At 38.5% G+C, this 65739-nt stretch overlaps 1 protein-coding gene across 1 annotated transcript; it reads right to left on the reverse strand.

Moving 5' to 3' along the window:
* Positions 1-29682: 29682 nt before the first annotated feature.
* LOC139712974 (BTB/POZ domain-containing protein 8-like) lies at positions 29683-51365 on the reverse strand. The gene is made up of 8 exons (XM_071624754.1): positions 51319-51365; positions 50101-50192; positions 48019-48121; positions 40658-40849; positions 38889-39026; positions 33279-33408; positions 31560-31624; positions 29683-30371 (listed from the first exon to the last, which is right to left on the reverse strand). Exons 2-8 carry the CDS (start codon positions 50172-50174, stop codon positions 30153-30155), a joined length of 921 nt encoding a protein of 306 aa, XP_071480855.1. The 5' UTR covers positions 50175-50192; positions 51319-51365; the 3' UTR covers positions 29683-30152.
* Between the last annotated feature and the right edge of the window lie 14374 nt (positions 51366-65739).

Below are 65739 nucleotides of genomic sequence, written 5' to 3' on the forward strand. Positions count from 1 at the left end.
GCCACTTCTACTGATATACATGTAGTGAGTGTACAAAATGATACCAATAACTTGGAATGTTAATGTTTGCAAACCATTCCCCTGTCAGCTACATTTTGTTTGTTGATTGCAGTTGGCCTAAATACTTTCTGTCATGGACGCTTATGAATCACACATGACAATGGGCACAGTGTTAATGCCAATAAGTTGGGCCATTCTCCCTGTGTCCTCCATCACACATCAAAAGCTATTTGCATTACATGTACCTGTATGTAGTCTATGAACATTGCTTTGATGCTAGAATGCACTGATTTTTAATGAATACCCTGGATGGCTCCTTGTCAATAAAGGATACAGGTCCATGGATGACAGTTTGCAAGCATAATAAGAAAAAACAACAACAATAAACATACACACAGAACACATCCATCATTCAGATCAAATATTTTCCAGTAAGAAGTATCAAAATTATGACATTGTATGGCACAGTGGTGTTACATAAGGTAAAGAACCTGGAAAATTTTACACTGTAAGACATTTGTTTCATCTTCATCCATAAAATATGCAAGAAAATCCATGAAATAAACACTCTTTTTGTTATACATTTCCAAGCAGTGATCTGCAAAGGAGAGACATGTACAGAGCAATTTTCTTTAATACACAAAACTTACAATATCATTTTGTGATAAAACCTAAAATACAACTGTACTGCAGACAGAGACTGAGCTCATGCATTGTTGTACGACAATGCCTATGCACATTGTAGTAGTAATCTGCAGCAAATCACGGAAAATCTTCACCCTTTTTATTTGTAAACAGCATATAGCATCAGTATGATGTACCTTTGACCCCCATGACCAATACAGTCCCAAGAAAATCACTGACAGGCAGTACATGCATATGTGGCAATTAGTTTCATGAAGATTCCTTGAGCCATTACAAAGATATGAAGAAACAAATGAAATTTTAGCATTTTCACTTGACTTTTGACCCCATGGCCAAAAAATTTTCATAGAGAATCTTTATTGGGTAATACAATGTAAATGTATACACTACGTAAAAAAAAAAATAAATAACTTCAGGCATTGCATAGACATGGGGGAAATAGTGAAACTTTTGAGCATTTGACCTTGACCACATGGACCCAAAAGTTGATATGTATAACTTTGTCCACTCATACATACACATGCTAAATTTCATTAGGATACCTCAAATGAATTTTAAGTTATGCTGTCCACAAAATGCATAATGGACAGACGGACAGACTGTCAACTGAAAGATATCATGCCTCTGGCGACACTTCACGGCAGAGGCATAAAAAATTACCAAAAGTATTACTAGTATTGTTTTTGTAGTCACAGTATGGTAAACAAACAAACAAACACAAAGGTCATGGCAAAGAGTGAACATAGCTCTGGCTATGATTCATCCTCTAGAAATACACTGTAGATTGCTAGAACATAGCAGAGTATGACAGCACATCTATTAATCCTTGAATAAGGAAGAACCAAAGTGGGGATGTCAAAATTCATTGCTTTGACATAATTCAATTTTAATTTTTGACCAAATGTTTATAATAGGTTGAGGCCATTGGATTAATTGTGTATCGGATTGATATTCGGGAGGACTTGATGTCGGGCATGAGTTTTTCTGAGACGGGCTATTATTATAACATATGATTATGAAGTATAGTTGAGATGTGTGTAGGGTTTGCATTTAGTTGAGTTTATTGCTCTATGTGATGGGAGTGTTCTGCCGTCGGGTGGGCTCTGGTTTGAGGCTTGGAAAGGGCTCTTCTTTTGTCCATCTAGTCTGAATACATTTTGTTATTTTGAGTTATGTGAGGGAAACCAGTGTCTTTCAAGACTTATTGGGACAGATTGTCGTCACTTGCAATCACTTCTTCATTTGTAATTTATTCGGCTAAGGAAGAATTAAAATGGGAAAGTCAAAATTCATTGCTTTGACATAATTTAATTTTAATCCGTGGCCCTATGTTTAGGTTGAGGCCACTGGATTAATTGTGTATCGGATTGATATTCGGGAGGGTTTGTTGTCGGGCATGAGCTTTTTTGAGACGGGTTATCATTATAACATATTTTTTAATATATATGAATATAAATTAAAGGTTTATAATAATGGGGCGTCCCCATCCGGGCCTGGGCTTTTCCAGGGTTTTTTCGGTTCCCCGGGGCGGAGTCGTCTCATGTGATATTAATAATTTATGTAATTTATTGTTATTGTTATGTTAATGGGGCGTGGAATGAATGACCGTGTCTCATTGTGAATAATTTACGTATGCGGAATCGCCCCACTCTATTATATTGGACTCACTGGAATACAAAATAATGCAAATGTTTGTTAAAATTCAATAGGTATGTTAAATGCCGTCAAGAGAAAAGTGTATCATGTATGTTCTACACTTGTCCTAGTTTTTTTTCTTCTTCTCCTTCGTCTTCTTCTTCTTCATGCTATTTTACTTTTCTCCTTTTTCTTTCTTAGTCTCCATTTTCTCTACTCCTAATCTTTCTGGTCTCATTTCTTATCCTTTTGCCTGCTTATACAATATTTTTCACACTTTGAATATGTGTAGGATTCTGTCTAAGTTATGTGTATTTATGTTCGTAAATCTTCTGTAACATTGTGTGATATTTATGTATATGCCCTGCTTATTCTGTTTATCAAGTTATGTCCTGGGCTTTTATGTTTTGTATTTATGTATTCCTTTGTTCGATTTGTATATCAATAAAGTGATGAAATATATATTTATTTCTGACAGGCATAGATAGCACACAGAGAAACTGTAAGCAGCTGTCTAACAATTAATGCTCACTGTCACCAGAGAGGATTACTATCATTCTTGCAAGAAGGTAATCTGGTGCAGGTCTGGTGTACACAAAGTGCTGTAAATTCAAATGAGCCTGCAAACAAAGTCCCATGTTTTTCATAAAACCATGAATGCTACATGCAAAGTAGAATCAAGGAGGTTTAAGAGATGGAGTTCCAACTGGCTGTAATTATTCAAACAGTTGTCACTTTTCTATTGATGTACAAAAGAATTCCACAGGTGCATCTGTGCCTTTGGTGACGGGGTTTGATGCCGCCGTCTTGCTGAGCAATCTGAAGATTCATTTTGAACGTTAACTTAATGTTGGTTATATTTTGCTTGTTTATCTATCAAATGAAACGAAATCTCACTTAATGATAAAGCTCATTAAACAAAGGTCAATCCCTTCAAGAAATATGTGCAAAAGTGTAAATCAGAGCTGTATCATGTGAAAGTGTTTAAAACTGTACCCTCCTGGAAAGCCGGTTTTATCACTTTTCCACTTAATTCCTCCAAATAAAACTGATATGGAATAATCTTCGAGTATAATTCTATATTAATAGATATATCAGATTTGTGGCCGGGCACGGCCAGTTGGGTAATTTTCATTTTCATTTCATCATTTTTTGCGCAATTTCTATTCGCGCATCCCCGTGTCTTTACCATTATATACCACCTATCTTTTATAAGTAGGGATGGCGAAAAGTAATTACCATCACAAAGACATATTTTCGTTACAAAGTGGCTGATGATTATGCAATGAGAAATGAGTCAATCGTCTTCCTATCTGCGCGGCAGATCCAATTTGCCACATGCTTCAAATACTTTCGAGTGGCGGCATCGAACGTGACTTCAAAGGAAATATGACAGTTGTGACTCCATTCTCTTGAACCTCCTTGGTAGAATATTATCATCTAGTACATGTATTTAGAAACAACAATTCAACACCATCTTTATACACAGTAGCCATGTTCAGACGTATTTCTTGTCGGAGTAAAATCTTATGGCGTAGCAATTAGAATTCAAATTTATGCTTGTCTTACCGTGACCCTGTGTCCACACGAAGGTCATGGAAAGAAACTCCGATCAATTTACCACGGACTTTGTGGGGATCACCGTGGAGGGTCGGCGTAACTTCCGGAAGTGGTAGCGCCGTGCACGTCGACCATACCATTGTTTTTTTTACCAGTGGCATTTATCTTCTCCCTTCTTGTTGATGAGAATTTCTGAGCGCTAACTTCTAGAGCTCTGTCGTGATCGACTAGGTTTGAATTGTACTGCACGCGCATGCATACTCACATTTAACTCCGGAAGTTTTACCGAGGTCGAATAAGGTTTGTAAGGTCATAGATACTCCGATCTATTTGTCCACACGGGCAATTTACTCCGACCGGCTAGTCGTGGCAGCGAGATACTCCTGGAAAAACTCAGGAGAATCTTGGTCGGAGGAAGAGGTCGTGGTAACTTCCCCCGACCAGAGGAAGTTACCACGACCTTGTTCAGACGGGCACTACTCCGACCTTTCCTCCGACCCTTCCTCCGACCCTTCCTCCGAAGTTACTCCGACCAAAACTGCCTCTGTCTGAATGCAACTAGTGACATTTATACACATAGACTTTATAATTTATGAATTACAGTAGGCAATATCAAGCAAGCATCAGGTTGACAATGTGTTTTGAAATATCTCAAACCTGTATGTGTTAACAGCAAACATTCATTCCATGTCTCTAGAAATGTGGCAGCTTAATTGTTCATGTCTCATTACCTGCATACCTACGACTGTATTGCCCATGTATCCCTTGGGACAGCTGGTACTCCATACACATGAACACAAAGAAATTTGTCAAGAAGCATTCCATAACCTCCTTAGACATACATTTTGTGCCCACATTCCCATAGGCTACACTTTAATACAGTGTACACTTTAATAAGGGATCTTCAAACACAATGGAGTTTAAGGACATGACTGTGGTGATATTTGTAATTTTTAATTAATTTTGGTTAAAAAAATACATTATTTGCACATCTTACATACAGCTGATAAAAACACCTCATTTGTGATACTGGCTATTGTGTACAAGGTTTACAAAACTTGCAAGTGTGGGTAATTGTACCAAATGAGATATATTTTTGATTTATCACCAAATTTAATAGATGCACTGAGTCTGTTTATTAACACATTCTTCTTTTGTGATACTACATGTATGTGTTAGTATAGGTTTGATTTATGTTTCTCATTGTCTATAAATGAGGCTAATTTTTGTGGAACAGATGGCAGAATTTGTTCCACTATTTGGAAATTATTTTCCCAAACTCTTCAAAAATGACAGGATAGTGTTTTGGTTTGGAGTATGGCACAGTGGTATCGATCAGTGGCCTGAATTTGGCCCTCTGAATGACTCAGTGAAGTCTAGTCCTTGTGACATTACATTTTGTGGTCTGGTTGGCAGATTGGTGGAAACTTGTGTATGTATCATTCGTAGATCAGATTTGTTCCTCTATTTTTAGGAAAAGTAGAAGACTCATATGGAAGAGTAACACATAAGAAAGTCTTCCAGAGAGCAACATCCCACTGAAAAGATGGCCGCTTCACAGGGTGAGCAAAATTCTTCAAGAATTATGGTGCTCTCGAGACAGTTGTCAAAGAAACAAGGGGGGGGGGGTGGGTTATAAAAACAGAAATGGAATCTGAGTTGATTAAGCAACATATTGGGCTGTATGCGTAATTAGAGGCAATTGTTTGCGAGCAAAAGCTTTAGCTAGTGAGCTCAAGCAATTGTTTGCTGCCTGCAAGCAATTGCTTAATAGAGACTAAGCATTTGCTTAACCCGTTGAGGACGGTTTGATTTTGCTACAACACGCATTTCCCATAGACACTTGCCCGAGTATACTCGGGACTCGTCCTCAACGGGTTTAAGACATATGCATAAAACAGACCTTTTGCTTGTTCTTGCTAGCAATTGTTTACATTTTCCCAAGCCCTGTAAAACGAGCTTGAGCTTTTGCTTTACTAGGATGCTCGCTTTTAAGTATCATGTTCATATTTGTAAAAGAAAGGCCAAAGTTGTGAAAGAGTGGTATAAATCGACAAGAAATTTCTCATGAGATGTATCAGAAACTTCTTCATTGAAACATGGGGAATGTCCAGTGGTTAGCGCAAAAATGTGATGAGAAACCGGCAGGATGTATGGCATCTGTTGAGAGAACAGAGACCCCTCTGCAAATTTGACCTGGCAGATCCAGGCAACTGAGCATCAGTCAGGGAAGTGATGGGAATCAGCCAGTGTGTGTGTGTGCACGCATGTGTGCATTTTTGAGTGTCATTTTCTCTGCTATAACAGGAAATGTCTCCAAACACACATGCCCTTTCAAATGTTCTTGTATTTGCACAGGTGTGACCTTCCTTTAGTTAAAAACGCAAGCAATTGCTTGAGCAGGACAGGTAAAAGATTTAAAGGGGAAATCCAGTCCAAATATAAGTTAGTCTGATGAGAAAGAATAAAATAGTATGAGTTCAAAGGTACAAATTGATCAAAATCCGATAAAAAAATAAGGAAGTTATGAGGTTTTGAAATTTCCCTATTTTTTTTTTTTTTTTTTTTTTTGGGGGGGGGGGGGAAACCGTTCTTGAATGGTCAATATGAATATGCAAATGGCAAAGTGAGCATGTCATTCCCTCACAACTTACTAATACATACTTTGTATATAGAATTTTGAAATCACCTGCTTTTTCATTCAAACACAATTATGCCCGAGGTTCAAATTCTCATATATCCAACTGATATTCTGAAGTTATTCAAACAGGAATAACACCATGTTTCAAACTTCAATGACAGAAACATTGAATTTTCCTCATTATTTTGGTACATGATCAATGCAAAATTGTGGGGGTATGACATGGTTAGCTCACTCATTTGCATATTTGTACATTTAAGAACTGTTTTTGGAGAAATCATCAAAACCTAAAAATTTCATAACTTCCTTTTTTTACATCCAATTTCAGTCAAACTTTTACCTATGAACTCGTAATTTATTTATTTTTTTTAATCAGACTAACTTATATTTGGACTGGATTTCCCCTTTAAGTACTCATAATGAGAAAAATAGCATAATATTCATAAATAAGGTGAATTATACATTTCTGGAAAAATTAGGTCTCTAGGAATATGAATAATTAAGTTTCAGAAGGTGAAAATGTCTCTAGAGATGGAGAGATGGTGTTTTTGAGACCCTTTTCTGACCATCAGAACCCAATTTGACAGCGAAATTTTGGGGACTGAAATTATGACATCAGACAAGGAACGAATCAGCCCTGCGCTGATGCACTGTTGCTACACAGCACCGTGGTTCAAAGCGTGAATTCTGCATGATCCGTAGACACATTTCAGCTAGGTATATCTTTCTAAAAAAAGGAGGTACATGAACTTTGTCACATATAATTTTTGTAGATTTATACTAATTGAATATACTTTGCTTAAAACTAAAAAGAACTAACTGTTATTAGATTGATCTAGAACATCTAGTCTAAGTGCTAGTTCTAACGTTAGGTTTCAATAGCATGTAACTAAGATACTGGTCTATACACAGCCCAGTTGATGTATCATTGTGTCTGGTCAGGCTCAGTAACATGAAACGTTTGGCCTATCGCGAAGTCTAATTCCCTTGAAATTTTGCACATCCATCTTCATCTGTAGACCTCTAGATCTTTAGATAGAGCTAGCGCTAGAGATCTAGACTAACATTATTCCTACTCCTGTGAGTAGAGCTTCCCATTAATCGTCTCCTCAAACTTTCATTCTGAGAGTATATCACCTGATATTGTAAACAAGGAAAAGTAGAAATCACGCGGTGCGTAATATATGTCCCCGCCGGAAGTAGCATTTAGTAGCAAAATGTACAATATAGGTAAAAAGATCAAGGTCAAAGGTCAAAGAAGTCAAAGGTCAAAATTCTATGTAGAAGATTTGAAGCCCTCACCTAGTGCCATTACATAAAGCAAACGGAATCGAAATCGGGTTAGAAATAGCGAAGGAGTAGCATTTGGTAGCAAAATGTACAATACAGGTCAAAAATCAAGGTCAACGGTCAAAGAAGTCAAAGGTCAAAATTCTGTGTAGAAGTTTTGAAGGCCTCACCTAGTGCCATCACTTAAAGCAAATGGAATTGAAATTGGGTTACAAATGGCGAAGGAGTAGCATTTTGTAGCAAAATGTACAATATAGGTCAAAAATCAAGGTCAAAGGTCAAAGAAGTCAAAGGTCAAAATTCTGTGTAGAAGTTTTGAAGCCCTCACCTAGTGTCATCACATAAAGCAAACGGAATCAAAATCGGGGTAGAAATGGCGAAGGAGTAGCATTTTGTAGGCAATGTGCAATATAGGTCAAAAATCAAGGTCAAAGGTCAAAGAAGTCAAAGGTCAAAATTCTGTGTAGAAGTTTTGAAGCCCTCACCTAGTGCCATCATATAAAGCAAACGGAATCAAAATCGGGTTAGAAATGGCGAAGGAGTAGCATTTTGAAGCAAAATGTACAATATAGGTCAAAGGTCAAGGTCAAAGGTCACAACTGAAATTCTGTATAGAAGTTTCAAAGCTCCCATGTAGTGCTATCATATAAAGCAAACAGAATCAAAATCGGGTTAGAAATGGCGAAGGAGTAGCATTTTGAACATTTTGATCACACACGGACGCACGGACAGACGGACACACGGACACACGGACACACACACGTACGGAGCCCGTTTCATAGTCCCCTGCTCGAACTCGTTCGGTGGGGACAAAAATGATTATCCTTGTTGAGACATGTTCTCGATAAAGCAACTACAGAAAAACTGGTTCATGCGTTTATTTTTAGTCATTTGGATAATAATAATGGTTTGCTCATTGGAGTTCCAGACTCTCACCTGAAAGGACTCCAACGGATACAAAATTCAGCCGCAAGGCTTGTGACACGCAAAAGGAAATTTGATCATATAACTCCCATTCTTCGTAGTCTTCATTGGTTGCCCATAAGAGCTCGTATCAGGTTTAAGATTTTGACCTTTGTATTCAAATGTTTTCATGGAAATGCCCCTGCATATCTCAGTGAACTCATCAAGCCATATCATCCTGGTCGTAATCTGCGCTCAAAATCAAAAAAAATCTCCTCTCTGAAATAAGTGTCAAATCTATTAAAGACATATGGTGATAGGTCTTTGGGAAAAATGGCACCCTCATTATGGAATAATCTCCCTCTCAGTGTTAGATGCATTACAGATTTTGATAAATTCAAATCTGTGTTAAAAACTCACCTTTTTGATTATTGTTGATTACACGTTTGAATAGAGAAATATGTGACAGATTTTGTTTCATTAATTTTGTACACACATAGAGACTATCTTATGGTATTATGCGTTTCTAAGAACTGACTATTATTACTATTATTATTCCCCAATGTCAGATGTGATGAGATTTGAAGCACTAGTCAATGATTTATACCAGATTTGGCTTCTGGTTCTGGATACCCTGTCCTTTCAGTGGCAACCCCCTGGAATTTGTTGCATTCATACAAAGTTTGAAGACCTTGGTAAGGGAAAGAATTTCACCAGCAGAAGAGCTTTACTATATTGGGCAGTATGTGACAGGAGCAGTAAGGGATGCCATTGCAGGATTCTTCTATGGAGACACTAAATCAGCTTGAAGGTGTATAAAAAACCTTATGAGGAAGGTACATTATATGGACATCCATTCAGTGTTCAACAAGCCTTCAGAAAGCTTGACAACTGGCAAAATATTGGTGTCTGGGATAATTCTGCACTGCAGAAGTTCGCTGACAATCTGAAGAGTTACAGTGATGCCATGCCATATGCCCATGGGCTACAAGTCTTGAATGATTGCAACGAAAGCCAATAGTTGATCACAAAATTGCCCGAGTGGTTAGTGACTCGGTGGAATTGAGAGGTCACTGAGGATCTCTAAAAGGGATGATATCATCCTTTTAAAAATTCATAGACTTTGTGGGTAAAAAAGTAGGGATTGTAAATAACTTCATCTCCTTTTTTTGTAGCATTGAGATCTCGGGAAGCCCTAGGATCTGTAGATTCAGGCACTAAGGTCCAAGGTAATGCCCCAAAGAACAAGGCAAGTGCCATAATGTGTCTCGCTAATTCGCGTACAAGAAATTGTATGCGAATGGGATATAACAGATAAAAAAAAAGAGATATAACGGATAAAAGGGTAAAAATTTATGGCAAAAAAGAAACGTGCCATAAAAACTTAACATTGGGCCCTTAAAGTTCGTTGACCCCTGCCTGTGACCTTTAACCTTGTGGTGACCATCCACTCCCCAAGGGACATCTACCATCCAAGTTTAGTCACAAATGGAGTTATGGATCAAAAGTTATGACCTATGATAGAAACGCGCCATAAAAACTTAACATTGGGCTCTAAAAGTTCGTTGACCCCTGCTTGTGACCTTTGACCTTGTGGTGATCATCCACTCCCCAAGGGCCATCTACCATCCAAACTACGGACCTATGGATCAAAAGTTATGACCCATAATAGAAACGCGCCATAAAAACTTAACATTGGGCTCTAAAAGTTTGTTGACCCATGCTTGTGACCTTTGACCTTGTGGTGACCATCCACTCCCCAAGGGACATCTACCATCCAAGTTTAGTCACAAATGGAGTTATGGATCAAAAGTTATGACCTGTAATAGAAACGCGCCATAAAAACTTAACATTGGGCTCTACAAGTTCGTTGACCCCTGCTTGTGACCTTTGACCTTGTGGTGATCATCCACTCCCCAAGGAACACAAATGAAGTTATGGATCAAAAGTTATGACCCATAAATAGAAATGCGCCATAAAAACTTAACATTGGGCTCTACAAGTTCGTTGACCCCTGCTTGTGACCTTTGACCTTGTGGTGATCATCCACTCCCCAAGGAACACAAATGAAGTTATGGATCAAAAGTTATGACCCATAAATAGAAATGCGCCATAAAAACTTAACATTGGGCTCTAAAAGTTCGTTGACCCATGCTTGTGACCTTTGACCTTGTGGTGACCATCCACTCCCAAGGGGCATCTACCATCCAAGTTTAAACACAAACGGACCTATGGATCAAAAGTTATGACCCATAAATAGAAACGCGCCATAAAAATTTAACATTAGGCTCTAAAAGTTCGTTGACCCCTGCTTGTGACCTTTGACCTTGTGGTGATCATCCACTCCCCAAGGGACACAAATGAAGTTATGGATCAAAAGTTATGACCCATAAATAGAAATGCACCATAAAAACATAACATTGGGCTCTAAAAGTTCATTGACCCCTGCTTGTGACCTTTGACCTTGTGGTGATCATCCACTCCCCAAGGGACACAAATGAAGTTATGGATCAAAAGTTATGACCCATAAATAGAAATGCACCATAAAAACATAACATTGGGCTCTAAAAGTTCGTTGACCCCTGCTTGTGACCTTTGACCTTGTGGTGATCATCCACTCCCCAAGGGACACAAATGGAGTTATGGATCAAAAGTTATGACCCATAATAGAAACGCGCCATAAAAACTTAACATTGGGCCCTAAAGTTCATTGACCCCTGCCTGTGAGCTTTGACCTTGAGGTGACCTTCGTAGATGGTAAAATGTGAAACTTTGTATGACCCCTCTTCCCTCGAAGTTTGATTGCATTTGAAGCCCACAGTAAAGAGTTATTGAAGTTTTTGTAGCGTTACGGACAGACAACGGACGGACGGACGCCGCAGGCGATCCCTTAGTCTCCCCTCACCTCCGCTGGGCTCGACAAAAAGGGCTCTTCCCTGAATACCAACAATTAAGTCCCTAAAGAACACAAAAGCAGTGAATGATAACACAAACGAGCCCAAGTCACTACACAGGAGATGTCAAGCTTTAAGCCAGAGGATGTTCTCAAGGTACTATAAGCAAACTTTGCCGAGATGCATCACTGTAATGAGGTCTACTCACAGAAGACATACAGGCCGTCCTCAAGCATCTGGAGATCAACATATTATATTAGTGTGAGGATGGTCACTTTCAAATGCCGCTTCTCTTTAAGAGTTGACCAGTGTTGTCCAACAATAGACAGCTTGCAAACATTCGATACTAGCATCTTCAGATGGAGATAGAAAGATGGAGAGAGACAGGAAGTACAAGGAACATCTGGCCTCTATGACAGATTTCATTGACATGAGCTTCGCAGAATAAGGCACCTCTTGGGTCCACAAACTACATTCCAAATCATGGTGTGTATCACAAGAAGACGCAGAACTCAGAAATAGTCTGTGATCGTTTGGCCAGATTTGGAGGCATGTGCTCGAACGATCACTTGCTGATGGCCCAGCTGGTGAAGGAAGCCAGAGAACTCTGTTGGAAGGGTGGTCTCTGCCTGCACTAGATCACCTCAAATGACAAATCAGTAGTGGAGTGTCCCAGAGACAGAGCGTGCCATTGAGGTGGTCACCATAATAGGTTAGAACTAACAGTCCTTGTGGCAGGAAAGGTCAGCTCTATGCTGAGAGATAAGCATAGTACCAGCATGCAGGGGAATTCTACTGGACAGATTCTAAAGCAGAACTGTGCTACATTCACAAAGAAGCGTGAAAGTTCCATTCATTTGTGGCTAACAGCCTAGCAAATCAGAGGGGGGACATGTCAACATCAGTGGCATTATGTTCCCACAGATAAGAACCAGTGCAAGGAATCAGTGCAGATCAGCGATGGGACACTTGGTGGTTCGAAGGGCCAACTTTCCTCTGGGAGAAGGACATAAGAACTGACAAGGAAATTCTAGACACGAGTGTCAGAGATGCCGAAGTCAAAGCAATAATTGTACCTTGCAAGTGACACAAAACCTGACATGGCAAATCTGCTAGGACATCTAGCAATGATTTTCAACTGGTTCATGATGGTCAAGTTGCTATCTCAGTTGAGGACAGTGGCAAAGAGCTCCAAACATGGGTCAGTTGTGCAAGAGAGGAAAGATGCAGAACTGTTCATCTTGCCGCTAGTCCAAATGGAGGCTTTCCGTGAGGAACTCCAGTCCCATGGCAAAACTGTGAGGAGCACAAGCAGGATATCCCGATCCATACATCAATGAGGATGCTACAAGCAGGGGTACACTTAGCAAGCTCTCCAATGGCATATCACATCCAGTCATTCTGCCAAAACAGAGTTTGATCACCGAAGCCATTGTTCATCACTTCCACCACAAGGTTCACCATCAACGTAGAGGTGTAACCCAGAATGAGCTACAGATAGACCAGCAGATACAAATGTATTGGATATAGTAAAGGGATCTTGAAGCTTGGTGAAGCCAAGGAACTCTGTGACGTGCAGAAAACTTTATGACATGAGGAAGAAAAGAAGATGGAAGACTTGCCTGAAGATTGCATAGAACCATCTCCCTCGTTCACATAGGTAGGTATGGACTGCTTCGGACCATTCATCATGAAGAGAAGTCATTGAGAGACCAAGCATTACGAGCTGTTGTTCACATGTTTTTGTTCTCAAGGTGTTCATGTAGAGATGCTGGACAACATGTCTATGGATGCATTTTTTAAATATCATATTTATATTATATTTCTTTTTTTCTGATCGACATATTTTGTGCGTATTTTACATCTGCATTCATAAAATCAACATTTTATATTCATCATACGATTCATATCGACAATTTCATATTCTTTTCATGATGGTGCAATTTTTATAACACACATATTTTTTCTTTTATAATGATGAGTTGAATTGAGATTCTGTGTAATATTGACTGAGCTTATGTAATCAGATCATTATCAGAAAATAATTTTATGAGAATAATTGAAATGTAACATATAAATGAATGTTATGTTTGTATGCTTATTGCATATGCGTGGGTAGCCCCCCCCCCCCCTTATATGTATAAGGTATTTTGGTTTTTGTATAATTTTGATCATTAATGATATATAATATTGTTAAAAAGATAGTAATATCAAAAGATTATAAGGATTGAAATGATGATTCGAATAGAAATATAAGATGAAAAAGAAATAGATTCATTATTTCATATCTCTTTGTACATCTCATTCGAAGTATTCTCTTCTGTCTCTTTCTATCCCTCTTGCTATCTCCTTCCTACCTCCTCTGTGTTTCTCTCTCTCTCCGCCTCTATGTACGTAAGTGTTTAATATTTCTTATGTCATCACTGCCGTCTTACTTTTTTTTCAGTACATGTATAAACAAAATTTGAAAGTCATTGGAGAAGTATAATGATTTGTGTATATTTGATATATTTTAGTCTATAAGTTTGTGTATTCAAATATGATAATGACATGAAGATTATGTTTCATTTTTCTCGCAGCTCTTTTAATGTGTATGTACAAGTGTATTTGATTAATTTTGATATTTTGCTTATCAGGTGTTTCTATATATATATATTATTGTGTAGTTTTATATTTTAATCGAAGAATAATTGTATGACTATTGACTATGTATGTCATTATAAAATGAAATGATATTGTACAAAATTCTGCAATTCAGCCATCTCCATGGCTGCAAATGAATTTTTACATAAACCATTACCATTACCATTACCATTACCATTCATTCTCGCCCTTCGCTGCTTTCTCGCCATCAGAGGAGCAGTCAAGCAAATTCAATGTAACCAAGGAAACAATTTCATAGGAGCCCGAAATGAATCACAGGAAGCCATTCAGAAAATGGATGTTGACAAAGTAGAGGCTTACCTTGAAGAAAGGCAAAGTGAATTTGTCTACAATGCCCCACGCTCTAGCCATGCAGGCAGGATGCGGTAAAGACAAATAAGAACCACCAAAAAACCCACCAGGGAGAGCTTTTGCCTGTTCAAAGAGTTCATACATGATCAGTGAGCTCTTTGAGCAATGGTTTGCATTCTTCGTAAGGCAGATTCCACCAGCTAGGCCAATGCTGTTGCTGCTTGATGGCCATGGCTCCCACATCACTCTGAGGGTTCTGGAGAAGGCCAAGGCCGTGCAGATCGAGTTGCTGTGTCTACCACCCCACATCACAAACTGGCTACAACTACTGGACCGTACAGTCTTTGGGCCAATAAAGAGGGCATGCAATGAGGAATGTGTGCAATCTATGCACACCTACCCTGGGCGTATCATCACACACACTGCACACACACAAGAGTGTACCCATGTAATGCAGCAGCAGTCCGAGAGGCATTTGGGCCATTGGAGCCTTACAAAGAAAGCCAGCCCATCCCAGACAAACAACAGCCAGCACTGCTCACATTCTTGCATTTTTAGGACTACTTGTACCTCGATATGCACAGTTATGACATTTCAAATTCCTCCTCATTTCCTGCCATTTTGAAAGTCTTCAAAAGGAGCTTACAAGGCCAGGCAGGACTCTGGATAGAAGGGAAATCATTTGAGAACTTTGATGATCTGAAATCAGCCTTTATTAGTCGTTTCAGTGGTACCAAGAGTGCATAAGCACACATTCAAGAGTTTAATTCTAACCAATTCTCACCAGGTGAACCTGCGGAAATTCACCTTTCAGAAAATCCACCAAACCGCATCGTGGATCGACTGTGGTGAGAAACAAATCCGAGACAAGTTTCTCAGCACCTTGCCAGCTCCGGCACCTGAGACAGCCAATAGCGACCAACAAGCGAAATGCGCTCAGTGCTACATGGATTTGGAGCAAGAAACCTCGAGTAGCCAGACACATGGAGTCGTTTTCTCGGCTCAAACCGATGAAATCAATGCATTCAAGGAAGAAATCAAGGCACTTAAATTTGAGAATGCTAATAGACAGAGATCGTACTCATGCGGACGCAGACCGACGCGCCACGCTCACTCATACTCGACGCCGCGACGGAGCGCAAGCACATACAAGTAGGAGTTGCAATAGATATGGAAGCAGGAACCCATCAAAAACATCACTTCCCGACACGTTGTAATTCCACTTGCTACACGTTGCACTTATAATTACAACACAATGTAATTATTTGTTACATGTGACAAATAGAATGACATTATACCACACGACATATTTGCTACGTGTGGTAATTCCCTTTAACAGCCATAGTTGTTCCCTTACAAAAAATAACCATGAAATTTAAGGTATTACCATGGTAAAACCTCAATTGCCATAGTAAAACCATGGTATCGATGGTATTACTACGAGTACCACAGAAAAACCATGGTGATGCATGGTGATACCACAGAAAAACCATGGTAAAACCTCAATTGCCATAGTAAAACCATGGTATCGATGGTATTGCTATGAGTACCACAGAAAAACCATGGTGATGCACGGTGATACCACAGAAAAACCATGGTAAACTATCATTACCATGACACGACCATGGTACTGATACGTATACTATAGAATAACTGTGAAGTCTATGGTATTTCCATGGTTTTACCATAGGCGCCACAAAATAACCATGGTAATAGTATGTTATAATTTTTATACCATAGCACTACCATGGTATTACTACCAGTACCATGGAAAAACCATGCCATCTACTGTATTTGCCTGGTATAACTATACAGGTACAATAAAATAACTATGGTGATGCCGGGTTATGGCCATCATACCATGGCATCACCACGGTATTACCACTTGTACCATAAAATAACCATGGTATATAAGGAATTTCCTCAGTTTCGCTGCACTAATTAACCATGGATATACCATGTAATAACCATCATACCATGGCACGGTTCTGGCACTACTAGGCCTACTTGTACCATAGAATAACCACGGAGATACCATATAATAACCATCATACCATGTACTACAACCACAGGGTCTTTAATTGTACCGCAGCATAATAACCATAGTCATTATGATATTCTTACAGCTGAAAGGGACTGTACAGTAGGTACTGGTTGAGATGAGGATTCAGATTTACAACTTATTTTTTTCTGTTAGATGATAAACCTCTCATGAAATATGAAAGAGCATATACAGCTGTAATTTCAAGAAGGATTCAACGTTTTGAAGAAAATTCGTCTTGAAATGGCTGAGATTACCAACCCCCCCCCCCAAAAAAAAATCAAAATGAAATTGACAGGCCCCATCTTTCATTAGGAGCTCTTTGTTTTTAGATATCTCAGTCATTTCTCAGCCTGTTTTCATTAAATAAACGTTTGAGTCCTCTTCTGCTCTTTATCATTTCAAAGAGTGGTTCTAAATATCTCGCAAAATGTTACAAGCTGAATCCTCATCTCATCCAGTACTGTATACTCCTTTTAAATGTCAAATAATGACGAAAAACGGTACATTCTCTACTGGTATCACAAGGAAAAAATGGTCCCATTATAGCTATCCGTTTGACCCAACTTGTTCAAATAGTTGCAAACTGGAAGTAGGCCGATACTCGTTCACATTACCATGGTGTGAATTACCATACAATTAAAGATGAAAATTAATACCAACTCACGCCATTCCAGCTGACACTAAATTGAATGAGCTGGCACACTCTGAAAAAAAAAAAAAACCAATCAATTCCAGCTGAATATTATGGCCTGGCTCTAAATCATTGATTATGAAGTTTTATTTGTACCAACTGGAAAACATGTCGTTCAACTGGCAGACTCACTAGTTGACTCCACTTAGACAAGTTGACTCCAAACTAACATTTCATTCCAACTGACAGACTGAAACAAATGAAATAAACTAGGCAATTGTCTACCAATTAGAATTCATTGACATAACCTACAGATTCACCACTGGATTCCAATTGCAAGAAACGGAATAAAGTGTCATACTGAAATATCAACTACCAGATTCCTGTATAAATAAAATAATTGTATTGAAATTGACTAGACACAACTGGCAGATTTACCAGTTGATTCCACTTGAAAGCGATGGAATGGACTGGTACACTGAGAAAACATAGATGACTCCAGTTTGAACAAATGGATCAAACTGTGATGAGTGAGTTACATGTGTGTAATAACAACATACCTAATAGTAGTAGCATAGTTGTACTGGTGATAATAATAATAATAAGGTCTTATCCAGGAGAGCCTCTCCAGTGTTGTCGCTGCTCTATACCACAGGGCCCTGCCATACCACTAACAGTTGAACTGTTCTAATGAAAATGACAGATTAAAAAAATTAGATCTATTGTGTAAACTGGAACATTAAAGCCTATTGGTTGATTCCAGTAGGAAGAAATAGACCAAAGTATGCCCTTAGACAAAGTGGGATCAACTGGACACAACAAGCAGATTTTTCAGTTGATGATCCACTTGAAAGAAATTGTGTGAAATGGCATACAACAACCAGTTGATTCCAGTAGAAACAATGAGTGCACATTCGAGTTCGACACCCACAAATCATACAGCCAACAAATCAAACAACCCATGAATTTGACACCTAGCGAACAAGGCCCATATGACTGCGACACTAGGTAAATAAGGCCCACGACACTTTTACAATAAGCCCCATGATGCAATGTCGAGCTTGTGGGCCGTATGACTTGTGGGATGACCCCGAAAAAATTGGACCAATTTGGTGCAGGTTGAATCGACTGGACACAACTGGCAGATTTACCAGTAAGAACTGGCATACTAAAACATCAACTCCATGATTCCAGCAGATTCAACTTTTTTTGAACCAGGCTCTTGTATACCTGTTGCAAATGACTTGACACAACTGATAGATTTATTCAACTTGAAAGCAATGCAGATTTAACCTACATGCACTTTGATAAAGTTTAGGCTGTAACAGCTAGTAGAACCCAGCCGGGTAATGTATCAAACTGGCATGACTGGGGAAGTTCATACCAGTTCATCAAATCTGGCAGTTTTACCAGTTGATCTGTCATGGTGCCACTTCTGCAATTAAAGGGGGCAGACACGCCCATTTTCATTTTGTTTTCTTTTTATTTATTTATTTTTATCTTATCAAAAATTAAAGAAGGGGCCCCCTGGAGCTATCACTGCTGTAACATTAATCACTGCGATTGATTGATCTTATGATAATTATGGTATAAAAGTGGTCGATGAGAATCTCATAAGAAAACAAAGGAAACAATAAAAAACAAAGAAATACATTTGAAACTAAAAAAAAAATCATATACATAAAAAAATGGCTTTTGGAAGTCCTTTAATGTCTGATGCATGGTCTTTAAACATGTAAAAACAGACTTACAAATGATTAAGAAATAGACTCTTAATGCTTTTAATTAGGCTAAAATAAGATGTTGGGCCTAATTTGCACAAATAATTAATTGATGAATTAAAATTAGAAATTGACAATAAAAAAAAAATCTTATAAGACATATAACACATAATTTTGTAGATTACAATGTGGTTGTAACTTGGGCCAAATTTCGTTACGATCGTAATACTAATGGTCGAGATCTTGTGGAGGGGGGGGGGGGGAGGCGAAATTCCCTCCCAAAATGCAATTTTTAGCATTTATAGCCAAATAAGCCTGGCCCGTTAAAGATAAGCAAAGTTTTGGAACTAATTTACATTGCGTGTTATCTCATACAAATTCCAAGTACGACCCAAGATATTATACCGGTACGTTCATGTAATAAATGTACTACAGCCTGTATTTAGTATATGTGTGAATGTGTGTAGTGTGTGTATGTGTGTATGTGTGTATGTGTGTGCTTGTGTGTGTGTGTGTGGGGGGGGGTGTGGGTGAGTGCAAACACCCGGTTAGTACTAATATATCCATGGTACCAAGAACTGACTTCTTCCCATGCAGTTTAAACCTCATCAACCCAACTGGAAAATGTAACACAAGTTGATTCAAGTTGCACGAACCATGTTTTGACTTGGTTTCTGTATCGCTCATGAATATTCATGAGAGAGCATCTAACATGCAAAAGGTGAGAAAATAGATAAAAGACATAAAAACCCAAAGTATATATTCTGGGTTTAAACTTTGAAGTATGTTGGGAAATTTCTCTTTTGTTACCAACTATTTTAACTTGTGTTATAACAATGCATATTCATATTTTGATAGGACTAATATTATGCATGACATGTAGTTAGTAACCATGCCTTAAACCTTTTCAGATATCAGCCCATATATAAAGAACTGATACACTAGCAATGTGTCTAGGAATAGGAAGTATACTCTAGGTATACAGATAGGTAGACCTGTATAGGTTAGGATGTAGGTCTTGTACAATAGTGTAGAAACAGGTGTATGTGATTCGAGGCCAGGTTATATAGGTAACATACAAGTACTGCATGCTGTAAATACACAACCGTTAATGTTATTTTTCTTTTCAAATTGTAAATACCATGGTAATTTTACCATGGTAATACCATGGTAAAATCACCTCAGAAATACCATGGTATTGTACCATGATACGGTACCATGGTATTTGGTAAGCACAGTAATACCATGGTAATATACCATGGTACATGGTAAGAGCGGTAATACCATGGTATTTTGCCATGGTAATACCATGGTAATGTACCATGGTTTTACCAGGGCAAAATTACCAGGTTTCCATGGTTCATTACCATACCATGGTATTACCATGGTAAAGCCATGGTTCTTTTTTGTAAGGGTTAAAATGGGTTTACAGACGGCAGTTAACCTTTTACTTCACAGGGGCTGCCGGCAGGTGGCCATCAGCCTTGGCGGGGCATAAACAGTGAGCGCGCGCATACGATGTATTACAATGTTGTTAATTTCAAACGGACCGCTTTCCGGTTATGACCAAAAATAGATTCGGGGTGGCGCGCACTCGAGTTAAGCGTAGTGGTTTGGAAGGGAAATGCATACCTCCTTCATTATGCACTTGATTTTAATGGAGATCGGTTCATTGTAGCTCTTGGTTCTGCTCTTGGTTCTGCATAATTTCATTCACCTATATTATTATTCGAAATCCCCCTTTTCGGGTTGTAACTGTTATCTGAACAGGACTTGGTATTAGAATTTACCTTCAAGTTGTAATGGCATAACGGTAGGCCTACCTTTGTGGTGATTTCGAGTTAGGCCTATTAAAGTTGTTTTAATCGCGAATTGTTAATTTGTTTGGGAAGGAACAATCACTGACTTCGTTTACAGCGGAGAGCTCAAGCAGAGGGAGAAGCGTGCGAGTTCAGAGTCTAGGGCAGGGCGAGCCGTGGGCCCAGCCAATAGAGCCCGGCCGCCGTCAGCTTGGGCTACTAACGTTGGACAGGCGGCATCGGGGGCAGAAGGTCATTCCAAGCTTGAATGTAGGTGATGAGATGCAGTCCAGGGGCCCTGCAGTGGCCGGGCCTTCCAGGGAAGCTGTCGGTGATGGTCTGGAGACAAGCTCAGCTACATCAACTTCACAACCTCATGGGCAACAAGCTCATCGGCTGCACCACCAAGGGCCGCTGCATCAGAGACAGCTATGGCGGTATGGGCCGGCGGTGAGTTGCAAAGTGTGCAAGCCTCTTGCATTGGCCTGTAGTAACTGTAAAATTAGTGTTAGTTTGTAACGCTTTAGTGGAGGAATGAAGCGAATGAGTTCACTGGCATGGCTGTGGATGAAATTGTGCGCCCGAGCATGATACCCCCTCATTAATGACAATGGCAAGGGATGAGTTGGACTCCGCCGTCCCTTTGGCTTTATCAATTTATTATGAAAAAAAAAAATGCCCCAGCCCAAGGGGACGATATGGCCATGGTATTACTATAGGTCTATGACTATTAGTATTACAATTAGCGGTGTTTGGCTCTAGAAACCTCTAGTACGTAGGCCTAGCCTAGGGCATAGGCCTACCGTTCAGCTGCAACCACAGCGCAGGGCCCTGCGCATCACTTCCATTGAGAAATGGACGAGCGCCTTTTTGGTTTTTGCATCCAATTAACGCCGAAAAACACGTCCTTAGGGCACGTGAGCTTTTTAAGTGGACATGAATATCGTGCGTACCGCTGGTAACCGTGGCGCTAGGTTTGGGGGCTCTGGATGACGGACATAATAGAGCCTAATGACACACAATTCCGCCTCCTCCAACACCACAAACCCACACGGTTGTGGGCCAGCATGGAGATTTCTTATGCGTTATCCAAACGCGCAGGATGCTCAGTTTTTATGGGAAGGTGTTTAGCAAAGCTTTTAAATGTGTATAGGTCTAGGCCTAGGCCCCTAAAGGACAAACCCCGGCTGCGTCATACCAAAAGACGTTAAAAGATGGGAGTTGCTGCTACCTTGTTTGCCGTTCAACAGTTGAAAAGGTTAGAGTAACGTCGATCTGGCACTGCTCAGTGGCTGCCGGACCCACGATCAATTGGGCAAAATGAATTTCCATTCTTGGACAATAAAATTTGGAGTTTATATCCAAAACAATTATTATTATTATTATTATTATTATTATATATAGGGCCTAAACTGCAAAAGAAATTGCATTGGGCCGCATCGTAGGGCCTTTCAAAACTCCCCATTTCGCAATTTTCGGTGTTCAGGCTGTGGGGTTGCAAATGGGGGCTGTTCGTTCGCTTGTTTAACAGCACGTTTCTTGAATTGAAGGAGGTCGCAGGTTCAGGAGACATGTTGCATTGACTGGACGGCGTCTTTTTCGTGGGGACGTCTGCCGTTGAATGTGAGCACCTAATGTATAGTTGTCCGTCTATGTGCGAACGTCTTGGAATAGTCTCCCTAGATCTAGCTATCTATTGCCCGGGAGAAGTCGGAGGGGTCAATGACAACTATCACTTTATTAGGCTTTGAGATAGATTTTGTAATAGGTCAGGTGAGAGTGCCTCAAGAGTAAGGGGTCCTCCTTATTAGAAATGATCAGAGTCATTTTTTGTAAGGAGAAGGTTATGAGGCGAATATTGCAATCGGAAGTGTACGTGGCGCTGTTGCTCCCGGCGGGCCTTTTTGAGACGGCAAGTTGATTTGGCTTTAAATGTGCGGGAACTTGTCTTTCCTTGGGGGCCAGGGAAGACCTCAAGGCATGACAGCAACTTTTGTTTTGTTTAATGGTAAGGTTCTTTCCCGGGTTCGCATTATATGTGACCGTGCAGCGCAAGGCGAGCAGGAGGTCGCACTCCTTGGTTTTATGTGAGGACTCAAAAAAGGTGAAATGGTTCAATCAATCTCAAGTTTTTTATAATTTCTGAAAGAACCATCCTATATTATTCTTCAGTTTGTTATCTTAATATGAATGTGAAAGTGTATTTTTGGCAGTTTTTCTAAAACCCCTTTATTGGGGATGGGTATCATGATCAGGTATGTTTTAGAGGCCGGTTTTCATGTCTTCAAATCCTTTGTACACTCTTCACTTTCAAGTCCAATAACTTTTGGAAAGGATCACGCCTCTGCTTTGAAAATCAGCAGTAATCATGATCAGAATGCGTTGATAGAACATGGTCAATTTCAGCTTAATCTGACTGAAAATCCTTTCATCGTTGTTGCTCTGGTGGTTTACGTACCCGTGTTTTGCCCCTTTTATGGCACAGATGGCACGGCTCGGTAAAGATTAAACGCTTGAATAGGCTGTGGACTTCAGAGCCTCTTTTCTCAGTTCACACTTTTCCAGAGCGTGGCTTTCTTTCCAATACTTAGGTAGGTTACGGGCGTCCAATTGAATTGAATTGTACATCATTTTAAAGCTTAGAGTCTGTTTTTTCAGAATCTGCCCTTAACTAAAAATTCATGTCTGGCCCCCCCCCCCCCCTTTTGTTCGTTTTGGGGTGCAGGATCGCATATGGAGCGCAAAGAATTGCATCTTCCTATTGACCTAGACACATCTTGGGGCATTGGATTTGGTGCCTTCTTCTACGGCAAGTGGTCGCAGGGCAGATGGCCGGAAGTTGTCGGCACTCCTAGATATTCCATTGCCCTTCTAAAATTTTCCCCATTGTTGTTGGAATACATTTTTATGGGTATCTCACTTGGCTAATAAGTGAGTGTTGTTTTCGTCGGATAATCAGACCGAGGTTACAGTAATAAATTCACAGACATCCAAATGTCCCTGGCCTTGGTTATGCAATTATTGAGGGAGCTGGTAGTCATTTGCCTTTGTTATAACAATACGATTTAAGGCGTGTTATGTTCCAGGCGTGCAAAAAATAATATTGCCGATGCTCTTTCTCGTTTTTAGAACGAGTGTTTCAGGCAAATCGAACCGGATTCAGATAGTACCCGACGCCTCCCCTGAGCCATTTATGGACGATTTTCGGCTGGAGTTGTTGGACTTATGGCAGTTAGGTTTTAAAACACACATGCGGCGTATCGGCTCGCACATGAATCATTTAATAAGTTTTTTCGCAATTGACTTTCCAGGAGAATACGCATCATTTTTATTTGAATAGGTTCCATTAATCATTTCTTATTTGTTTTTTCAAGGTTACGCAGGTCCACCATTTGCGTATATATTGCGGGGTTATCATTCTCTTTGCGGTCTTCTGGGCACCGTTTCACAAAAGTTGTCAGCGCTAGCGCTGACGAGTTGTTAGTCACTGAAAATTACCATAGTAACAGTCAGTGACAAGAGCGTCTCAACCAATCAAAACCAAGGATTTTATTGAGATAGTCAGCGCTGAGTATATTGATGAAACTCCCCACAGGGCGCCCAGATATAAATAGGCACTTTGGAGTAGTCTGTCGGTTATTGGAGGGTTGCCGTAGGCGGCGTTCTGGGACTGATATGATGTTATTCTGTTTTGTCCTTTATATATTATGGGAAGTTGCTTCCTTGTTCTAAAAGGGAGTGCACGTTCTATGAAGCAGTGCTTTTCATAGTATAGTTGTAATAACAGTTGCTTTTTTTCGGCTTTTGAGGTTATGTTTAGGCGAATTCAGCAGTATCTCACGGTCAGCAACACTAACAGGAGCCAGCCTTAGCATGAACTAAGATGTATAAATTGAGTCTAAAACTAAGGTTAAAGGTTAAACGTTGCGTTCGATATTGTTTAATACAATTGGCGAGAGAGGGATCAAAACAGTAATGAGGGGCATTACTTCTAAATTTGTAAGAATCTATGTGCTGCCGAAAGTTTTGTTTTTGCTTTTCATTTTAGATCGGGAGGCACCAGCTGTGTTAATCGTTGGTGACTCCATGGTGAATTGGGCCGGAAGACAGGCAGCATCGGAGGGAGAGCCGGACATGGGCCTTGGAGCCAGCGTGGCCTGGGAAGGCTGTAGAGGGCTCAACCTGCGTTACGTGCCGGACGTACATTGTAGTTCATGGCCTCCTCCGAAGAGACAAGACCCTTCACCCAGCTTTTATTCTTATCCACCTGGGAACCAATGATATCGGTCGAGCCACGAAGTATGAGTTGCGCAAGCTAGTAGAGGACATTTTTTCAACAGATCCATGCATTATCCTTCCCCACACCCAGGTAATGTGGTTAGAAATATTACCAAGGAGGTAGCATTGGGGCTTTATGACCGAAGGGCAGCCAAAGCTAGAACGAGGGCGGCTTACCAGGAACAAATGGGCGTGGGCGGTGTGCAACCGCACCGGAGATTTTACAGTACGTCACTCCATAATTCAGTACGAGAAGAACCATCTGTCTAGAGTCGATGGGGCAGGCCTCCACTTTTCGGCAATAGGTATTGAAGTATTCCTGCGCAGCCTCAAGCAAGCCTTGCAGGCAGTCTTGTAATCTTGAGAAAGTGGGGTCTGTCCATTTCCAGTGGGTTATCTTTATTTAGTAGGCTCTCAGTAGAGCACCGGAGCATCGACTTCCATTTAATATCATGTGTGGCTATAATGCTTTGGATATATGTAAGTCATTTAAAGTCATCTGATGTCACACTCACAGGGGCCACCTTGTTTTAGAGGGTCTATCAGTTTGGGTGTCAACCCTCGATTTTAACGCATTATAAAGCAACGTGTCACAGGTAAAATGAATGACTTATTTTAATAGGCCAATGAGTATCATATAATAGTTGTTCGTTTGGTACAATGTAAAGTACCTGGTTCGTATCAGTGAATAGCGCATTGTTAGGTGGTCTGCACAGTGTGTCATGAGTGGGATAATTTTGACAGGTTATGGGCATGGTTTGTTGTTGTGTACATGCATAGTATGGCTTGAAGTTCTTGGTAATATTGCTTGTTTGAGTTGGTTATAATTAGTTTGGTCATTGGGAGTTTTTAGCACTATGGAGGATCTCCTCGCGAATGGCTTCATTACTTGAATGTTTGTCGGGGTATGAACGGTGGTATACTGTTACCTGTGAAGAGGGATATATATATGCATGTATGAACTTTGCGACTATTGAACATAACATGGCGCATGTAGTTATCAGTTTGGTATAATGTAAAGTACATATACCTTATTTGTATTCAATTATGATTACGATATGTCGTAACGCTTTCTCTAGGAAGAGTTACGCAGGTTTGAACTTTATAACCATCGAGCAGAATATAGTACTTGTTGCGAACACTGTGTATAGTACCTATAGTTTACATTTACGATAAGGATATGCCATTTGCATATGAAAATCGATTTCGAATTAGTATTATAAGCTTTCCCCGCAGACGGATCATGAGGGAATTTTGGTTCCACGTTACACGCGTGGTCCACCTGCACAGTGGCGGCGGACGGTGCCCGTGTGGCGGCAATTGGTAATTGTAGGAGGCGCTGTGCCTATGTACCCCGTTAACAATTGGTGATTTAATGTACATTGTACTGCTTTAGCGGAGCTCATGGGAAGGTTTCATGTTTTGGAACTTGTTTGAATAAATTTGAAGTGGAATATTGGCCAGATTTTGCATCCTGCACTATTGTGAATCATTATGTATAGCGGGAAGGGTCACGTACGCGTCCCGCCTGTGAATGGCGAAGCGCCATTCGTGGATGCAGGGGGCTTATTGGGATCCCTTGGACCTTAGCTTGGGGGGTGTCGTTGGGGGCTCGCCTGTTCTATGCAGTGGGGTCTTCATAATATACACCCTTAGCAGGCAAGGGGGGATTCGGAGGGTGCTTGTCTGTAGGTGGCCCTTATGCAGAAAGCATCGGTGAGTTAGCATGGATGGCCATGCTCAGTGCGGATGGATGCATGTATACGATGAGAAAGAATGAATGTGACAGAAAAAGCCCGGGTCCTTCCAGAAGTGATGCTAAGGCAGTACGTGTTCAGTACCATGATGACATGAGTTGTGATCGAAACACATATCCAATTTTGAAATAATTCTACCAATGACAAGAGTATTGCCGTGGTATTTGTAATCTGATGTGTTTGCTGATATGTCTATTACTATGGTATTATGCAACCTGGTAATGTGTTGCAGTGATATGTCTATGACTATGGTATATTTAACCTTACAATGGGTGGTACTGATTTGTTTATTGCTATGGTATATGTTACCTGATAATTTGTTGCATTGATATGGCTATGGTTATGGTACAATGTATATGTGAACTGATGATGTGTTGTACTGTCTATAACGGCATACAAAATTATCTCCATTAAACCTTGTCTCGCAAGCTCCAAACCAAATCTAAAGTCTTGAGGTGTCGTTAGTGGTGTCTGTAATTAAAATTACAACATGACATTAATTCCAGGGTCATGTAGCAATTCAAATTACCACACGACGTTAAATAGAACTTTGCCTCTGGCCAGAATTAACGCCATGTTGTTATTCGAATTGCAACGTGACCCTGGAATTAACGTCATGTTGTAATTTGAATTACCACATGTGGCAAATATTTATGTTATGTGGTAATTCGAATGGCAACGTAAACCAGGAATTAACGTCATGTTGTAATTCGAACAGTCATAATTATTTACGTGTTGTTTGGTCATGTCATAATTATTTACAATGTGTCATTTGGTCATGTCATAATTCAGCATGAGGAAGGGGGTATTTACAACGTGTTACACGGTCATGTCAGAGTGTATTGATACACTCTGGGTAATAATACACTCTGGGTCATGTCATAATTCGACCCGAGGGAGGGGTATAGATCTAGGCAGGGAGTTCGTGTTTTTGAAGGGGATCATGCACGCCAGGCGCGGCCACACCGCGGGCCGATCACTTGTCATGTCTATCAATTAATGGGCTGGTGCATAGGGCTCGCGCGTTCTATCAAAGAATCTTTGGTTTAAATATATATGGGCAAGTGATCGATTGGCATCACAGAGTTATGTAATATAACTGAATGGTGTTCATACAAAGACTAAAGTACAGTGGACTCCCGTTTCAACGAAGTGTTAAGGACTGGCAGTTTTCGTTCATTATATCAAAATTTCCTTATAACTGAACAAATAAACAATAGAAATATATAGAGCGGATAATGTGGAGGCCTGAATTTGTACTTCATTGTAACCGGAATTTCATAATAACAGGAGCGCTCTGTACATGCTGCTTTTATTGTCCAGATTTCCGGTTATCAACAACATTGATCTGAGCACATTTGCCAATGTCTTGACCATATAGACATTAGACAGCTGCCACGTGCATATAACCCGCGAGCTCTATACGTGCCAGCCTATTGGTTGGTAGACATGAGTGGATCACCCTTGTGATCCCACACTAGATTTATACCCCTCCTATGATCATGCTGAATTATGACATAACCAAACGAATGTTGTGGTGACCCCTCCCTGGGGTCGAATTATGACATGACCCTGCAACACGATGTAAATACCCCTCCCTAGTGCTGAATTATGACATGACCAAACGACACGTAAATAATCATGACATGACTGTCCGAATAACAACATGACGTTAATTCTGGCCAGAGGCAAAGTTCAATTTAACGTTGTGTGGTAATTTGAATTGCTACATGACCCTGGAATTAATGTCATGTCGTAATTTGAATTACCACATGTAGCAAATATTCATGTCATGTGGTAATTCTATTTGCCACATGTAGTAAATAATTACATCGTGTTGTAATTATAATTGCAACGTGTAGCAAGTGGAATTACAACGTGTCGGGAAGTGATTTTTTTGACGGGTTCCTGCTTCCATAGATAGACGTGATTACAGCCGAGAGCATAGCCCATATCGACAAGCATCTCAACATCGGCGCAAGCCAATATGTGACTATTGCCTCGTTCCAGGTCACATGTGGAGGCATTGCCAAAAACGCATTAGGGACCTCGAAAGTCTTAACCCTAAAAAGACTGGGCTATTTTGATGCCTCGCAGGACTTGGGGGGGGGGCTCATTGGGGCCCCCCCAGATCTTGGCCATTGACTGCGTGATCGCAAGATAAATTGGCACGCGCGTCACCCACAAGGTAATCTACAAAATTGAATAGGTAATTATTTCACAATAATTCAAATTTATCTTTAATGAATTATGCTAATTTATGCATGAAATTTTAAAAATTGGCTGTAAATCTGTAATTAAAGGTCCAAAACTGCTAATTTTTGGTCTAGGTACTCTTTGTAGGATTCTTATTGAATGTACGTCAAAAAAACGGCGGTACCAAAAAATTTTTCTTATGTATTTTATTGTTTTAAAAATTTCTCACGTATTTCATTGTTTTTGACTTTTTGTTTTTTACTGTTTTTTTCGTCGGAAATCATCGGCGACACTATTCCAATCATAAACAACATGAAATTAATTGATTTTGATCAGTAAAAGTAAAAATAATAATACATTTATGAATTTTGGTCAGAAACAGAATTTGCATTGAATTTGTACACGAATTCACGTTTTTGAGCAATTTTGGGTCTGACATGCACTTACAAAATATTGCGTAACTTCAGTACCACATACCCGGATGTCGCGAATTTGAAGGTCTCAGAAGTTGCGCAAGACCCTAAAGAAAAAAGTAATGAAATGTCGTGGGGCGAGATTTTTGTGTTACAGATTTATTGTGAAATATGTCGAGGGGGGGCCCAAATGAAATATGTCGAGGGGGGGGCCCAAAAAGCCCCCCCCCCCCCCCCAGTCTTTTTAGGGTTAAGTCACGACAAACTGGTCAAACAGGCCATCCCACCAATCATTCAGATTTTTAGCGCGGGAGTATGGCGGTCGCACTCATCGCTCGTGCTCCCAGGCTCATGATCAGAATAACGCCAATCATTCAAAACTCACTTCTACCCACATAGGCTCAGAGGAAGTAGATATACAGCTCAATGAGAGAAATATCATGAAGGGGAAACTACAATATTCTTACTTTGTTTGACAGCGGTGCATCTAAAACTATCATTTCTGGAAGTTTTGTCCAGGCTACCCAAAACAAAAGTTTCACCTGTTCGATTTCGACTTGGTAATGCCTAGTATGTAAAACACCTGTGAGTTTAACATGCTCTGGATTTCTTTCAACTTACACTACTGTCCTATTCCCCAAGTGTTTAGTCATCAATACAGTTGATCACTGCATTGAAGACTAGCAGATGAAACAGTACCATAACATACCAACATACCATGGACAATACCTGTTTACTATAATAATTAGCAAACCAAGTGTCAATTAGAGCACTAAACCCTATTAATCTATTACTTTGATTTTGTTCCAGCTGCAGGTACGTGTCTCATTCCCCTTCTATCATGTGTCACATCTAATTGCCTCTGCCCTTGCACTCTACTTCTGTTGCCCTCTTCTCTGCCACGGCCAAACGTCTGTGTAGTTCCAGATGATGTTGATGAGGCTGATGAGGACAATGCATGTGACCTCCTTTGATGGTTAAATGTCTTCTTCTCTGAGCTGGATTTTGGCTGAGAGTGAAAAAAGTAGAATTTCAGCAAGTTAGTGTTGAAGAATTATTTCTCAGCTTTATCCGACTGAAAGAAATTGATGAAATTTTTAGGTCTACTGTCACACAAATTTTAAGCCCTATACAGTTCGTGGAATTCGGCTCAAAATTTATCACAAGCATCTTCTTCAGGGGTGTTGAAGGAGACATCAGAATATGATATGGAGATAACTTCATATCAGTATCGGGACAATTACCCCAGCTAAACATCCAGAGCTGGAGTAAAGATTAAAGTTAGGGTCAGGTTTAGGGTTGGAATTTGGGTAAGGGTTAGGTTTAGGACTAGGTTCACGATCATACTTCCATTCAACAGAGATTTTTTCTCATTGGTCACTCATCGGAAGCAAAGTTTGTTGCTTCCGGCCACCAACAAAAGTGTATCGGATTGCAGTCTGATGAATCTGATTTAGTTGGTCGACTATCAGGTGAGTGTCAGACATGTCACACCCTAATCCTATCTGACGATCTTGCCTCATCGGATCACAGCCTGACATGTCTGACACTGACCTGATAGTCAACCCACACAGGCTGGATTCATCGGACTGCGATCCGATGCACTTCGGTTCATGGCTGACAGTGAAAAACTTTGTTTCTGATGAGTGACCAATGAGAGAAAATCTGTGTGGAATGGGGGTATTAGGATTAGGGTTAGGGTCAGGGGAAGGTCTGGGGTAATTATCCTTACTAGAACCTTCATATCAATACATCATACACATGAAGTAAAAAGCAATACAAAGTGCGCTCACCAAAGAGGACAAATTTGATTAAAGCAGACTTCCAGGCAATGAGGACTTTTGCTTAAATATCTTTAAACTTTATCGAAAAAATAAGCAAAGAAAATGGGATAATCGAGGGTCTACGGTACTGACTGCTGCAAGTTAGTTTATTTGTGTATGGCACAACCCTGTGTTGATATCATATACTGACTGCTGCTCATCATCTGAAACATCATTTGCCCTTTCTCTCGTGTGTGTGTGTGTGTGTGTGTGTGTGTGTGTGTTGGAAGGACCACCTCACCAGGTTTGCATCTTGTACTTTGCACATAGAGTCATCCCAACAGTTATAATCACGAGCATCAAAAACATTACAAATCGGGCAGATTATGAGGTACATAGTAAAAAAGGTTAGCTACAAAGTAAAGTTTCCTTACTCTCTGAGAACTTGACAGGACAGGCTTTTCTCTCTGTCTTTGTCTGACATCCACAACTACAGCATCTACATGTATAAACAACAGGAAAGAGATAGAGCTTGATGCATTTGTTTGCAAAGATGGCATTGGGCAGGTACTGCTTACTCTCTTCTCCCATAGTAATGGCTCCTTCTCACTGTCATGCAATCTGCTATGCAAGCTACAGTTGAGCCATTAGTAGCTGATTGCGTTATTTTTGTTTATTTGTACCACAATTTGTGTCACGATTGAAATCGTGGTGTGAATCATTAAGTAATCGTGGTAGTCATATCAGAATATTAGATCATAGATTATCAGATCTTATCAGATCTGGAGGTCAGTTGAGGCAATCATTTTGATCGTTGAGAATTTTTGAACCATCCAAAACTTTTCTACGATCAACACAACTGCCACGATTGACCTCAAGATCTGATAAGATCTGATACGATTATCTTGATTACTCAATGATTCAGACCATGATTTCAACAGTGGTGCAGATTGTGATTAACAACATAAATAAAAATTCAACAATCAACTCTCAAAAGCCCATCATTGCATGCACAGCCGATAGTACAACAGTGGGAACAAGCCATAATCAATCATCTCTTTTTTCTACATCTAACTTCATATTGCTGAATTAGAAGAAACCATGTAAATGTAGATGTTGCACACTGAGGGGTGTGGAGGAATTATGTTTTCAGGGTGTTTGTCCATCAATCCATCTGTTCTTCTGTCTGTCCTTCCAACAGATTGCTATTGGAAAAAAAAATCACTGCATTTTAATGGTACCTGGCAAAGGCATGTTCACAAGAGGTGTAAATGTTTTAATCAAATCTTGGACAAAATTCCTCTATGTCAAAGGGCAAAGGTCGCTAATCTTTGGCTTTATACTTTGGCAAGAAAATGTTTATTCTTTTCAGTCATTACTTCAGCTAAGAAATGTCCAGTGATAACAACAAGGTAGAAATATGTTGGCAATTATTTGCAAACCCAATATCAGTCTAGTGTTGAAGTCACTTTACTCAGTGTACATCAGTGTACTTTGGTTTACAATGCTTTCTTGCTATACAGTAGCTTCAGCTAGAAATCTCCAGCGGTAATATTGTCTACTATCAAAAAAAGGAGAGAAATAAATGAATAATTAAGTTGCCTGCAATCAAAAGGGTGAAAGATCAAAGATCACTAACCTGTTGCTAAAATATCATTTTCTGGCCTTAGATTTTATCAGGTACATAAGATGCAACAATAATGCTACAATGTATGTGAAAGGATAGAAATATATTGGCAAATATTTCCTTTGTACAGCAAGGGTTGCAGTCAATCCTAGGTCAAAGGTAAAGATTATCACCAAATTTACCATTTGGTGATGATCCTTAATCATCACCAAATTTACAATTTGGTGATGATCTTTAATCATCACCAAATTGTAAATGAAGGGTAAGATACTTAGAGCAGATAAAGTGCTTGCAGAATATGTAGAGGCATCCTGGTCGACTATGCTCAGTTGTACGTAGTTTTATTTTTCTCTTGATATGCAGAGCTTTATCATTCATTTGTATTGACATGAGCACAGATTTCATTGCGATTTGTTGCATTATATGGAACTATGCAGTATACAGCAATCTGTTAAATGTAGAAATAAATATTGCAAATAAGTGTGTTGTCCTGGTAACAAAGGAGCATATTGAAAAAGAAACGAACCTTTTTTGATCTGCACTTGCAGATCCTTTGACATTGTATTCCATGCTGCTGTCCCAACAATGAGGCTGGCATTAGTGACCGCCATGTTATAACATCGGCTGTATGAATCCTTGAAGAGAGCACAGGCATCCTGTATAAAATACAAAGTATGGCACATATAATGTAAGTGGTTGGAAACTACTAGGGATAAAGACAATTCTGACACCAATACTTGATCATAAATGAAGTCAAAGTGGTTATTATTTAGTTATTACATGTATATCAATGTACACTGCACATTACTTTTAATGTCAGAAACTTGAAAATGTCATCACACAGACATTTCATAAAAATCTGACTTAAAATGACACAGATGTTGCTGAAAACTGGGGGGGGGGGGGGGGGGGACATTCAATGCTAAAACATAGGAGTTCCCTGCCTGGTCCTGTCCAAGATTCCACTCCCAAAGGGTATGCTTTTATATTTTACAACCTTGCTGAGGCATGAAAGGCACAAGTGCTCATACAGTGGTAATAGCTTCAAGGAATGGCATATACTATCAAAGTTGAGTCTACTTATGCACATGGTTTAATGCAGTATTTACACCATGTTTCCAGCGGCCACAGCAATCAATTTTCTGGCCATCATGGACAAGAAGGGATGAACTTGTGACTACGCAGGGGGACGGTATGGACAAACATGTCGGACCATGATTGCCATGCATGCCATGTCAGATTTTTAAACAGTCAAAAAAATTGCCCAGCAGGAACAGTGCTGATGAGAAAAATAGTGAACTGTAGTAAAACAGGTAAACATAACAGGGCATGATAGCACATAATGGGCTATAACAAGACTTGGAGGTGGTCTGTAGTTGGGATGTGACAGGAAACATGCAGGGCCTGCAGAACCTGGGGGCTGCAGCCACTGCCATTGTCGTGCCTTGAACTTGGCCTTGTGTGATGCAATAAAAAGTCTAGGTTGCTCTCTGATGCACTGGACACCATGTACGAAACATGCAAGCTGATAAACTTTCCACCAAATCGCCAAAGTCTGCTTGAGAAAATCAAAGCACATACATTGTATGTAGTAGTTTCGCTCACTGTGGAAGTCATGTATTTAACAAATGCAAGCATAACTATTAGTCTGTGTTTCATACTTTGAATAAAACTAAATGAAATCACACTTACAGGAGGTCCTATTGATTGCATATGATGTCAGGTTGCAAATCAGCAATTTCTGTGGTTCCTACAGATAACATTTATGCTGCCGGGATACAACTGACACATGACAAATGATTACTTCTAGAACCTTGTACAATGCTTTTAGATTGTGGAAAGGGTTGTCCATCGTGCACACTGCACGAGGCCTAGTGCAGAGCAAGCAATGGTTGAATTTACGCCCGGATTTCAGCCACTCAGAATTGAGGACTCATCAATTGAGGTATATGACTGATTACATAGAAACAAGTCTATGGCAGCAGCAACCATAATCTGAAGAGCATGCTTTTTCGACGATTGACTGTTTTGTTGTTATTGTTTTTTTGTTTTTGTTTTATTTCTGTATAAATCTTGCACAAAGTGATTCCATACCGTGTTTATTTTTTTTTCAGGTTTATGACTACAATGTATATTAATACATATTATATAAATAAACAATTTCAGAAGTGTTTCCTCGTTTATTAATTTGATAAAATAATCACTCCTATCAAAGAAGATATCTATGTTTCCATTTTTTAATACGCAATTCTTCATCAGAAGGAGCATAAAATAAAAAGCTTATAAAGAATGTGTTGGCTCATTATCAGAAATGGTTAAACTTAACATTGTATTACATTCAAATGCATGAAAGCATACTGAAGCATACAACAGAATTGTGCTGTCACTATCAAGAGACTAATGAACAAATATCACATCTATGTTCAGTTGAATATTTCACTGTAACAGTGCTGTCTATGGGCACTAATGAGTATAATCAATCTAGTCACACACACTAATTTTCTCCTTACCTCAAATTTACACAATGACATAGAATCTGATAGCATGTACATGTAGGACCATTCACCTACAATTTCTCAAATTGGACACACTGACTCTTTAACGGTATGTGCCTTTAACATCGCAGTAAAATTTAAGAATATGACTAGTGCCACCTAGTGTTAGCTCAAAATATCTGTGCTGTTCCTATGGTGCTTTCTTTATCAACTTTGACCTTAAATTCACTCAAAACAAACAAATAAAATACAAAACAAGTTCTTCAACTTGTTTTAAAAATATATGACATAATTTTGCAGATTCTTTTTAAATTCTGTTCTTAAAATGTTCTGCTGATGACTCAAATTAGTTTTTTACACACAGCAATGCTGATGCTGATACTCTCACTGACACAACAAAGGACTTAAATTTGTGCAGTCTTGGCTACATGCCAAGAAATTATCTCTAAACATAAATATATATATAATAATAATAGTGGCTACTTGTATAGCGCACAGGTCCACTTTTCAGTGCTCATGGCGCTTCAGAAATGAAAAGATATTTACATGCATTTGTGTATATACATATTCAAACATTTCAACAAAGAAGGAAATGGTTAACAAAAACAAATATATACCAAATAAAGAATACAACATATACCAATTAAAAATACAATATTGATCCAACATTAATGACATACAGCAATTACAGTCCTCAGTATGAAAGGAACAGATAAGTTTTAAGGTTGGATTTGAATGACTCTGTAGATGACAGTTCCCTTAACTGAACAGGCAACTGATTCCACAATTTTGGTCCCATAACGGAAAAAGCACGATCACCATACCCATGTTTTACTCTGGGTGTTTGGAGTATGAATGTATCTGATGATGAACGTAGCCTTCGTGTCAAACTGTATTTTTGAACAGAATTACTTATGTATGCGGGGGAGAAAGAATGAACTGAATGATGTACTAATAACAGAATCTTGAAAATAATCCTTTTTTCTACAGGTAACCAATGCAAGGAACGGAGAACTGGTGATATGGAATCAAACTTATTAGTAAAAGTTAACAATCGGGCAGCAGAATTTTGCAACCGTGAAGTTTTGTGACATCTCTTTTTGGAAGATTACATAACAATGAATTCGAAAAATCCATCCGAGAAGAAATCACAGCATGAATAAGTATCTCAGCGGCAGATTTAGACAAATATTTCCTTATGAAACTTAAATTACGCAACTGATATCGAACATTCCGCTGAATATGAGTTACATGACTTCGAAATGACATTTCCTGATCAAATATGACACCTAAATTACGGGCTGTTTTCGGAGTAATGCAAGTGCTACCAATGTTGACATGACATGATTGATAATCAACTTTGCTTAACATATCCTTTGAGCCCAATAACAGAAACTCAGATTTATCATCATTTAGTTTAAGGCCATTAGATGTAAGCCAGATTTTCAGGTCTTGCAAATATATATATTACTGTATGATTTTTTGTATTAATTCAACAATACTTCCCTGTCACATTAAAATCAATGACATTGATTTAAACCAAATTAATTGTCCAAAATTGCAAGGTTCTCGTTGATGATAGTGCCTTCCTTTCAAATTCGCACATTGATTATCTCAGCAATATCCCTTCTATCAATACCGGTATCCTCAATAAACTCAAACATATTTTTCCAGGCCAAATTCTCCTTAATGCTCATTCAACCTTGGTAACTCCATATGTTACATACAGAATTCTTGTTTGAAGAAATGCTATTAAAATCTACTTGATGTGTACTAGCTTTCAAATTAAAAAATCCACCTAAGGAAAGGAAATAGCGAACATGCTGAATACTGGATCCAAACAAACAACCTACTCCTAGAAAATAAAATAATTTGTCTGTTACAAAGTTGGCATAGATCATGTTTCAGTTTTCTGCAATGGAGTTTGACACCCTCATACGTGCCCACAAGTGATTACAAGACAGTGTAATTTCACTGTCAGACTGTAAAGCAGCAGACGATGCAAAGCTCACAAAGAGTGAATTGTTTTGAGCAACAACATGCAATATCTCATACATGTGTAAAATAAGATACTTAGCTAACTTTAGTTTCAGATTGTGTAGGCAGCAGCTCATATAATGGCGAAGCTGGCAATGACATGCTAGTGGACATTGATAACAATGCTTCCCAATATCCGATTTGGTTTAAATCTAAATGAGTGACGGAATATGAGTTATGAAGTATTTCCTGTGATTTTGGTGTGTCTTGATAAAGGTGAATTTGAAACATCTACCTAGATATGAATGTAGGCTTATATTAGTGCCACACATTTCATGTGGCAAGTTTGTATCACTGTCACTAACGTAAAGAGATCCACCATTTGTTTCAATAATGCAGTAGAATATTTTTCCTTTTGGGCATTTTCAGCATGGACTATATCTATCCATGTTGTTATGCCATTCTTACTCAAAACCCCTCAAAAGAAGCATGGCATTTATGTTACGAAAAGAATATAATATGGTTACACTTTACGAGACAGAAAATTATCTGTGCTAGTGCTTGGCTTCGAGTGTGCACACTGGCCTAGATACAGTGCTCTGTCTTTGAAGTCTTTACACTTGCGGTGTGGGTGACTGTGAGTGGGTGGTATTGTACAGCTCAACTCAGCTGCATAGATGCAGTCCAGTGGGTTTTATGTACAAATGAAGAATGATCATTTTTTTGATGGTTGTCTAGTAGGCCTACAACATATAGGAATGGAGAAATATTTCACAAGTTAAGTCTACCCTGATGTAATTGATGAAATGAATGGAACACTGAATTCAGGATATAAAGTTTTGGCATAATTGTGACATAGGTCTAGGCTACTGTGTAGTCCTCTGAGCTCCCTCGGCCTCACCTCTGATCCCCACTCATTCAATTCAGCTTTCACGCACACACATGTACATGTACATGTATGTGGGGAGGTGGTAAGAGTCCCCACAGCACTACACAAAATGAATTACAACTATGCTATTAAAGTAATGAGCATTCATAATGGTTCATTAATAAGTTCATAATGGAATTCGTCAGGCGTATGTAGCTCAGTTAAATCTAGTGTAAGCCTGCCTCAGACTGGAAGAGATGAGATTGATGAGACATGCTGACAGTAATATTCTATTTGTATTTCATTACACCAAATCCTGTGTTGATTTTAGTTCCTAGACTTACGCTCGATTCCTTTCAGTCATAAAGTTACGCTTGATCTGGTAAAAGTTTAACTTGATTCTTTTTTTTTTGCAATCAAGTGTAAGTATCTCTATGAAACAGACTTTAAATCATGATTGAACTCCTGCTCAATTCACATTGTGGCATACGATCAATCACCACTCTTAATGAAACAGGGCCCTGGTTTCCCCTTTTCATTATCCCCAGGCCTTTTTTTTTTAAATCTTGATTTACTATTTTTTCCTCCCTCCATGGTGCAAAAGTGGGAGTGCAGATTATACACCAGAAAATATGGCAGAAGAAATAGTATTATTAAATATATGGGACATATTTAGATATTCTCTTGGACATGTAACTGATAATCAAGAGTATTATGACTCAACACAAGTCAACAAGTATTTGTACTGCATAGTACCTTCGTAGGAAACATATTCGATGTAGTACAGGTTACTCACTGCATTCCACTCGGATGCTGACTCTCTTGCAAGCATGTCTTGTGTAGTCTGGATGAAGGTAGGCCAGTGCTCCAAAGACCCGTCAGAAAGCATCTTGTTAAATAGTAGTTCCACCACATCTCTCTTCCAGCCCATCCCCTAAGGAAGAGAAGCAAAATCCCCTGTGCTATATCAAGTTGAGATGACAATCAAAATAATCACATAGTAGCAGAGCAGAATTGAAGTTTGGAGGATTCTTGCAATAGGAAATGGTGCCAGGAGTCGGTGATTCTCAGTAAGACAGCCTTGCAAACTTAACAAATTTTCTGTTAATTCATTGAAGGGAGCTTTACTAAACATTTCCTTTGTCAACTGATATTTCTCACATCATTCATGAAATTTGGCAGTTTCATAAATAAAAGTAGCTTAAAATATAAAAGGACATGTCTCCGCAGAAATACCATTTCATCTGTGTAACCAATTGTGTGTGAATGTGCCACAGCTCATGTGGTACTAAATTCAAGAGTCATACATGCATAGCTGCAAGCTATTATTTTAACTGCTGTGAAATCCTAAAGGAGAAATTTAATGTTCTAATGGCATATGACTTACCAAAATGGGATGTCGAGAACCCATCAAAAAAATAAAAATAAATAAAAAAATGACAGAAAATCAAACATGCCAAAATGATACTTTTGAGAAAAGAAACTTTGAAGTGAAGGGTCTACTGAATCGAGCCATACCTTACTGCATGTAGAATAGGGGGTTTAATACGCTATTGCAACCTCTGTGACAGGATTATCAGGTTAACCCCAAATCTGGTACACTGATTAAGAACATTCTATAATTTACTTAAACGTTTTAGTAGTCTGCTGGAAGGTTCTGTGGGGTCTTTATACAAGCTATAGTACACTTCATGGGTGGGATATAGAGAATCCCAATTTCAGACAGGAACAATATAGGTGTTCAAAATGATTAAAAACACTACTATAAAACACACGTTTTTGCAGTGCATTTTCAGGAATTGGAGACAACAGCCTTTTTCGCGAGTTGTCTCTAACATTCAATGCATATAGTGTAAACAAGAACTTTCGCATGCATTTCAATTTTGCGAATCTTGGCTCTTGCAAATTTGTGAATTAAAATGCTCGCAAACATTCCTCTTTTTACAGTATGTATCTGATTTCACGTTTACTAAGCTTTGAGTTAAGATTCCACAGAGGACATTCTCAGAAAACACTAAAATGTCAAAATCAGCCTCGCTGAACCAAATAGATATTTTCATTCAACTGAAAAATCATTTTATTTATTTATTTATTTATTTTTTTTTTTTTGGGGGGGGGGGGGTTGATGTGAATTTCACAGAACATCTTATTTCTTTCTTTTTTGTCATTGCAAAATTGCCTGCACTTGCGAACCTGTGACAGCGTAGAGACGATCAAAATAACCCTGACATCAATTATGTGATATCTAAAGCAAGTACAGGAAATAAAGATGACAAGAAATTAAAAAGACAGCTAAAGACATTAATAAGAGTCAAAGCTACCACCCATTCAATTGTAGGGCCTATCCTATTCCAAGATGAGGATAATGGTTGGATGAATTGAATCACTATCATGTACATTTGAGTTTTCCTTTTATTTCATTGCAGTAAATGATTGCAAATCTTGCTTTGTCTCAAGTGTCTAAAATGATCATAGTTCACACATACACACACACACACACACACACACATTCACACACCATGCAAGGTAGGTGAAAGAGAGAGGAAGAAAGACTAGGATTTTTACCATCAAGTATTTTTCTTCAAATCCAGCTAATGTGATGATGGCCTTGAACCTCCTAATTGAATAGTCCAGAACCTTCTCTTGAGTCCTCGCCACCAGCTGTTTGACAGGCTCAGCCCATGATGTCTGGCCAGGTGGTAGTTGATTCTTAACCTTGTCTAGTTTAAATAACATCTCCATCACAGTGTCAGCTGTCTAAAGGTGTGTGGAGGATGGAAACACATACAGTCAACCTCGCGTAAGTCGACATAATTGGGACTGAGAAAAACATGTCGACTTACGCGAAAGTCGACTTACGTGTAAGTCGACATTTTGTCGACTTATAAATGAAAACTAATTTCCCCTAGAGTAACTGCGTCAGTAAGCGGCCGTGCAGCCGTTCGCGGCAGGTACAACATACACGGTAATATACAGCTAAACACAGCATTGCACTGTTACATGCACACTACACATATACTAACACACTAGCAATCAACAAAAACCAACCGATAAAATGAGCACGATCTCTGACGAAAGTGAAATTTTCTCACCTAAATGACAACATATCGCATCCAAAATGAAATTTTCGGTACTTCTTAACATAACAGTTAAGAAACAATGGTCCAAGAAACTGGATTTTTTGTCGTTTTCTCAATGTTCATGGATTTTGAAAACATATCCTCACGTAAAATAGAATTTTCGCGAGCCGATGTGGGCCGCCATCGAAAAAAAATGAGAAAAACACGAGAAAGACATCAACAACACCGCCAGAATTGCGATCTTGTTTGCGGCCAATGCATGTGCGCACGCTATTTTCACGTGCTTTCGCAATGGGAATTGGCGCTTATGCAATGTTCGCGAGAAATGTGAAGGCGTTCAGCTAAAGATCGCAGAGCACGCGCGTATTGCATAGGGATTGTACATCGTGCCGCAAGCAGAAATACTACGTCGCATATCGCCCTTATCGGCGAAAATTGTGCCGGGTTTTGCCCTGGTAAATCATGAAAACTACGTTGGTCAATGGTAAATTTCTTTCATGAAAACAATCGCGTTAATGAATAATCTTGTCTATGATATATGACATGGTTGAAAATAATTTGCCTGATTTGTTTACAAGTTGGAAAAACTCTTAACAATGCTTAAACTGCCGCAAACGGGATATTTTACTCTATACAGAGTAAGATCATGATGCGGATCGCTACCCAGATCTTACTCCTTTTGCCGCCAAAACATACCTACTGACATTAGCAACAATTATGTTTCAGTTCATGCATAAATCTCATGTGGATTAGTAACGACAACGCACAATTCCCAAATCTCTACAGAGATTTTGAGAGAGCGGGATCAGAAACCTGGGCCCGTTTCTAGACACTGTACGTTTTAAATTTGATTTGAAAAATCAAACACATATTCCCCAAATTGCATGCGGCTTTGCAATTTAAATTCAAGTGCGTTGCTGCGAAGATATGTGTGTAAATTTGTATGATTCTGTCGAGATGATTTTTCAGTGCCGACCGAGTTGAAATAACATGTGTGATTTTCCTTCCCTAAGTCGCCATATTTGTTTTGCTTAAATTTCTATTGCCATACTCTGAAAATGAATTGTTTTCGCGCTCTGCGATTCACAACATAACCGCTCTGTACGGCGCGGGCCAGTCTGAAATAAAAAGAAGAAGAAAAGTTTGTTAGTCCGAAAACGACATCTTTTGGGATATACTAACCTTCGTAAAGACAAATCTCTTTCCATCGTCACACTAATTTAACTTCGGACTGAGATTTAAACCTTCGGCAGAGCGAACTGTAACAATAATTTGCTACTATTTTTTCATTGACATTTCGTGAAGCAGCATGCGTTTCGGTAGTTTGAAACGTGTAAATGTTGTGATGTCTTTCCCCTGCTAGTGCAGACTAAGTTCAGTCACGGCGAAAGTTCTGTTACGAAATAAAAAATAATGCAAGTCTTTCAAAAAATAACACACTTCCGTATAGTTTTTAAGCGTTTAAACGCAGTTTCTAGTTTCATTTAAAAACCGCAAGTCTTTTCTGCAACGCTCTTGCGTCTTAAATACATGTACAACGTTGCTTGTGATTTGTTGAACTTGCATTTGATTTTTAGAATTGCATTTAAACGCAATTGAGTTTAAGTTTCTTACAATTTTCTAGTTTCGGATGATTATCAAACGCAAGTCTTTTCAGCGTTCCGTGTGATTTGATGGACTTGCATTTGATTTTCGGGGTTGCGTTCAATTCTTAATTTTGCGCACGAAATAAAAATAATGCAAGTCTTTTCAACAAAAACGCACTTACGTAGATGTTTAGAGATGCGTTTAAACGCAGTTTCTTATAGTTTCGTACAAAAACTGCAAGTCTTCTCTGCAACGCTCTTGCGTTTAGATACAGCGTTGCGTGTGATTTGATGGACTTGCATTTGATTTTTAGAATTGCATTTAAACGCAATTGAGTTTTTAAAAAAAAGTTCCCTTCAATTTTCTGGTTTCGTATGATCATCAAACACAATTCTTTTCAGCGTTCCGTGTGATGTGATGTACTTGCAATTGCATTTGATTTTCAGAGTTGCGTTTAATCTTTGATTTTGCGTACGAGATAAAAAAAATAATGCAAGACTTTTCAACAATAACGCACCTCCGTAGATGTTAAGAGATGCTTTTAAACGCAGTTTCTAGTTTCTTGTGAAAACCGCAAGTCTTCTTTGCAACACTCTTGCGTTTGAATACAGTGTTGCATGTGATTTGATGGACTTCATTTGATTTTTAGAGTTTAGCGTTTATACGCAACTGAGTTTCAGGTTTGTACAACTATTTTCTAGTTTCATATGTTTATTAAACGCAAGCCTTTTCAGCAACGCACTTGCGTTTATGTGCAAAGTTGCTCATGATTTGATGCACCGCCATTTGATTTTAAGTTGCATTTAATTACATGTAGTTGCATTTTAATTAATTTTCTAAAAACAGGCCCAGGTTTCTAATACCGCTTCGGAATACTAGTAATTAACGTTAGAATATTCGGATAAACGGAAACACCAATTTCATGTTCTGATAATGATTCTCTACTAGGACCTATAGGTGTACAAAATTTGTGCGTTTTGAGAATAACGAGAAGGAGAAAAAGGGGAAAGTGAACTGCTTTGGGTACAAGTAACTCTCCAATGTAAATGAGTGTATGCCCTCTCTATTCTGACGTACATGTACAAGACAATGGACGCATGGTGCGAACAGTACCGCGCCGTACACTAGCGAATTACCGAGTACAAATGCTGCGCATCGGAGCGGGAAAACAATTCTTTTTTCAGAGAATGGCGATAAGATTTTGAGCGAAAAAATTATGTCGACTTAGACGAGGGAATTAACACGTATTTCAACTCAGTTGGCACTCAAAAATCAGGTCGACTTACGCGAGTTGTCGACTTATAAATGTGGACTAAGACGAAGAAACTTTCAAGGAATAACAAAGGCAAAAATCGGGACTTTTTTATCGTGTCGACTTAAGCGAGTTGTCGACTTATGCGATGTCGACTTAAGCATTATCATACATTCACGCAGCAATGTAAGAGTTGTAATATGGTGCCGGGTAAAGATGCCGGTGGTAGTTAAACTGTTGCATGAAAATTTGTCGGAGGGAAAAATGTCAGGTTTAAAAACATCACGGGTAAAAATGTCAAGGTAAAAATGTCAGGTAAAAATGTCAAGGAAAAATGTCAGGTAAAAATGTCACAAATAGAAGTATCAGGGGTAAATCAGTGATCGCCAACGGGCAGTGACGTCTATGGCAGAACAGAGAGAGAGAGGGGTAAATATGTCACTTATTAAAATGGCCAGTAAACATGTCAAAGGCAAAAATGTCGGGGAAAATGTCAGATATGAATATCTGGGGCGAATGTAAAGAGGTAAGATGGCAGAAGTGGATGTGTCAGAAATAAAGATGAAATACAAATGTTGCAAAGGCGACTGGCAATGCCTCCTCGGTAATGCATGATTCTCCTAATAGGTCTATAGTACAATGTCTTGACAATGTGTGATGACAGTTTCACATAATTGGCAAATATTAAAATGACAGGTTTGTCACAAATGTGTTGAATGTTCACTAACCTTGAACTAGGTTTAATTGGATGAATGGAAGTATCATCTAAAGAGTGCAGGTATTTGGGGATTTGAGGACACTTACTTGACCTTTGACCCTTTTTAAAGTTTATGCATTAAGTAATTTTCAAGGTTTGGAGAAAAAGTGATTTCAGCACTGAATAGTAAAATATTTGCATTTTAACCTAGCATTTGGCCCCTTGACCTCTGACCCCATGACCCTAAAATTCCCAAGAGAATCACTGTCAGGTAAAAGATGCATAAATATGCATTACTCAATAAGCTGCTATTTTCACGAATTTCGCGAATCAGTGTTGGATCGCAAATTTAACAACATGCAAAAAAGTGCCCATGCGCTGGGGTAATAGTACACATTCGATAGCCTCGATTTCAATTCGCAAAAACAACATCTCGCAAAAATGTCTGAGACTTCCAAAACTTCCAAAAGAATCTCAATAGTAATACATGTATATATCAAGTTTGAAGAAAATCCTGTAGGCATTGCATAAATATGGGGGAAATAGTGAAATTTTGAGATGACCTTGACCTTCTGCCCTGACCTTTCACCAGTGACCCCAAATTCCCTAGATAATCACTGCCAGTCAGTACATGCATATGTAGGCCTACTCAGTTCCATGAAGATACCTCGAACAATTTGCGAAATATAGGGAAAAAAAGTGAAATTTGAACATTTTAACTTGACCTTTGACCTCATGACCCCAAACTCTCTCTGGAGAATCTTTATTTGGTAGTACATGTACGTTTATAAACTAAGTTTCAAGATATTGCATAGATATCCGGGAAAAAGTGAAATTTTGAGCATTTGACCTTGACATTTTGACCTTTGACCTTAAGCATGTGCACCCAAAAGTTGATACACACAACTTTACCCACTCATACACATGCATGCCAAATTTCATTTGGATACCTCAAACAGTTTTTTAGTTTCGCTGTCCACAAAACTGATTACGGACGGACAACCCAAAAACATAATGCCTCCAGCGACACTTCCTTGGCTGAGGAATAAAAATTCAAGAGCAAAATATGCCAGAGGTTACAATGTTAATCACGGTGGAAACATTTGAGCATTAACTTACTATAATTAAATCATTTGCTCCACCTGTCGTGTTTATTTTTCAAATAGTAAAGTTCACAGGAAAACATGACAGCATCAAGAGCAGTATGCACATGGAGAAAAAAAAAATCAAAACTATGTGGGCCTGTGAGGTATAATAGATATGTGACCTGACATAAAGGGATGTTTATATAGCAAATCTATTTCATGCATCATACACATTTTAATTTATAGTAATTGGTAAGATAAAATGTCTGTACAATGACTGCTTGGGGCTTTATTTTTCTTTCATATTCATTTATAACAGGATTAGCAGTAAACTATAGAGAAAGTTGCTAAACAACTGGCATACAGGCAGAATCAATTTCTTCTATTTGATTGTGATTTATATAAACATGTCAGAGACCTTTGCTGTTGTTTTGATGCCAATTTTTACCAATATTTTCATTGACTTTTGTCTTTCTTTCATGAAGGGCCTACACTTTACAAGCATTGTCTTTTTAGTGGGTCCCTCCATTTTTCGCAAAGTGCATATTGTTTACACTGTCAAATCCAAATTGTTTTGTTTACATGATTTCTATCACTAAAGAAAGTGAGATGTATATCATGTTATTCTTATTGTTGTAAAACAGAAAATTGGATTGAATTGAATTGAATTGACCTATGTCATTGACAAGCATTATTGGCAATTATCAAAATTTATGACGGCTATGAGGAAAGGATGGCAAAGAGTACATTTTTTCTATTGACATTTTTACTTTTGACACTTCTTCCCCTGACATTTCTACCCTTACAATTTTTACTGACATTTTTATCCTGGACCCGGCAATGTATGGTTTACTAGAAATGTTGCTATGGCGACTGGTATGCATCTGCCACAACGCATGGTTCTCCCAATAAGTCTATAGTACAATGTACGTCTTGACAATGAGTGATGACAATTTCACATAATTAGCAAAAACTTAAAATGACATATTTGTAACAAATGTGGCGATTGTTCACTTTCCTTGAAGTAGGTTAATTGGATCAATGGCTATATCGTTTAAGGGAGCAGGTATTAGGGGCTTTGACGATTGTTACTTGACCTTTAACCCTTATATATGCATTGACTAATTTCCAAAGTATGGAGAAAAAGTGTAATTTCAGCATCAAATAGTAAAATTTTAGCATTTCAACCTGGCCTTTGATCCTTGAACTTTGACCCCATGACCCCAAAATTACCCAGGGAATCACTGACAGTCAGTACATGCATATATATGTACGAAGTTCCATGATGATACCTTGAGCCGCTTCGAGATATGGAGGAAGTGGAATGTAGCCTTTTCACTTGACCTTTAACCTTTTGACCTTTGACCCAAAAACTTTCCTAGAGAATTTCTATTTGGTAATACATGTATATAAAGAAAAACCCTTGACACATTGCATAGATATGAGGGAAATAGTGAATCTTAAGGAGTTGACTTTGATCTTTAGACCTTTGACCCCGTGACCCCCAAATTTCAAAGAGAATCATTGTCAGGGAGTACATGCACATGTTCTAAGTTCCATGAGGATACCTTGGACCATTTCCGAGACATGGGGAAAAAGGGGAATTTGAGCACTTTCACATGACCATTGATATTTGACCTTTGACCTCACATTGCAAAACTTTTTTCTAAAGAATCTTTCTTGGGTAATACATGTATACACAAACTTGTGAAATTTTGAGCATTTGACCTTGACCTTTGACCTTAAGCATGTACACTCAAAAGTTCATAGGCACAACTTCATCCACTTATGCATATACATACCAAGTCTCATTAGGATATCTCACGTTTTTTCAGTTATGCTGTCCACAAAATTAATTACGGACGGACGGAAGGATGGACAGAAGGACGAAAGTACAGACAACCCAAAAACATAATGCCTCCGGCGACACTTGGTGGCAGAGGCATAAAAATGTCCCCCTTCTTTACAGAAGGAAAATAAACTATTAGTGTCAAGTTTGCATTTACTTACATGCTACTCTGTAGGATAATGCTGGGGTTGACAAGTCTTGCTCTTGGGACTGCTGCAGGCATATCATTACAAGTGCATCTCAATAAAGCTGATCTTGTTCTACTAAGTTTCTCGTTTAGCATGAAAGTGTCATTTAAAGATTGAGCAGTACTGGTGTCCTGGGCGACATAATATGACAAAAGAATCCTCACGACTTCAGCTACAAGAATTCTTACCAGCTGGTCAATCACATCTTCAGAGCATTTGTTCATCAGTGGCAGAGGTAGGCTAGCAAAAACTTTCTGAGCCCAGAAGCGATCTAGGTGTTTGGTCATCCATCTGTCAAAAAGAGATCAAAATAAATGGAGATCCTCGAAAAAATGTTTCCTGCTTTTAATGCTTCAAAATCATAATTCCTGACATAAATGCCACTACTAAAGTTTTGCCTTCTAAATACATAACATTTACAAAATATTCCCCCCCCCCAAAAAAAAAAAAAAAAAATGCAGAGAATTAATATATTGCAGGTCTTCACTGAGACTAATATTTACAAAGGTCTTCACACAAAAAGCAAAAAACAAAACCCAGTAAGACACAAAGCAATGATAGTAACAAAAAGGGTATGACTGCTGTCACAACTGTGTAAACAATACAGCAACTTCAAAATAAATTCCATGTGGAATGCTTGCTCTTTCAGAACGTCTATGAATTGAGGTATTAAATGTGAGAGAACTCTGGCAGTCAGACCATAACACCATAAGTACTGAGGCAGAAACCTGAGATTTACATGTAGAGGGGCATGCAGCACTTTTCTGTGCACTTTGCATACTTAATGAGATGTGAGACACTGCTTTCTAAAATTGCAATAATTAATGATCACAGTCACGCATTATGAAAATACAAGTTGCACACTGTATGAGCATGAAAGCTGATAGGAAACACTTACAGTTATGACTATGTTTCTTTAAATTTGACCCCTGAGTACTGGATAAGATTTTACCAACCAAGATTTGCAAAATTAAAATACATGCACAAGCTCCTGTCTACACTATTTGCATTGAATGTCAGTGGCAATTCATAAAAATTTAATGCTGAGAATATTTCTGGTTTTACAGTATGTGATGAATAAAACAGAAACATTCTTTCCTGCTTTTCAAGCTCAAATGTTAAATAAATCTGGTTGTATCAGACTTATTCTTAGGTCATTTTTTGGATCAAATTTTCCTCTTTACCATCATTTCATTTGCTATATATCTTTAATGTTTTACATTGGTCAGGAGTAAGCAAAGTATCATGTACATTGTAGATTGTGCCCATGGATTTCTGTATTCCAGGTCTGTCATTGGCTGACTCCAAACTAAAGCTTGTAATTCAAAACAAGGCCATCCGTGATGTTGACCTACTAATGTATCTGTGCTACATGCTACACACCTGTTAATATCAAATCTGTCAACGTTGACATTCAACAAGGCTTTACATTGATCAATTGATGTTTCATATCTCTACTCATATTGTGCCAACAATACTTCAGATCACTTGTAGATTATAAAAATGTGTCTCTGTAAAGTACTAATATTAAAAAAAAAAAATATATATATATATATATATACATATATATATATATATATATACGACGACAAACTGCCAAAATGCAAAGGTATAAAGTGATGTAAAAACACAGCTGTGCATGCATGAAGCAGACATTTTCATGTACTGTAAAAGTGGAAATTTTTGCAGTGTTTAAATTTTCGCACATTTCACGCAACCAGAAACTAGTGCAAAAATAAAAGCACGCAAATATTTTTGCTTGCCAAATGTTCTAGTAGTTAATGTTTTGATTCCGAAGAATTAAAACCACGCGAAACTCTTCTTACCTGGCCAAGCGCGAAAAATTAGTCTCACGACAATATCCACCTTTACAGTATTAGTTACCTAATAGACTAAAATTTGAACATGCTTTTCCTCAATTGCAATCATATTTGTCAACATAACATGACTGCTATAATATTGCTGCCAAACTAAAGAATATTGGGCCCTGCTCTAGCATCCCCCCCCCCAACACACACACACACACACCACCACCACCATTATTAGGGAGCTTTAGATTTGCTGCGCGGATGTTCGAGACAACGCTTGAGCTGGACGTTCTCTTCGTCCCTGCGTCGCGCTGAAAAGTAGCTTAATATTACGCTGGGATGCAACCTATAAAAAATAAAATGGCGCCCTCATATGATCGGTGCATGAAGTAGCTCTCTACGTCATGAACTGAGCTGACGTAAAAATAGCACACAACGCATAATGAAAACAAGATCACCTACCTCAAGCTTGCATGTGACAACTGTGGGAGACCAAAGCTCTCACTCAGTGCATAGCAGTGGGGAATAAGTAACATGCAGTCTGCACACAATGGCTGTAAGGATGAAATCAAAAATATCACAGTTTGGGGAAAAATTGTATTAAAAAAACCTTAAAATACTTTTGTCTTTGTTACGAGAACTATTAGTTTCTTTAGGTGATGGTGTCCTACTTACCTCTTTTTCAACATTGAAAAGCACTTTTGTGTTTTGGGTATTTCTATTTTGTGTCCCTGTCATTGTATACTCTACTTCTACATGTGCATTGAAGCATGTACCACCCGCAAGCAGACACAATGGTGCGAATCGAGTTCCTCGTAAAGTTGACTTAAAAGTACATTGTAATTTGGAACATGTGACCCTATTACTGACCTACATGTAAATATATGATCTTGCACAGCATCATAACATAAAATTCCCCAAGTACATCTCTAACCCAAGTTTATTTGTACGTGGAGTAATGGTTTGAAAGTTATTTCTTGGCAGACAAGTCTTGCAGCTAAACTCTAATTCAAGATGGATAAGTGCTTTTTCAATCTCTTGGTGGTCTTACTCATTTCTATACCTTTCTTCACTAGTATCTTGATGAGATAAGATTAATGCATCAACAATTTTATCCCCTCGAATTTGCAATCAATATTGAATATGTGAGAAAAAGTTAGTAAAATTTCTGCAGTTTATAAAAAGGTAATACATATCTGAAGGTCATTTATTGTATTACCTTCAAATCCAGCAAGTTGCAGAAACTGTGTTATGTGGTTTGAAGCTGTATCTTTATATCAGACATTACTCAGAATACTATTCATATTTAGCATTTCACAAACGAGAAGAAAAATTTTCTTTTATTTCAGCTTTTTGTTGTTCACATGTAATTGCTCGATTTAGTTGCAGAGTTTTCAAAAGCTTAAATGCTAAACTTATGACTTGATTTGTGACCAGACACTCTACAGTGTATCTAGAAGACAAGTTCCTGCTTCCATCTCAAGCTGGCGATATTTTTTTTAAAATTAAATTTCTTTCCAATTATGAATGAATGAGTGGATTTAATCTGTTCCATTTAATCCTTCTCCAATAATTGATATGCAATAATATTCAGAGGCACTGATTCAATTACAAAAAGATGGAGTTGCGAGCTTTGCAAAATGCAGACAACATGACATACAATAATCATACTTTAATTACCTTATGGAAAAAATGACACCATTCTCTTTTCAGATAGAAAGCAGTCACCTCTTTAAGACCCTCTAGTCCATACATGTCAGCTGCCTGCAGCACATCCCTGCCAAACAAAAAAGTATCGACATTGTTACATATATCAAATTATGATATTGTACAGAATTTACATTTGTACTATGAAGAAAGTATCTCAAACAAGAGCGCTCGCACGGGGGACCTGTTCGAGCACGTGTATCCCCCAAACCCGTCCCCTATGCCCCATCTGGATGACTTTTTAGGCCAAAATGTTGTATAATATGGTAACCGTCGCAGGATACAGTGAAATAAGATGAACAAAGAGTCTGGTATAGCACATACAAGGAATATGACACGTCATCCGACAAAAGTCTGAACAATGTCGGCACTGTCAATGAAAACTTTTATTACCTAGAATAACTACCCAGAAACCTCAATAGCAAGTTTGAATAAAATCCGACACGAAATGTGGCTGATAGAGCACAAACAAGAAATGTGACATGGCATCCAAATCAGAGCACTGAGGGCACTGTCACCACAAACGGTTGTGTCCTACATGTACATGTAGAATTACCATCCAAACACCTCCTATGCAAGTCTGAATAAAGTCCAAGGAGACATCAGGCTGGTATAGCACGTACAGGAAATATGAAATGCCATCCTTTAAAAGTTGGAACAATGAGGGTGCTGCCAATGAAAACTTTTGTTACCTGTAGAATAACCCCCTGCTAACATCCACAGCAAGTTTACATAAAATCTGACAAGAAATGTGGCTGATAGAGCATATACACCAAAAATGTGACATGGCATCCGAGTCCGAACACTAAGGGCTCTGTCATCACAAACTGTTGTGTCCTACATGTACAATAACCAACCATGCACCTCCTTAACAAGTGTGAATAAAATCTGTCCAGTAACAATAAAGTTATTGAATAAATAGGCATTTTTGCAAATTTTGACCTGATGGTGACCTTTGACCTTGTAAAAGGTGGAAAAGTGGGGGCAGCATCACCAATAGGTATAGGTGTACACTTGACTATGATACACTTAACTTGACAAATTTCTGTCAAGACACACAGCCATCGCATACACAAACAGTCCCTGAAAAAGTACCCTTTTTGTGTGTAAAGACGGAACAAGCGAAGGCACCATAACCAAAAACAATACTGTTTTATAGGCTTCTTTGTTTTACCATAATACACATTCATGCTAAATCTTAAGATGATTCAAGAAGAAGTGCAGCCGGTAGAGCGCTCTTTTGAAATTCTCTGCGGCGGATGCTGTGGACGCTGCAGATGCTGCGGCGGCAATGTGACAAGGCCAAATCCATAGTATCCTCCGAACTCTGTTCGAGGGATACAATCATGAGCATAACAACAGCAATCAATAATAAGTGCAGAACAAATGCCAAGGTTACCGTTATGTTTGTCGTCATTCTGTTTTCCATTAATACAAACTGTAATATCTTTATTTCATTCTTTTGATTTAGTGATTTAAGAATTCATGAGACAATTTCAAGAATCAAATATCATTTACAATTTTCCTAATTTTAGAAATCAATTCAAATTCCTACCATCTTATATTGCTTCTTCTCTCATTTCTCTTTAATCTGGGTTTGATGGAAGATTCTTGATTTTCCTCCATTATCTTAGCCTTCATTGATCTTTTAGGCTTCAAAGATATTGTAGAGGTCAGAGCTTTATTTCTGCAACTTAATTTATTTTTTTTTCATTGTGTTAATTTTTTTTTCTTATTGGTACATGGAAAAGCACTTATGAAGAGCATACATGAATGACAACTTGCTAATTTTTGCAATTTTTACTTTTGTGCCTTTGAAGAGAAAAACGAAAGTGCTCCCTCATGCATAAAGTTTACTTTTTTATTGACCTAACAGAGTGATAGCCAATTAAATTACCTTCCATATGATATATAATATATTTACTTTTAGACAAATATTCTATGAGAAATATAAACTTGAAAAAGTGTTTATTTTCTTCTTTTTTTTTGCTGAGTGTGAGTCAAGAGAAAACTTTAAAAAGAATTTGTGTAGAAAATGTAGTAATTTGTCACCCTCAATGGCTCATTTATTCAAAGAGCTATAGCTTCCGTATTCCTTGTCCGATTTAGCTCAAATTTGCAATGAATAAATCAAATAAGTAATACAATTGATTAAGAGAAACTTCATCTGCAAGTACTGGTTCCCTTTAAATAATGTAGAAGTAGTTTGCTCCCCAAGGTTTTGGTAAAATTGTGGTTACCATGGCAACGCTTTGTCTCACAAAAAAAAAATCAGGTCTTCCACATCTATATCTTAATGCCACGATATCCACCAAATTTGATTTCAGTTGCTTCAAAATTGTGGAAGTAGTTCACTCCACAAGATTTTTGAGAAAATATGCAGTTGCCATGGCAATGCCTTGTCAGGTACATACACAAAGAGTGTCTTGCATCACAACACCTACAGATCATTATACATACCAATTTGAAATGAATTGCTTAAATACTGCGGAAGTAGTTCGCTCCACAAGGTTATGGGAAAATTGTGGTTACCATGGCAACACTTTCTCTGACAAAAAAAAACAAAACATGTCTTGCACATCTATACCTCAATGTCATCATGTACCCCAAGTTTTATCTAAATTGCTTTAAAACTGCAGAAAGAAATAGTGACGCAAAATTTGCAACTGACTGCCTAACCGACTGACCGACCGATCATACGCTGATTCCCATATACCCCCTATATACTTTGAGTATGTAAATGCAGAAATTTTAGTGGTACATTAATTTTCACATATTTTGCGCTACTTCTGGCTAGTGCAAATTCTAAGACCTGCAAAAATATCTTCAACATTTTCTCTGCATATTTTCAATGAGTTGACAACTGCAAAGCGCCTATTCAAAAACCCGGGAATATGTTTTTGAGCTGCTCAATGTGAAAAATTAATCATGCAAAAATATAGATGTGTACAGCATATCATACAATTTTACCAGGCCTGAGAGGCTCTGGTTTAAACCAAAGAGTATAGAAGCTAACGCTAAGAGGGCGTACTCTCGCGATTTCGCATGCAAACGGGTGTAGTACGCCATGGAGCCCAACATGGAGCCCAATGGTGGCCATTTTAGTAATAATAACGCGAGCTTCTTAACATGTAAGCCTATGGAGCAAACTGTGCCTTCCACTCATTTTCTTCATTTTTAGGAGGTACACGGAGGTGAAATTGTGTTTCAGACCTCAAAATATCAGCAGAAGCATATTTTCTGTTGATACATTGAAAAGAATTTGAAGTAATGTCATTTACTTTTCAATCTGTAGTCCTTCAAAGTTTGTGTTTGAGCTGACAAACGCCGTCTATCTCTTTCTCTCTCGGGCTACTTTAGCTCAAACTTTGTGGTACTACATATTGGAAAATAAATGACATTTCTTCAACTGCATTTCATGATTAGACAGGAATGATACTTCTGTATGACAAAACAAGGTCCTATATAAGTACATCTCTTCCCCTGTATGCCCCCTAAAAAGGGGAAAAATGAAAGGGAGACAGAAATCACTGCTATTACAGCACTGTTAGAAGGCTCTGTTATGATCACGTAATATATCATGTGCAATCTGAACATTCCAAAGTGTGCTGCCAAAAGACAACTCATCATGTCTTGGAACATTAAGGCGATAGACCATAACAAATCTGCAGTGATCCAATAGTTCTCTCGCTGAATGAAAAGTGTACTGCTGCTGGAAGCACCGAGGAATTTGTCACTGCATATAACTCCACCCTTTTTGCCATCCTGGATAATTATGCTCCAGTAAAACGTCGCTCTGTCGTAGTTCGCCCTATGACTCAATGGTACAGTGACGAAATACGACAAGAAAGGTTAGTTTGAAGGCAGTTCGAGAGGAAATGGAGATCATCGAAACTTGAGATCCATAGACAACTGTATTGCCAGCAACGACAGCGGGTTCAGGCCTCCATCCGTGCAGCTAAAGTAGCATATATCACTCAAAGAGAATTGAAGACTGTGGGAAAGACTCTAGACAGTTATTTAAAGTTGCAAATGAACTCCTGAGCAGAAAGCAAACGTCCTCTCTTCCTCAGCATGAATCAAACAAAGATTTGTCTGATCAATTCAACAAATACTTCGTCAGTAAAATTATGGCCATTCGTTCATCTCTTCCTGTTGTCCATATGACTGACTTCACTGTGAAGACCTCTGCATGCCTGGAATGTCTTTCTCCCACATCTATTAATGAGATATTTGAGATCATACAGAAATCACCATGTACGTCTTGTGAGCTGGACCCAATGCCCTCCACTCTTCTGAAGAAATGTTTGCCTGCATTTGCTCCCTGCATTGCTAAAATAGTTAATCAGAGTTTTTCAACTGGCATCATCCCACCTGCCATGAACAGAAGACAGCTGTGATTCGTCCAGTTTAGACCCTGAAATCCTGCTGAATTATCGTCCTATATCCAACTTAATACCTTACCTCAGTAATATAATGGAACGTGTTGCTTTCTCATGGCTTCTTGGGCATCTACAAGACAACAATCTCTTGGATTTCTTCCAGTCAGCGTTTAGGCCTCATCATAGCGTTCAAACGCTTCTTGCGAACCTTAGTGATAATATTTTGAAGCAGATGGATAGCGGAAACATCACAGCGCTTGTCCTCCTTGATATGTCTGCCGCCTTTGACACTGTCGATCACCGAATCCTCATTCAACGAATAAGATCTGTCAAGGTCTCTGGTACTGCATTGCGCTGGTTCACCTCCTATCTTTCTGGCCGTCTCCAGTACATCAAGATTGATGATGCAGCGTCAAAACCTGTAGCCACCAAGTTTGGAGTTCCACAAGGATCAGTTGGCGGCCCACTCCTCTTCTCACTCTATCTTCAGCCCATTAGTCAGATCATTCGGAAGCACAATGTTTATTATCATTGCTATGCTGATGACATTCAATTGTTTGTTTCCTTCCCGCCATCTGAAACTGCAGCAGCAACAGTATTAAAACAACTTGAAATCTGTGTTGATGAAATCAAAGGTTGGATGAGCAAAAATCAACTAAAGCTGAACGACAATAAAACAGAGTTATTGGTACTTGGGTCAAGACAAATGCTGACAAAGGCTAATTGAGAATTGGTAACAGTGTTATTAACTCTTCTGAAAAAGCACGCAATCTTGGTGTTGTTTTTGATAGTACCATGTCCTTCAAATATCATGTTGCGTACATATCACAATCTGTAAGATTCCAGTAGCGTAATCTGGGTTTTATTCAGAAATATCTCACTAAAACAGCAGCGGAACAACTTATACATGCTCTTATTTCCTCTCGTATAGATTATTGTAACTCCTTGTTTTTCGGTATGTCAAAACAACAAATCAACACTCTACGTCTTCAAAACTCTGCCGTAAGATTACTGACCTATAGTAGGAAAACTGCTCACATCACGCCAGTGTTACGTTCTCTCCATTGGCTTCCTGTTGAAAAGCGAATTATTTTCAAAATTGCTCTTCTTGTGTATCATGTGGTTCACTCAACTGCATTCGAGTATTCCCAGAATTCTTTATATTGTTGTATGACTACTGTATGAGCACATGGTATGGTACAAAAGTACATGTACACAATACATGTAATATGCCTCCAACATGGTCTGACGGTGGGCTGTTTCAAAAGCAACAGTGGGTAGCTAGTAGCTAGGACTGTTTTCTAGTCTCACCTAAATTTCTACGTTTTCTAGCTGTCTAATGGACTATCCTCTCCTGCTAAAAATGTGAGTAGGTCTATATTGGGTACATTCTAACAGCAAGTGTAGACTACCATTGTAAGGATCTTGAACAACATTATTGTCAACATCTTCTTGGTATTTACACTGTTGCTCGAGTTGATGAACTCTTGCAGTTTCTCCTCCGTTACAAGATCAAATCTATATTATGTAAGTTGAACCCGATCAGTGCGTTTCCAACAACGCTCTCTCGGAGACTGGAGGCATCCATGTTTGTTTACACTTCGCGGTTGACTGATCACAAAGGCATTTTCTCCCAATCACTTTTCAAGTATTGAGCGTATGCATCGTCTGCGGCATGCGATACCCATTTATTTGTACATGAAAATTGACCTTGTCTTCTTGCGTAGCAAAGATGCCATGATACTCATTTATTTGAAATTTGACATTTGAAATTTGAAATTTATTCATATTCCACATAGTGGACATTATATCATGAATATACAGGGTATGACACATAGTGGACATTATAAGCATATCATAACTATACAGAGTATATTATTATGCAAAATATCGTGATATTTTGAGATAAAATTACAACATGTACAAATGTGGAGGGGACTATTTAGAAGCACTGCTTGTTAAATGTAGTCCCCCTACAGATAATAGACAAAATAATATCAAAGATAAGGCGGAGTGGAATAACGAAAACAACATATATACACTATTTACAAGGGCACAATTATGAACCGTACTATGGATATACAGTAAGTCATGTAATGTTACAAAGCACATGTTTATGTACAAAGTGTTTACAGTGTACATTATATACCATTAGAATAATGAATGAAACAGAAGATAACCTTTCGAGTATACTTAATGAAAGTACTTCTAGAAAACATTGGTTGAAATAAACATACGTTTAATTACCATAAAACTGTTTATTAGTACTTATCAAGAAACAAATTTTTGAGCTTAAACTTAAAGCTATTTAAGCTCTGAGCTTGTTTTAGTGAATGATCAAAGGAATTCCAGAGCTTAGGACCAGTAAACATAAAATTTCTGTTGCCAAAACTACCAACGTTCTATTTTTAGGAAGATGATAGTCACTCGCATACCTTGTTGAGTAATTGTGTATAACATTATTTTTTCGAAACATTTCCTTAAATACAGCAGGGGTAGCGTTAATTTCTACATTGTACATAAAACAACCCAGCTGAAGACGATATAAATCAGTAATCTTAAGAATGCGGTTTTCTTTAAACAAGACATCAGTGTGTGATCTATAAGCAGTACTGCATATCAATCGCATTGCTCTTTTCTGCAAGTGAAGTACCCTGTCCATTTTTGTTTGTACTGCATTTCCCCATGCCATTATGCCATAATTAAGGTAAGGTAGAATAAGAGTTGAATATAACATAAGAAGCACTGACTTGGGGAGAATCCGTTTAACGTGATTGATAATGCCAATATTTCTTGAAACTATCTCGCAAATTTTATCAATATGACAATTCCAAGTTAGCTTGAATATTGTCAATTGTAATACCAAGAAATTTTGTAATCTTGACTTCTTTAATGACAGAATTATCAAATATAACTTGGTCAGGAAGTTGTTTAACAGAGTTACTAAATAACATGTGATTGGTTTTTTGTTTATTTAAAGATAATTTATTCGCTTTTATCCAATTTGTTACATGTGTAAGTTCTACATTTAAAACTTTTACTAACTTATTAGGATCACTGTGAGTATGGAATAAATTTGACTCATCAGCAAAGAGGATAAAAGAGAGAACACTTGAAGAACATCGAATGTCATTTACATAGATAGAGAATAACAGAAGACCAAGAAGGCTTCCTTGGGGAACTCCACACGTGATTGGTACCGTAGATGAATTATATCCATCAATGGTAACAAATTGCTTTCTTCCAGAAAGATAACTTTCGAACCATTCCACAGCCTTACCTCTAATACCATAGTGGGCAAGTTTGTATAACAGAATGTCGTGATTTATAGTATCGAATGCTTTAGAAAAATCTAAGAACAAACCGATAGTATGACAGGATTTTTCGATTGAAGCTGATATGGTATTTATTAAACTTAGAATGGCATGAGTTGTGTTATGTTTTTCTCTAAAGCCAAATTGGGAGTCAGATATGATGTTATGAGATTCAAGGAAGGTAGTTGTCCTTGAATGAACAATTTTCTCTAAGATTTTTGATAACAAAGTTAACAAAGATATCAGGCGATAGTTGCTGATACATAATTTGTCTCCTTTCTTGAATATTGAAGTCACCTTTGTGAGTTTCATATTAGATGGTACTTGACCAGATTGTAGCGAAAAGTTGTATAAAAACAATAAAGGATCTGCTATACATGTATAATGTCTTTGATAAGGACATTGCCCATGTCATCATAGCCAGGGGCTTTGTTTGCTTTGAGCTGAAGTACAATTTTGATTAATTCTTGCCTGTCAACTGGTTCGAAAAAAATTGAGAGGTCATTTGGTGAGGAAAGAAATTCGTAAAATGATTTATCACTCAGAGTAATAGTTTCTGTTAAGTTTGAACCTATTTTGAAAAGTATGAAATAAAAATCTCGGCAATTTCAGACTTGTCCTCAATGACAGTATTATCAACTTGAACTTTAGAAATGGGATTTACAGCCTTCCCTCTATTCAAAACGGTATTTATTACTTTCCAAGTGAATTGACTCAATTGGTCCGCAAAATATTTCTTTTTAGCTAATCTGAGTGTATTGGTACGAATATTTTTGTATGAAATATACTTCATTCGAGAAGTTTCGTCACGGTTCTTGAAAGAATTAACATAAAGAGTACTCTCGCAAAGCAAAATCGCCACAATATCACCAGCAAGATTTTTCTTAAAATCATTTTCCTAGGGAAAATGATTTTTTTTAAATTATTTTCCTAGGGAAAATAGTAAGAATGTGATGGGACAAGGATTTTCATGGTAGAAATATTTCTAGGTGCTTTCACATCAGCCTGATGTTTCCAAACAGAGCTTTTTTCAACATAACAAATTAGCACGATATTTTATAATGTGAATTCAATTAGCGTGATAATGTGACAGCTAAGCTCGAGAAAATGTCTCAACCCTCACTCAGGGAAACTTCTGAAATAGCAGGACTTAGTGAACTACAGTCAACCTCACCTAAGAGATATAATGGGGACTATTAAAGCAAAACATGTCGACTTACGCAAAAGTCGCCTTACATGTAAGTCAACATTTTGTTGACTTATAGATGGAAATTAACTTTCCCTCTACAGAGTAAGATTTATATCGTGATGCGGATCACCATCCAAATCTCACTCCTTTTTGTCATCAAAACATGCCTAGTATATCTTAGCAACGATCGTATTGTAGTTTATGCTTAAATCACTATATAGATTACACTCAACTTGAAAAATCAAATGCGAATTTCCCAAATCGCATGTAACTCCCCAATTTGAATTCAAGTGCTTAGCTAAACAGACTTGTGTTTGATTTCATATGATCTTGTCGACATGAATTCTAGTGCGGACTGAGTGAAAGTATATATAAATTTCATCTCCAAGGTCGCCATAATTTTTTGCTCAAATTCTCATCGCCATATTCTGAAAAAGAATTATCATTCTCGCGTTCCAATTGGCAGCATCAATGCTATGTACGGCATGGTCCCGTCTGAAAATAATAATAATAAAACATGTTCGTTAATCCGAAAACGACATATTATAGTCAGATTTACTAATCTTCAGAAAAACAACACTCATTCCATTTTCTGACTAATGAAACTTTGTACTGACATCACCTTTGGCATAACGAACTGTAACAGTTTGTTACCACTTTTTCATTAATTTTTTATAGTGAAGCTGCATTGCGATTCGGTAGTTTGAAACATGCAAATATTGTGATGTCTTTCCCCTGCTACTAAGTCTGGTGCAAAAGCTGCGTATGAAATCAAATGCACGTCTTTTCAGAAACGCACTTGCGTTGATTTTTAGAGTTGCGTTTTTTAGACGAAGTTTCGTTTCTTTTGAAAAACTTCAAGTCTTTTCCGCAATGCTCTTTGCATTTGAATATAATGTTGCTTGTTATTTGATGGACATGCATTTGATCTTTACAGTTGCGTTTAAATGCAATTGAGTTTCAGTTTAGTACATTTTTAAAAATAAATTTCAAAGGATCATCAAATGCGAGTCTTTTCAGCAACGCACTTGTAAAGTTGCATGTGATTTTGATATACTGCATTGGAATTATTAAGTTGCATTTAAGCACTAAGTTTCTAGAAACGGGCCCAGGTTTCCAATCTGGCTTTGGAATAATTAACATCACGAATATTCAGATTGATGAAAGGGCCTATTTCATGTTCGGATATCAAAGATCATTCTATTAGGATTCATAGGCATCTATAATTTGTCCGTTTAGAGAATATCGAATCTTCAGAATAATGATCAAACCTTATTTCAATTTCGGAAGAACAAAGAAAGCTAGTGAGTATCACCTTTAAAAAACATATCCCTACCATCTGCATGAACAAACGATGAGCATGCAGACAGGAGGCGTGATATATACCTATACAGTATTTGACAAAATTGTATACACTACTGACTGCAACCACACGATATATGTTTTTTACTCAACTTAGCAGTTTTTACGATGCTTGTAATTTTAAACACGACAAAAAAAGCGAGATGAAATTGTTCGAGAAAAATTTCTCGCTGCACCCTCATTGGACCACGCAGCTTTAGCTCCATGTTTGCACCATACATCATGCTGATAAGACACCTCCATCATACGATACACAAAGACACAAACACCCAGAGAGAGAGAGAGAGAGAGAGAGAGAGAGATATGGAGAGGGGGAGGAAGAAAGTGAACTACCTTGGGTACTAGTACTCGAGTGTACAGGAGTGTATGCCCTTTATATTCAGGTGTACGAGACAACGGATGTACGGCACGAACAATACCACGACGTACACTGTTTTAGCGAAATAGGAAGTGGTAATGCCACGAATTTAAGCACGATAACAATTCTTTTTCAGAGTATGGCCATAAGAATTTGAGCAAAAAATTATGTCGACTAAGGCAAGGAAATTTACACACCTCATAATGCAGCTGGCACTCAAAATTCATGTCAACATGTGCGAGTTGTCGACTTATAAATGTGTACTTATTAATACAAGTAAATTTTCAAGGGATAGCAACTTCAGGGAAAAATTGGGACTTTTCTGTCGCATCAACATAAGCGAGTTGTCGACTTATACGATGCTGACTTATAAAGCGAGGTTTACTGTAGTGTGGATTTGATAATGTGGATTCGCCTCAAGAATTAGCGTGATGCATTCCATCATGCCTGGCATGTGTGACCTGATCAATCAAGGCAATCTGCACACAAATCATGGGTAATTTACCCCGAAAAAATTTCGGGCTAATTGTTTTTGGACTGATGTGAATAGGAAATGAAATAGCGCCCTCGTTTTGAGCGATGAATGTCCATGTGTGTTGCTATTTATCTTAGGAAGTGACAAGCACTATTCAATACAATGTATGAAGTATGGGGTCTTAGAAAGCCCAAACCGTCTAAAAAAAAAAAAGAAGGGGAGGGGAGGGAAGATGGCAACATGCAGGCCTACCATTTGTGGGTTAATTCCTGTCAAGTTTGGTCAAAATAAAACTTCTTTGAATGTGATACTTGCAAAGGTTATTAAAATTTGGAAATGGACTTTACAGCAGAAGATAACTAGAAATGTCGCTATGGCGACTGATGCCTCCGCCATAATGCATGATTCTCCCAATAGGCGTATAGTACAATGTCTTCACAATGTGTGATCCATGACAGTTTCACATAACTGGCAAAATACTGAAATGACAGGTTTGTCAGAAATGTCTTGAACTGGGTTTGCTATAATTTTCTAAGAGTGCAGGTACACATATTTGGGGAATTTGGGGGAAGTTTAGGCATTGAGTAATTTCCAAGGTATGAAGAAAGAGTGTGATGACGTACAAAATAGATTTGTGGGAAAAATTGATTTATAAGGATTTTGCGGGTAGATAGAGTGTGTGTAGATAGTAGTGAAGGTCAGAAGGTTAACATATACAGCTTCAATCACACAAACAAAAATGCGTGCTCAATCAATCTCCCTTTTTTTAACTTTATGATCCACCTGGAGAAAAGTTCACACAAATAATTGAAACGAGTCAAATATTCCCTTTTCTGTTTTTATTACAAAATATATATATGGTAGGTATGTTCAAATCAAAATATTGCACAAGTCAGAGAAGTGTAATTTTTGACATCGTAAAACACTCAGATTAATGTGGGAATTCACACGTACGACATGTAGAATGTAGAATGTAGAATGTAGCGCTACAGAGTACAATATACAATCAATATAAAAATGAGGACATACCAACTAGACTCTAAATGAAAGTCAGTGCGAAGTCCATTCAGTAAATGCAAGTGTATGGGCAAATGGCGGATTAAGTGTCCACAGTTCACGGTCCATTTAACGGAGCGATTTAAGCGTGCAGACTGGTTAAGGTAAGCGAATCGCTGTAGCAGGAGACCAAAATGAAGAACTGGAACGGTGACAGAAAAAGGGGCTCGACGAACGGGATCCTGCGGAGCTGAGCGGACGCGATGCGATGAAGAGCTCGATGCGGGGATCGTTCGGAGACTTGATGCGACACTCCGTCGTACGGGGCTGAAGAGCCAACGGAGGTTGAGATGAAGTGCAGCTCTCTACCAGCGCGGTGTGTCGGGCGTCGGCGGGGGGCTGAAGAAAACAGTTCGACAGGACAGTGAGTCGCCTGGAACGATGGTAGACATAGATGATGCTCAGCCGGACAGCGGGTCGTCCATGGCGGGAGCGATGGATGGATGAGGTCACTCGACGACAATGTCAATGAAAGTTGTGCAGTCACTCGACGACAATGTTGGAGGACGAATAAATGAAAGTTCTGTGCAGGAGGCAACAAAACTGCGAAGCTCCATCCCCGAAATCTCTGGTACAGTGCGCAGAGAGGACAGCGGCCGGGTAGAAACTTTAAACAGTCGTTCCTCAACGGTGGTTGAAGCGGGAGTGTTTCAACGCCGCGAAGGATCGTGTGACATCTCGCACGTGCGATGGGTGATGCGCGAATAGAGGTCGCGATTGGTCAAAAGTGACATCAATAACAATAATTACGCACTTAATACGCACTAAAATCTACAGTGATTGGATTAACACTATATGATGAATAATAAATCTACGTAACGTGTGCTACATTATTGCGACACGACATGACCGTGAACCGGTCTAAACCAGATTGAAAGGTCAACCAACTATACATGGGAATTTCCACTAGCTGTAAGACCGGGGAAATCTTAGTGATATTCAATAATGAAACAGTGACAAATTAAACTAGCTAAAACACAGGGTAGCTACACACAAAGTAATGAGCGGCTAATCGAGCCACTACAGATTCTTTTTTTTTCTTTTTTTTGGGAGGGGCATTGAAACGTGGCCTTTGACCCTTAACCTTTGACCTTTGACCTTCTGGCTGGAAATTTCCCGGAGAATCTCCATTAGGTAATGTATGTATTAAGTTTTGAAACGAATAATGCAAGCATTGCATATACTAGTAAATGCGGGAAATAGTAAAATTTTGAGGAGTTGACCTTGACCTTTGACCCCTGACTATTGACCCATGACCCCTAAATTCCCTAGATAATCCCTGCCAGACAGTACATGCATATGTACCAAGTTCCACGAAGATACATTGAACCATTTGCGAGAAAAGTGATTTTGCAACATTTTCACCTAACCTTTGACCTTATGACATGAAACTCTCTCTGGAGAATCTTTACGCAGTAGTACATGTCCACATCAAGTTTCAAGAAAATACCTTTGGGCATTGCATAGATATGGGGGAAATTGCAACATTTGTAGCATTTGACCTTGACCTTTTGACCTTTGACCTCTTGCCAGTGTCACTAAAATCTCCTCAACTAATTGTCCCATCATACATCATCCTTGGACCAAGTTTGGTGAAAACTGCTTCATCCAGATAAATTTTAGGATTTGACCTTGATATTTGACCTTTGACCTCTGTCCGATTTCACTGAAAAACTAATCACGTAATTTTCCCATCATACATCATCCTCAAACAAAGTTTGGTGAAATTTGCTCCATCCAGTCTTGAGTTATCGCGTAAACAGATACAATTTTATGATTTGACCTTGACCTTTGACCTTTAGCCGATTTCACTGAAAATCTAATCAAATAATTGCCCCATCATACTTCATACTTGGACCAAGTTTGGTAAAATTCCAGTGAATATTACTCAAGTTATCGCGTAAACGAAACGGAAAACATAATGCCTCCAGCACCACTTCGTGGCGGAGGCATAAAAATTTGAACACTTCAAGACAGCAAATACCAGACAGAAAGAGATCAACAGACTGTAACAGCTCAAGAGAGCCTGTGGCTCAGGAGAGGAAGGAAATTTTTATATTTTTTGCCTATTGCCTACACTGTTCACCACATTTATATTTAATTTCTAGAACAGGCCTACATACTAGACTGCCTATTGATGTCTTGATAAAAGTGTCAACTGTCTGATAGGGTAAAGAAATACTGTACTGAAATATTCTTAAGAATACCTCAGATTAGCTGTATCAGGCAAGCTGGCTACCCCTCCATACAGGAATGTC

The sequence above is a fragment of the Diadema antillarum genome, unplaced genomic scaffold, assembly GCF_040938485.1.
Source record: "Diadema antillarum isolate AM-2024a unplaced genomic scaffold, OU_Dant_1.0 seq00001884_RagTag, whole genome shotgun sequence".
In the NCBI taxonomy this organism is placed as follows: Eukaryota; Metazoa; Echinodermata; class Echinoidea; order Diadematoida; family Diadematidae; genus Diadema; species Diadema antillarum.

Excerpts from the sequence above, each read along its gene's own strand:
- LOC139712974 (XM_071624754.1), bottom strand. The coding sequence starts at position 50,174 with ATGTTACTTATTCCCCACTGCTATGCACTGAGTGAGAGCTTTGGTCTC. Across the intron at positions 48,122-50,100 it reads TTGTCACATGCAAGCTTGAG|ATGGATGACCAAACACCTAG; the intron begins GTAGGTGATCTT and ends TCTTTTTGACAG. Across the intron at positions 33,409-38,888 it reads CAGCATCCGAGTGGAATGCA|GATGCCTGTGCTCTCTTCAA; the intron begins GTGAGTAACCTG and ends TATTTTATACAG.